Source organism: Aegilops tauschii, chromosome 6 (genome assembly GCF_002575655.3).
Source record: "Aegilops tauschii subsp. strangulata cultivar AL8/78 chromosome 6, Aet v6.0, whole genome shotgun sequence".
NCBI classification, from domain to species: Eukaryota; Viridiplantae; Streptophyta; class Magnoliopsida; order Poales; family Poaceae; genus Aegilops; species Aegilops tauschii.
In genome coordinates, this window is record NC_053040.3 from 55,669,292 (window position 1) to 55,741,380 (window position 72,089).

A 72,089-nucleotide genomic window follows, 5' to 3' on the forward strand; every position below is an offset into this window, starting at 1 on the left:
AATTCGGAAGAGGAGGCGAGGGGGTTGCTCACCCCCGTTGCAGGGCACGGGAGGTCGGAGAGGCTCGATGCATGCCGTCAATGGAGAGGCGGGGCGGGGTCGAGGAGGCAGTCCGGCGGGGTCTAGCGATGGCGCCGTCACGGATGATGGCGTCGAGCAGCACGGGGCGGCGAGGCGCGGTTGTCGGGGCGCAGCGGGGTCGATCCCGGTCTAGCTCGGGTCGAGGTGGGGCGGGCGCCATGCGGGGGCAGACGGGGAGGCGGGCACCAGCGAGGGGGTGGCCGGAGGCGCCGGGCGTCGGCGGTGTGGCGATGGGGTCGGGGCCCTCTGCCCCGATCCAGGCGGGGAAAGGGGAGAGAGGCATGTGGGGAGTGAGTGGGGAGCGAGTGGGGGAGTGGAGATCGGGAGGGGTTAGGGTTCGGGGAGTGGGGTGGCCAAATAGGCCAGGGGGCAGCAGGGGTGGGTCGGTTGGGCCGCGTGGGTGGCCAGCTGGGCCTGTTGGATCAGTTGTTTGGGGGTCTCTTTTGCATTTTATTTTCTGTTTAAATTTTGCTAGTGTTTTCTATTAAACTGTAAATCTAAACAAGCTTTGTTAGATATGAGATTTACCTCATAAAACAAGCACATTAATTCTAGGAGTCACAAAAAGTTTGAGGCCAAAAGAAGTTGTCTAACCAATTTTAGAAATTGAAAAGACCAATTTTAAAAGTTGTTGGACCACTCAATAATTTCCAGGGGCACTTTGGGAATTCAAAAGAGGTTGGTTCCAACATGGCAAATATCCAGGGATTATTTTCCACCCTGTGAACATTTTAGTTTGCATGTTTGAGAAATTTGAATTTTGGACTTTAGTTTGAACTTGAATTTGGTTTGCGATTTGGATCAACCGAGGATTAGCAACAATAAGAGTGGTGATGTGGCACCATTACCTTGGGATTACTGTAGCTTAATTATCCGGACGTCACATAACCAATCCTACCTGATGACGAATTCCATGGCATAGGCATCAACGACATAGTTGAAGAATATGGATAATGTGTGGACCGAAGATATTGAAACCTTCGGCTTGGTCCTTCATAGTTTTCACTCTTTTCCTTCTTCATCTTGCCGCACTTCGTGTAATGGATGCTTTCACATAATTCTTATTTTGAGTACTTCCTTTAGGAACCCATGCCACGTTCCTTTCTTCAAGTTCTTGTGCACTAAGTTTTTGTAATTTCTTATTTCGCCAATATGATAAGCCGAGTGAGCACCCCAACTGTGATTTTGTTTGAAGCAATGGCAATTCTTCTTTTACCTTGCGAACACTCAACTTCTTCTCTTCAGATTTGACAATTGATTGACTTGCCTCATTGCCTTTAGTAGCCAATGTCAACACTTTAATTGTCTCTTTGTTATTTGAGATCAAATATGAAGTAGCACACTTACGACCATCTCTTTTCACGTGGTAAACTTGCTTGACCACCTCTTTCTTCTTCCATGAGCTCTGGACCGATTCCTTATGATTAAAACGGCCTTTGACGCGTGATTTTTCAAATGTTGATCTTCTTGGAGCTGCATAGTATTGGTGAGATGGTCTAAAATAAGATGGAGAATGTGCCCTTGTATCATACCTGTCCCATGATGGATATGGCTTTACATGAGCATAAGGAGGTATCCATGACATTGGCATTGGCGGCCCAAAGTAAGGATATGAATATGCTGCATTGAGATTTTCACTTTGCCAATACCGATCCTCGGATTTGCGCCTAGGGGGTGATCTTGATGCTTATGAACTACTTGAGCTATAAGCACTTTTCTCTTCACTCTTCTTTTGATATTTATCTAATAATTCAGCGAAGGTTATTTTCGATCTCTTACCCTTGCGCTTATTTCGATCTTTATTTTCCTTTTGTTTGCTTTCATTGATCATAGGATTTGCTTGCTGCCCCCCTGTCCTTGGCGTCTTCATTGTAACTTCAATAGAACTCATGCCTTCAAGAATATTTTTATTGTGCTCTTTAACTTCTTTACTTGAAAGCTTGATTTCATCACCTGCAACTTTTACCCTCTCTTTAAATGGATCGGCTTGAAGCGGCCGATGCAAAAAGTTTTTGCCATCAGGACCAATCGGAATATACTGGTCATCTCTTGGTGTTTTATCAAATTTCAATCGTCCTTTATGAATGGCTGATTTAACTATTTGATGAAACATGTTGCAATCCTTGAAATTATGCTTGGACGAATCATGCAACTTACAATGCATTCGTCCCTGGATGGATGGCTTGACATGGTGATCAAGAATTCTAATGTAATTATTTTTCAGCAACAAATCAAATATTTGATCACACATGCTTGAGTTGAAGGTATAATTCTTGTTTTCCAGCCGATCTTGGTGTACGAACGGCTTTGGAGGTAAGCAAACGGATGTGGTACAGATTTGGAATCTCCCCATTCGGCTATGCATTGTGTTTTCCACTCTATCTCCGATATCTTTGGATAAGATATTATATTAGCATCGAATTTCTCAAAAGAATTTAACATTGGCTTTAAATTTCTAAAACGAAAATAATTAGAACACACGTGTCTCAGTTGAGACCAAGTGCAAGCAGGGGCGGACCCGGGATAAACTTGAGAGGGGGCAAGAATGTATGGCCATATACCAACAAAATAAGCATCCATATAAACTAAAATGTTGGTATAATCGCATCATTCTCCACATGGTAGCGAATTTCGTTAAAAAGTAAAAGAAAACTAACTATTTGAGACAAAAAGACTTACATCAATTTGAAAATATCTTTGTTCCAAAGTTGCAAAAGAGAACACTTAAACATTGTTCTAACAATCTAGCAAAGAACCAGCAAGAAAAAGACCATTATAAAATCAAGGGAGAATGGAAATATTGAAGGATGTCGGTATCAGAGAAGACAAGAAGTTTTAGCAAATTAACTTATGTTTCTTTCCAAGGCCATCTTTAACCGCTATCATACAAAGACAATGGAATTTCTTCTTATATTTTCATGCTGATTGGGATTGTAATATGCAATCCTTTTCCTTTTAAACAAAACTAAGCTTGTTCAAATCAATGAAGTGCCAAAAATTGTTTCTTTTTGGAAAACAACCTCTCCACTATGACCTTAAGTGCCGGACTGAATTGCAGTTTTCCTGTCCGGATTAGCCTATTTTACTCGTCTAGTAAAAAGTTGCATACTTTAACAAAATTTATATATGTTTCAAAAAAAATTCAAACTAGCCTAACCACCCCAATCGGTAATAAGATAGTCAGACTAGCATTATTTTTAAGGTAGCAATCGCACAAAAAGATAGAAGAAATATGACTTATACGGCTTACCTCGATGTTAATTAAAATTACCGAACTTCACAATCGGGATTTAGAGATAGAGATGTGCTGCCGGCAAGGCCAGGAGGGACGGACAATCGCAAGCAGCCGGCAAGCCGACGACTACGCGACTACGTGAGCGGCGAGGTGGGGCAGCCGCCAGGGCTTCCCCCTCCGTGGTTGTGTGTACGCCGAGGCTGGAGCTAACAGCCAATGAAAAATATGTAATCAAGTTAGGGATGCAATGAGTGAAATAGGCCAAGAAATTTGCGATCGAGTTTGGAAGGCAATGTGTCAAACGTGCGCAGGCTGTGGGCTGCAGCAATTCTTATTCTTTGGTGGGCTGATTCTTCAGAATTTAGACTCCATGGGCTCCTAAAAATACATGATAAAATGGGCTGAGTGGGGGCAGGATGTTGGGCTCAGTGGGGGCACACAAGGTATACGCACGATCGAGTACGAGTGGACGAGAAAATCGAGTGGGGGCAGCTGCCCCCACAACCTCTCACGTGCGTCCGCCCCTGAGTGCAAGCAAAGTATGAAACAAGCAAAGCTACCCACTTAGAGATAAGTTTTAAGTGAAGCAATGGGAGAGCCTTTGGCTGCAATAATAAGTCACTATCAGTCTTTATGAATGGCACAATAGGTTGATCGATATACTTTGTAACAATTTTGTTGCTAACAAGTAAATTACCCTTCATCATTGGTCTTTGAAAATTACTTATAAGATTTTTCCTAATAGATGCATCAATAAGGTTGTGACCAAATCTGAAAATAGGTAAATCACTTGGTAGACATACCTCTTCATACACGTTGGGAGAGCATGATGGTTGTATCACTTGAATAATACTATGTTCCACTTTTGAATAACTCACCAATGCCTTGGCATCCTCTTTTTCTTTGATAGATTCGGCACACATACTATTTGATTCGGCTTTTTCAATAACCGAATTTTCTTTGTTACCTAAATCAATACTTTTCTCTTTTTGAATTTGCAAGGCTTCTCGCTCTTGTCTTATTTTAGCCCACATCTCAGTTTGGCGAGCTTTAAACCTTTTCATCTCAATTTGCGTCCACTCCTCATGAAATTGCCCCCCAATGCTTTGAGACTCTTTCGGCAATGAGGTGCCGAAACTTTGAAATTGTTTAGGGGGTACAATGGTTGCTACAGAACTAGGCAAATGCATTATTTGCACAACTCTTGCTTTTACAGCAGCAAAGTCATGAGGCTTCCCGCCATCTATTAGTTCCTGGCGAATAGTGTTGCACAAATCCCAAGAGAATGTAAGCTTTTTCTCAATTACCCAATCTGGATATGGTTGCCCCCCCCCCATGTTTTTAGACTCTTTAGGCAATGAGATGTTGCCGAAATTCTGTAATTGTGTTGGGGGGCCATGATATGCCATGGTAGTAGATTTGTGCACCTGTAGAAGTTTCACTTATTCGGCCATGACCATGAAGGTGCAAAGCCGAATTATGGACATCAACAGTTGCATATGGTGCCAGAAAATTAGTAGCATAAGGTGTAGCATATGATGTTTGAGGGTAATTGGCAAAATAACTAGTAGTAGCATGGCCAATTCCCCTATCCACCGACATGTTTGAATTAAGATGTTGCAAGTTAGTTGCCGATGAATAAAAAGGTGAAACACTTTGTTGCATGTTATTGAAAGTTCCTACATGAGGTGTTTCAACTTGATTAACCGAACTTATCATGTTGTTCGGTATATGGATTTGTGGGGTAGCCGATGCATGAGGGTTGGAATACATACGTGTCATGTTGCTAAAATTTTAACTAGAAGCATGGAGATTATTCTGAACTGGCTGTTGCACATAATTAGATGCATGATTGATAAAACTAGGGATAGCTGATGCAATATGCTCATTAAACAATCTAGCAACAACATATGCATTATTTGCATCTACATAAGTGAATTGGGTATTCATGTTACCTTTGTAGATTGCAAACCCTAGATGACAATCTCTTCGTAGTAAGAACGGGCCGGAGACCGTTCAAAGCTTTGTCCCCAGCGGAGTCGCCAAAAAGTGTGTTCGCACACAAACACGTCACCGTGTACCCTCGACGCCGGGGGTGATGCACCGCAGCTCACGTCGAAGGAGATCCACCGGAAGCGCGGTACACAAGCAATCCGGCGGGTGCTTTTGAAGACCCGAAACCCCACGCACCCGGGAGGGACCCCTTCAGGGCGCGGGGCGGCTATTGGCTGCCCTAGGTCGATCTGATCGCCCCTAGAGCCTCGAGGTTCGCCGCCCTGCAACAAGAAGAACGGACGAAGAACGAGGAAGAAAAAGAACTTGGGTTAAGAAGAAAAGATAAAAGAGAAAAAAATTTACATGATTTGTTCGATTGTGTGTTGTTCAATCGGCCATCACCCCTTAGGTATATTAGAGACGGCTGGGCTTCCTGTGCAAGGAAAAGGCTTGGATTCACATCCAAAACCCTAGTCTAATTCGGATTGGTTTTGTCCGAACTTTCCAAAACTGTTCGGTTTAAACATGTTGCACCTTGCGGGTAATTTTGAGGTGGTAAACAACCTCGGATGGAAACGAACCCAAAAGCAATCTTGATCCTTTCGACGAGACGAACAATTTTCATGTTGAATGTTTTTTGATCAAAGGTCATCTTGAGGGTCAAATCGCTCACGTAAAACATGATATTATTCACGCTACCCATCAGACAGGGTGTCTGGTGGGGCGCGCCACTTTTGGCTCTTGATAGGGCTGTATTCAGATGGCTCTAACTTTTGCATACGAACTCGGATTGGGACGATTTTTATATCCGTTTCGACGAGACGAAGTCAATTCGTGTAGAAAATTTTCTCATATGAGGCCATCTTGGGGGTGTAATCAACCGAATAGTGTTCTGGACACAAAATCTCAGTACTTCGAACACAAATTCCGCCTTAAAGATGAGACCGGATAGCTATGGTGCAAATATCATTGTTTCTCCTCTTGACGATACAGAACTTCCTCACTTTCAGCACTTTTCCATTTGAGGCATTCTTAATTATGTTTTCAACCATGCCAAAATCTAGTGTCAACAGCACCTCCGAGAGATTGAGCCGGCACATCATCTTGAGATTGACAAAGTCGCCACAGACGCCTTCGTAGTTGATGGGAACGTCTCCTCCCATTGAACGCACATCGCCGGAAGGGCTGAAATAAATTCAGGAAAATGCGAGCATCAATGTCAAGTGTAGGACTTGAACTCTGATGGGCTGGGCATACCACTACCCTTCTAATCATCCAACCACGAGTTAAGTCACATATTATTCCAAGTTACTATATATATGTTGGTTTTTGTTTTGTGTGGGTTGAGATTAACAAAAATCTACAGAAAACCAAAGGACGTGGAGAGAAAAAAAACAATGTAGAGAGACGGGGGAAGAAGATGGAGAGAATTCCGCGGGCTCTTGCAGATGACGACGCCCACAACCGCTCCATCCAAGGCATATTATTCGTGGAGAGAATTCCTTATTTGGCCCTTTCTTAAATTTTGGTTCCCTTTTTGGCCCTAGTAAAAAAATTCTTCCTGTTCTGGCACTCAAACTTCAGTTTGTTCCCTATATGTCATTTCCGTCAGTTTTGGCAATTAACACCGTTAAATCCGACATGAAAAGTCCTTTTTACCCTTGGTGTAGTTTGTGACCAAAATTGTGAACTGGAAGTCAAAAGCAATGGTGATGTGATCTGTTTGTCTTGAATACATTACCAAATGAAACCAAATCTTCTATTTAGCACATCTTTAATTTTAATTGGATAATTGGACTGAACCTCCCTTGTATTTTGATGATATATCCCCTGTACAGTTCATATATGCACAAATTATAATATACTTGGAGCAGATTCACATGTATGCAAACTAAAAGTTCATAGAAACTTGGTCCAGGTTCACATATACGGAAACAGTCCACATATTTTGTCCTCTACACACATTCAGGTTCACATAGAGTTCACACATAATAGTGCAGGTTCACATCATGTCAAATACAACACATGAAGGTCACATATAGCACGTACAAAAGCCCAGGTTCACATATATATTACATAAACAGCTCAAAAGTTTCCCAAATGAACCATGATATGGAAAGGGATCCAATGAGAATCACAAGCTAAGCCTCCTTTTGCTTCGTGAGCTCATTGCAGGGCTGGCAGGATTCATTTTTTTGCTACGTGTGCCCATTGCAGGGCTATTATGTGGCACCATAGGAAGGTGTGGCAACTTATCAGCAACCTCTTTGCCTTTTCTTTTGGCATGTAATTTCAAAGCAACAAATGCTTTCTTGTTGGCCACACAAATGGGTTGAGTTCTTGATCAACACATACACATTCATGGCAGCACATCATACATCACATATAGTAGCCCAGGTTAACAATAGAACAATGCCTAACATAACATAAAATTCGGAAACAACCATAGGTTACCTTTTTGCTACTCTGGATCCAGATTTACTCCCTTTCCCTTTTTCCTTAATTGTTTTCTCCAACATTTGGCTATAGTGAGAAGAATGCAATTAGAATACAAAACCAAGCTTTCATCTAATCTACTACAAAATTCAGAACTAGTTCTTACCTTTTTGATGCTCCAGTAATTGAGTTATCATGTTTTCTCTTTTTCGTAGTTGTAGGTTGCAAGCTTTGGCTATTGTGAGAAGTTACTTAGAATTCAAACACAAATTTCATATAATTATGAGCATGAGCGTAAAGTGGCTAACCTTGGCGGAAAGCACATAGAGGCTGCTGGAGCATCATCCTCGCAAGGCACAATTGATGCTTTGGTGGTCTTTGCGCTCTTCTTTGGTGGTCCTCTACATGAGCAACAAAAAAGCAGTTAACATGTGTGGCTGCTAACAAAAAAATGCAAGTGAAGCAAGTTACACAATTAAATTTATTACCTCACAGCTAAAATAGCAGCAATGTCATCTGGGTTACCCTTCTTGCATTTATGCCAATGATGCCCATAGTACTTACAAATAGGGCATAAGTGTTGGCCACTTTTTCTTTTCTTCTCACTGCAGCCTTTATACCTCTCAGTTTTATGCCTACCCGTCGTGGATTTTAGTAGTGGTGGAAACATGAAGAATCCATGGTCAGATTTAGGCCATTGGTTCTTGTCAACCATGGCAGGAATTAGTTGGTCATAGGCTGCCCTAAATTTGTCAATGGAGTAATACAAGTCCACATAATTTTGTATGTGTGCATTGATAAGAGATGTGATAAATGCTAGACCATGCTTGCAAGGAAGGCCAGAAACTTGCCATTGTCTACAAGAACATGTCCTGTCAAGCAAGTTGACCACAAACCTAAAGCCGCTGCCTCCCAATGTTGTCACTTCAGCGACTTCTTCTGAGCTTTCTACCACCTCCAAGTTTAATTCTCTAGTCTTTGCATTCAACTTCTAAATTATGTGGGGAAGAATCAACCCAACCAACTTCCTTGCTACTTTCCTCCTTCGGTTCCTTCAAGGCTAGCAGCTTACCCATATAGACTCTTTTAGAGTTGATGTCGATTCCATGATGCTCTTTAAGCTTCTTTCGCAATGCCTTTGTTCCTAGAGTTGCATCCTCAATTAGCCAGTCCTTCACGTGCTCACATATCCACCGCTTGTTTGCATTCTTCAACTTCTTTTTTCTTTTTGTACTAGAGCAATCATGACCACAAGGGTTCTTTCTCACCTACAAAAGATGAACATAGAAAATTAGTACTAGAGTAAAGACCATGACCATAAATTAAGCACACATGAGTAATGTTAGAAAATTACCATTACTGTGCACTCATCTTCCATTGTAGAAGGATATATCCTCCATGGACACTTATCTTCATCCCTTCTTGAACAATAAGCTCTGAACCTATGTGGTGCACTATTTTCGGTGTCAAAAGTCAAATTCATGTTTGATTGCATGCTGAGAAAGCGCCAATTTAAACTCTGCCATATTGGGATATTTTCTTCCTTCGTTCATTGGAGGATCTAATTTATTATATTCAATGTGTGGTGCATGATCTGCCTTGTGATATTCCTCATCTTCCTCTACTTCAACCTCTGACATGCTCTCATCCTCGCTCTCATCCTCACTCTCAACCTCGCTCTCAGCCTCGCTCTCATGATCAGGAACATAGTCTTTGTCCTTTTCTTTATTGGAACAAGGAACCATGATAAAAGGTACAGGTTCATCCTCTAAATAAATATTTTCCTCATCAACACCAACATGCTCATTCTCAGGTACTGGGTTGCGAAGATAATCATCACCATCTTGTTCTGTGTTGTTAGGTTGGCCATGCGCATCACTATGCCACTCCGTTATAGGCTCATATGGTTCCGATGGATCACAATATGCAACAAACATGTGCACAACCTTTGTCTTAGAGTGTTTCTCAAACATCGACACCAATTCTTGGTCAGATGTTACTTCAGGGTAGATTTTAAGAACATCATCATAGTACTGAACATGTGCAACTTCCAAATAACGAGGCGAGTACTGCTCTACGATTGATTCAACCAAGTCCTTATAATTTGTTAAGTCGGAATCAATAACCTTATCAAAACAGAAGCATTTGATATCCTTTCTAGCCTTTTTTGGGTTGCCAAGCAAATTGATTTTCAGCACATAAGTTGAATTTCGATCCATCCTGTAAAAACCAAATAAACTTAATCATGAGTTGCATTTGGGATCCACCTCTAAGTTCAGATTTTGCAGCAAATTATCATCTCTAAATGAAACTCCTAAGTAATCTGTTGGATTTCGACAAATCTAGAAGAGAGGTGCAGCAAATATGTTGCATTCGGGATCCATCTCTAAGTAATCTTCAATGCCATCTCTAAGTACTCTGTCAAATTTAAAGAAGAGCTGACTCACCCATCTAGACAAGCCGATGTAGCCGCATCCCTCGGTGATACTTGGCCTTGCTCCGGTGCTGCGCCTTTACCACGCAAGGCTGAGACCGCCGCACAGCCGGCCTCCCCACCATGGCTGCCCTCCGCCTCCCCACCATGGCCGCTTTGCCCGTCGTCAGCAGGTTGGCCGCCCCCCGCCTCCCCACCATGGCCGCCCCGCCCGTCCTCCAGGGGTTGGCCGCCCCCCGCCTCCACACCATGGCCGCCTCGCCCGTCCTCCAGGGGTTGGCCGCCCCCCGCCTCCACACCATGGCCGCCTCGCCCGTCCTCCAGGAGTTGGCCGCCCCCCGCCTCCCCACCATGGCCGCCTCGCCCGTCCTCCAGGGGTTGGCCGCCCCCTGCCTCCCCACCATGGCCACCTCGCCCATCGCCCTCGTCCACCTCGCCCTCCTCCATGCGCCGCCGCTGGGTGCCTCGCTCGCGCCGCCGCCGCTAGGTGTTGCGCTAGGTTTAGGTCTCGGGGAGGAGAAGGGGAATCGGGGGGAGACGGGAGAATCGGGGGCAGAAGGGGGGGGGGGGGGGGGGGGGGGTTCGTTTTTCTTTTTTTTAGCGTGCTATAAAGAAGGGGTAAAAACGACTTTTCCTGTCATAGTTGACGGTGTTAACGGCAAAGAACGATGGAAGTGTCATGGAAGGAAGAAAATAAAGTTTGGGTGTCAAAGAAGGAAAAAATAAATTTTTAGGGCCAAAAAGGGGATCAAAATTTAAGAAAGGGCCAAATAAAGAATTCTCTCGAGCTCGGGCATCACTGTGCTATGTCCGACTACCGCAGGCGCATCTTTAATCGCGACTGCCACGAACCGCAGGCGATGCCGGCGCTGTCCGCGACTCATGTAGACGCGCGAGCGGCGCCATGTCCGCGTGGACGCCCAAGGCTGAGCCCGCCTCAACGCCGTGGAACATATCCACTCTGCAGCAGCATTGGCAAATGATGAACTAACCAAAATATTGGAGTACATCCCTAAAACATGGATAAACTGATTGCCTTTTTACTATAGTCAGGATAGTTACACAATACATTAGAGGCAAAACAGTCTTTTTGCCTTGCGCTTAAGACCATTAATGTCTGAAATGGACAGGAGTGTCATATAAGGAACAAAAATTACTTTAAGTGTTAAATAGAGAAGAAAATTTTGTTTTCGGCCAAATAGGGAACAAAAGTTTAAGAAAGGGCCAAATAAGGAATTCTCTAAAAAAGATGAGGCGAAAACATGAACTCCTCTTTAATAAGATAATTCATGTTGGTCAAAAAAAATAAAGATAATTCATTTTTCACTGTTTTCCCTATCGACCAGGTCGTTATGCCCATTCTAGGCCTCGAAGCTTGCTGTTGGGTTCGCGCTATCTCAAAAAGACAAAACCGTGTGAGGAGTTGTAGTGGGCAAATCCTACATCACGCATTAAGCGTCAAATTATCAATCAAACACACAAACTAGGCCGAGGTAGCGATGAAAATGGGTTAGCCCATTTAGACTACATCGCATCCTGTTTTGCTAACTTCTAGAAGGTTCCTGACCAGTTCAGGTCCGATGTTTCATTGCATTTTTTTCGATGGTTCTCTTATTTATTTATTTTTCAAAAGCTTTCCTATTTAAAAGTATTTGGAAATTTTCAAAATTTGTTCAAGTTTTGAGAAAGCTTCAAATTTTCAAATAATGCTTGGGATTTTAAAAAGTGTTCATAAATTCAATAATTTTTTGATTTCAATTTTGTTCCAGAATATCAAAACTGTTGCATTTTTCAAATTCAAAAATTCATTAAAGTTTCCATTTCCGAAAATTGTTTAGAATTTCAGAAAATGCGCTGTTTAAAACAAATCACAAATCAGAAAAATGTTTACAGTTTCAAATTTTGCTGACAAATTCAAAAAACTTTCTTTCAAAAAATGTTTGGAATTCCAAATCATATTTAGATTTTTCGAAAATTGTCCATGCTTTCAAAAACTTTTGAAATTCTGAAAAACTATTAATGTTTTTGAATTGTTTGAAATTTTAGAAAAACTAGTTCCTACAGCACCGAGTAGCGGAATTTCATATTTGCCGTGTTACATGGCAAATAGTCGACCAATCACACAGCCGATCAATCGATAGAACGGGATGGTCCATTTGAGTGTGCGAGCCACTTGTTTTGTGAACCTCCTAGAAGGTTTCCTTTTTTCTTTCTTTTTGTGTCTTTTCGGGATGTGCCGCTTTTCTTCTACAGTTTCAGGACTCAAAAGTTGCGAGTTCGATTCCAGGCAGCTCCTCGCTCGTTTTTGTCATTTTGATGTCGTGCTCTCCTTTGTTTCCTATTAGTGGGCTTGCCTAGTCGCGGGTCCTCCGTGCGTCTGCGCGCTGTTGGACGCAAAGAGATTCCAATAGGAGCTCCCCTAAGTCGCCACAGCGCCGGACACTACAGTGTTCACTTCGGATTGTTACAGTGCACTGGCGGCTATAGTGCACGTTAAATGGGCCGGCTCAACCGTGGCCACCCTGTGCGTTTGACGCTTAAAGCATCCGTTAGGAGCTACTGCTGTAGTGGATGGACCCTTGGTGTAGTGCTAAAATTTGTTTCACCGACATGGACACGCGCAAGATTACTAATTAAGGGATACCCCTTGTAAAGATCATTCCCATCTTCCCAGGCACTGACAAGTGGCACACTGCATGCGCAATTTTGTCGCAACCTGAGAGTTTCGTTTTTTTGTAGATACTTTTTTTCAAAACATTTTACCTCTTGAACCGTGCATCTAAAATTCCGAACCATTTTCATCGTTAGATTTCTCGCGTCAAGATTTTTACCTCTTGACAAATTCTTTTTTCAAGAAAAAACCCAGAAAAACCAAAGCATGATTCTTTTTCCACCTTTTTCCCTTCTGAGAGACACAGTTGTGCTCCTCACGAACACAAATCTACGCCTCCATGAGAAGCCAAGCTATGCCTCTCGTGGAACTTCCTTTTCCGAGAGGTGCACTTATGCGTCTCGTGAAAGTAAATATGCGCCTCTACGAGAAGCAAATCTGTGCCTTCCATGAAAGCAAAAAAAAAAAAAAACTCATCTTTTTCCCTTTTTCTAAGAGACATAGCTGCGAATCTCGCCAAAGCAAATCTGTGCCGCCACGTGAAGCAAATATGTGCCTCTCTTGAAAGAAAATAAAAAGCATGTTTTTTCCTTTTCCGAGAGATGCAAGTGTGCCTATCGCAAAAGCAAACTAGTGCCTCACGTGGAAGCAAAAAACAACGCATTTTTCCGTGCTTTTTTTAATTTTTTTATATTTCCAAAATCTAAAGAAAATCAAAAGGCCGAAAAATCCCCGAAAAAAATCATAAAATCCCGAAAATGCGTACAGAGAAATAAACAAATAAAATCCAAAGTGAGCGCCCCACATGCGACACGTGAAAGTGACCCTTGCGGGGCCCTCGATAGTGGTACCCCTCAATTAGTTTTTTTAGGATCACCCCTTAATTAGTTGCTCGTGGACATGTAGCAGGGCGGCGTCAAATAGATGTCGGATACATAGGCACCCTAGAACTAGGTCGGCCTAATAGCGAGCTTGGCATGGGTTGGGGCTATTGTAGTTGTCCTTTCTTTCTAGCAATTTTTTTTTCTTTCATTTGTTACATGAAACAAATATTTTAGAAGTTTGAAACATATTTTGACAATCTAAGAACACTTTTGAAATAGATGTACATTTTTTGAAAATTTGATATTTTTTTGGAAATTATGATTTTTATAAAACCTGATGATTTTGCAGAACTTCTGTGAATATTCCAAAAACACTCACATTTTTCTAATTTTTTAAAACTTTTCTGAAAACTGAACAATTTTGTAAAGTTTTTTAATTAAAACATGATTTCTAAAATTCCTAACAATATTAAAACTTTTAAAATGTTCAAACATTTATACCAAAATTCACACGGTTTTCAAAAGCACACCCCTCTGTGCAGCACCGTCTTCCTTGGCAAGTAGTGTTGGCAACAGTTGCTAACTTTGGCTAGGTGGTGCTCTTCGGGTACCGGGGCTTGAGCTGCAGGGTGAAAACTTAGGTCTGACCTTTGATGGTTTCACCTGACATTGTCGGCGCTTGTTCGCCTTGTCCTTGTTGATGGCATTGTTTTTGATTGCTTAGACGTGCACTTGGAGTAAAAACCAGACCTTTGACTTTTGGATCCAGTGATGACAACATTGATGCGTCATTTCCTTCTTGGAGGCCCTCCTTTAGAAGAACCTTTCTCATAATTTGTGTGGGGTAAATGATGGTTGATGGTGTTGCTGGGGAAATATCAGGTGCTCCCATCCTTGGGGTGCTCCCTATACTCCAAGTCTAAAACATTAATTCTAAATGTCTCAAAAATTCTGAGAAAAATTGTGAACGTTCAAAAGGAATGTGACTACACCCCTTAAAGATTTGAGGTTCAAACTCGAAATGTACATTGAGAAAAAAAAAAGACAAATTCAGATATGAATAGTGTCAAATGTTGCTTTTGTCTTTTTATGACACTATTCATGCTAGATTACACTTTTTTGTTTCTCAATGTGCATTTCGAGTTTGGACGTGAAATTTTTAGGAGTTGTAGTCACATTCCTTATAAACATGCATATTTTTCAGAATTTTTTGAATCATTTAAAATTGATTTATTTGAAGTTGGAGCATGGGGAGCACCCCAAAGATGGGAGTACTAGATATTTCCCCTTCTGTTGCTGCTTATGTGTTGCAAAATGACCAGATATGTTACTTTTATTTGTTTGTCTTTTATGTTTTTTTGCAAAATGACCAGATCTATTATAAAATTTCATGGGAAGTACAAAACATTTCAAACATAATAAAATTACATCGAGATTCTGAGGACATTGAACGACCACTATTGCCGCTTGAATGAGCCGCCGACACGCCTTGTCGTGGCTCCTCTATGGAGCCGGCTTGACCTTGTCAATGACAACCAAGAAATCTTCGTGCAAGTGCCCCTAAGGACCATTTCCCTGGAGCCACAGTTGTCGATGTTGAAGCCTTGCATAGATCTGAAGCACATGACACCAAATTTCACCACATGGCGAGAAATTCTAACCTCACCACCCAAGGAGATACCAGGAATCTACGCCGAAGCTCCATCGACTACGTTCAAATGGACAAACTCGAGGAGGATCAGTGCCTGGAAGAAAAACTCGAAAAATAAGCACCACCATCCATCCGGACGCCACACCTGCAAGGGTTAAAAAAACCTAACCTAAACTACTAACCGAAGCGAACTAAATGGAATTCCCCTCACTACCATGGGCCGTCGAAGCGGCAGGCAGAGGGGAGGTGAATCCACGGGCTCACCCTTGACGTCTAAAGGGGAGAATTTTCCCTAACCGCCTAGGGTTAGGGAAAAAATTATGTTATGAAGTACTACACCAGACGGTCTAGACGGTATACGGCGTCTCCGTGAGGGCATCAACTTCTCGTGGGTGCTCGTCAATGTGCTATTCGGCATCCTCACCTTGAACTCCGTCATGGTGGTGTTCCACTCCAAGGGCGATGAGGCAATCATCACCATCTTCACCGCCTCCTACGTGGACCTTGTGCCGTTCTTTTGCCGCCTCTACCTCTACAAGAGTTTGGCCCAAGGTTCGCCAAGGCGGAACCGACTCAAGGCGTCGGTGTGGACGCTCACCACCTTGCTCACCTTCTCCTTCACCTACATGGTCATGGGCATGGCTGGCCTCACGCTCCCTGTCGCGTTGCTGCTCTGGGCCATCGCCGTCGCGGCCAGGATTGGGGCCTTCTCCGACTTCTTCGAGCAAGGGCAAGTACTACTCGATTCCCGGTTTTCTTCTACTGTCGCCTACAATATCTATTTCAATTAAAATTAACTGAAATCGCAAATTAATATCATGTGAGTTAGACGATTTGTCTTTCTGATGAAAAAAGATAAACGGATTCCAAGTACACATTATATTCATTCTCCCATGACATGTTGGCATGACAATTAGAGCATCTACAGCGGCAGACGCCAAATCTGGCCCCTCAAACGTCCGCAGACGCGACTAGGCGCGTCTGATGACTCCAATTTTTGTGATGATTTTGATAGATATTTTGTGCCTACATGATGATAGTTCACGCACTTCTTTTTGTGGGCATTCCACGTGTAACGCCTTTTGGAGAAAACAATATTCTATGGAAGTAACCCCATAAATTGCTAGTGGAATCACATTATTTAATGTGATAATCAACTACCATAAAAGAATGGAACAAAGGGATTAAAGGAGGAGTTCCTGCCGCGTCTCCAGACCCAAAGACGATGTTCCATACGAGCGCGCCCGCTCGTATGGGTGGTCGTATGAGGTGCGAGCGCCGCCGCCTTGTCCACTACTTTCACCCCCTGAAATTGGATTGGGGAGTAGAAGAACATAGACAACAGAAACTCATTCAGAAGGCAAAACCTAACTGATACGCCTCCAACGTATCTATAGTTTTTGATTGTTCCATGCTGTTATATTATCAATCTTGGATGTTTTATAATCATTTTATAGTCATTTTATATCATTTTTGGTATTAACCTATTGACATAGTGCCAAGGGCCAGTTGCTCTTTTCTGCATGTTTTTTACATCGCAGGAAATCAATACTAAACGGAGTCCAAACGCAACGAAACTTTACAGAGATTTTTTTGGACCAGAAGCCACATAATGGGCCCTGGCTGCACCTAGGGGGTGCTCCGAGGAGAGCACAACCCACCAGGGCGCGCTAGGAGGCCCAGGCGCGCCCTGGTGGGTTGTGCCCACCTCGGGTGCCCCCCGGACCGCCTCTTTGCTTTATAAATACCCCAATATTCACAAAACCTTAAGGGAGTCGACGAAATATTGATCCAGCCGCCGCAGAGTCCAGAACCACCAGATCCAATCTAGACACTATCTCGGATGGGGTTCACACCCTCGTGAATAGTTCTTTGTAGACCTTCGGGTCCGTAGTTAGTAGCTAGATGGCTTCCTCTCTCTCGCTGAATTCTCAATACAATGGTCTCTTGGAGATCCATATGATGTAACTCTTTTGCGGTGTGTTTGTTGGGATCGATGAACTTTGAGTTTATGATCAGATCTGTCTTTTTATATCCATGAAAGTATTTGAGTTACTTTGATCTCTTTTATGCATGATTACTTATAGCCTCGTATTTCTTCTCCGATATTTGGGTTTTGTTTGGCCAACTTAATCTATTTATCTTGCAATGGGAAGAGGTGCTTTGTAGTGGGTTCTATCTCTACATATGTATCGTTGCTACTAAGGATAAAACGATGGGGTCTATCTCTACATAGATAGATCTTGTCTACATCATGTCATCGTTCTTATTGCATTACTCCGTTTCTCCATGAACTCAATACACTAGATGCATGCTGGATATCGGTCGATGTGTGGAGTAATAGTAGTAGATGCAGGCAAGAGTCGGTCTACTAATATTGGACGTGATGCATATGTAATGATCATTGCCTGGATATCATCATGATTATTGGAAGTTCTATCAATGGCCCAACAGTAATTTGTTCACCCACCGTTTGCTATTTTTTCTCAAGAGAAACCACTAGTGAAACCTACGACCCCCGGGTCTCTTTCTCATATTATTTGCCTTTGCGATCTATTTTCCTTTGCTTTTATTTTCAGATCTATTAAACCAAAAATACAAAAATATCTTGCTGCAATTTATTCTTATTTGTTTTATTTGGGTTTCGATCTATCAATCTACTATAATTTATCTGACGTCCGTTTGCCTATCTTGAGGCACCGTACCCGGAAGGGATTGACAACCCCTTTAACACGTCGGGTTGCGAGGATTTGTTATCTATGTGTAGGTGCTGTTTACGTTGTGTTGCTTGGTTCTCCTACTGGTTCGATAACCTTGGTTTCACATCTAAGGGAAATACCTACCGCTGCTGTGCTGCATCATCCCTTCCTCTTTGGGGAAATACCGACGTAGCTTCAAGCCGCATCAAAAGGAATTTCTGGCGCCGTTGCCGAGGAGGATCTTCAACATATACCAGGTTCCTAATCATAAATCTCGTCTCCTTGCAATTTACATTATTTGCCATTTTCCTCTCGTTTTCCTCTCCCCCACTTCACAAAAATTTGCCGTTTTATTCGCCTCTCTTTTTCGTTTGCCGTTTTCTCGTCAGATCTATCCTTTGCTTGCAATCATGAGTGATTTCGGTATGGCACCAACAGATGATGGCCTAACTCCTAAGATTGGACGTACGGACAATCTGGATGCTAAAACGTTTATCTTGGGGCAAGGGAACATTATGGGAAAGAACGTATTCAAGAATTTTTCAATTGTGTTGGGAATCTAAGTCTTGTTGATGATCCTATACTTAAAACTACTAGATCTTATGCGGATGCTATTTCAGCACTAGTTCTGAAACTTTAAAGTAAATTTATCCGTACCCATCCTACTTTGCAAAGATTGTTTTTTGAGCTTCCCGTTATAAAGAATCCTAGGGCTAAAAGGTTGGCCACACTCATTCTTATGAATGAGTTTGACTACATAATACAGGAAGCTACGGAAATCTTTGATTTTTATGGTATGAATCGTGAAAAAACCCGTGATAGATGAAATCCTTTACAATAGTGATTATGCGCTAAGACATTTGCTTGGGGATAATAAAATCTTTGATGAGAATCTTAAAAAGGAAGTCTCCAGTTTAGATATAAGCCAACAAGTTTTCAATAATGTTAATCAACTTCACTCTTGGATTGTTGCGGGAAATCAAAGGGGTTATGATGGAAACCAACTTAGAAATCCTAAGGTTTCTATCAATAATATGTTTTATGTTGTGTTTACAAAGCCCCATGATGAAAACACCTCTAAGAAAATTAAGAAGAAGGATGAAAAAACTTAGATCCTTGCTTTATGCCTAGCTAAGGGCGTAAAACTATAGTGCTTGTTGGGAGGCAACCCAATGAATAAAATTCATTTTTGCTTTTTGCTTTGTGTTATTGAGTGTTTGCACAATTATGCTACTGTTATGATTGTGTTTTTGTGTTTTAATTAGTGTTTGTGCCAAATAAAGCCTTTAGGATCTTATTTGGTGATAGTTGTTTGATCTTGCTGAAAAACAGAAAATTTTGCGCTCACGAAAAAAATTCTCATTTTTTACCAGAGCATGCTAAAATGCCAATTCTTTTTGTAGAAGATTAATATAAAAATTGCTCAGGTCGTCCTAATTTTTCAGAATTTTTGGAGTTCCAGAAGTTTTCTAAATAGTCAGATTCCTACAGACTGTTCTGTTTTGACAGATTCTGTTTTTTTATAGAAAGACTGTAAGGGAACCCCCTACAGTATAATTGATGCAACAAACCCAAATTGCAAGTACCATGACTTGAATCTGGGTGGGTGGGAAGGCATCAGCCCCTTCCCACCACTAGGCTATGCCTTAGTCTACAGATTCTGTTTTCTTTGCGTTGTGTGCTTGTTTTCATGGTTCTATGGTTTTCCTTGATGAGTTTTTGCCATAGAAAAGTTGGAATACAGTAGATATAACGCAAAAAAATGTGAATTGGTTTGGTACAACACTTATAGTAGTGATTTGCATTCTTTTACTAACGGATCTCACGAAGGTTTTGTTGAGTTTTGTGTGCTTGAAGTTTTCAAGTTTTGGGTTATCTTACGATGGATGAAGGAATAAGGAGTAAGAATAGCCTAAGCTTGGGGATGCCCCGGCATCCCAAGCAATTATCCAAAAATGAGCAAACAACTAAGCTTGGGGATGCCCCCGAGTGGCATCCCATCTTTCTTCTAACAACCATCGGTATTTTACTCGAAGCTATATTTTTATTTGTCACATACTATGTGTTTTGCTTGGAGCGTCTTGTATGATATGAGTCTTTGCTTGTTTTAATTTATGTTTTAAGTCTTTATTCCTTTCTTGACACACCTATTTAAGAGAGCCAAAATTATGTCATGACTTGTTGGAATTGCTCTCTATGCTTCACTTAAATTTTTATGAGCTATGGACTTGCTCTAGTGCTTCACTTATATCTTTTTGAGCACGGTGTGCTTTAGTATTTTTGAAGAAATGCGCTCTTGCTTCACTTAGATTTATTTGAGAGTTAGTAAAATTTTCAAGAAATTATCTCTTGCTTCACTTAAATTAAATTTAGAGAAAGAAAGAAAAATTATGCTCATGATCTTCACTTATATTTGTTTGAGCTTATCAAAAGCAACACATAAAAATTAGTCCCAAAGTTATAGATATCCAAGAAGGATATAATAAAAACTTTCATGAAGATCATTGGAAAAAATAAACTTGATTCTTAGTAATAGTTTTGAGATATGATGATGTGATATGTGAGTTATGTTGATGAGTAATTATGCTTAGTAAGAATATTGGTGTTAAGGTTTATGATTCCCTATGCAAGCAGGAAAGTCAATAATTATGCAATGAAATTGTATCCTACTTGTGGTGCATTATTCGGTGTTAATTATGCTTAATGCTAGCTTATGAGATTATCCGTTTCTTGGTTGGTCGCTTCTCAATCCTTTGCTAGCCTTCATTTTGCACTAAGTATGATCTCTACTTGTGCATCCAAAAACCTTTAAACCAGTTTTGCCACATGAGTCCACTATATCTACCTATATGCGGTATTCTTTTGCCGTTCTAAGCAAATTTGTATGTGCCATCTCTAATTTTCAAAATAAACTTCTCTTTTGTGTGTTCGTTTCGCTCGCGGAGCGGTGAGGGGTGGCTAATATTTTCCATGCTAGATGTGTTATACTCACGATGAGTGTTTATTCACTTGCCATTGCACGAGAGTAAGGCAAAGGTATTAGGGATGCTCAGTCCCGAAATGAAAAATGAATTTACTTTATGTTGTCAAATAATAAATTTCTTGGAAAGTGTTGGTATGGAAGGCACTCGTGGATACGATTAGCCATGGAAAGTGAAAGTATGGTTGAAAAAGGAATAAACTTTATTTTCTGTTTGGGGACCGCCTATGATATATGTAGCATGGAAAGTGTTGGGAACTCTAAGTCGTTTTCGTTGGTGGGAAGGATACACCTCCCAAAATGTTTTTATCCCTAAGTTTTTCGCTTTGAGCTCTGACACCTCTACAAATCCCTACTTCCCTCTGTGAAGGGCCTTTCTTTTACTTTATGCAATTTTTATTTTTGAATTTGAGTCTCCATCTTCTCTTACGAAAGCACCAACTAGGAGGCAATATGATCATACTTGAGTATTGGGTGTAGCTAATATGCGAGTGTGTTTCATGAGCGGATCAATGTTTGAGCATAATGGGCTAGGGATAACTTATTTTAGCGTTGATATTTTGAAAGACATGGTTGCTTGTTGATCTGTTTGAGTATTTAAATTATCATGTCAAAACTAGACTATTGCTTTGAACAATATAAAAGTCCAAATGTCCATGCTACAAAGAAAGAAATATGATATGACATGATAGGAAGCATTCCACATCAAAATTTTTGTTTTTATCACTTACCTACTCGAGGACGAGTAGGAGTTAAGCTTGGGGGTGCTGATACGTCTCCAACGTATTTATAATTTTTTATTGTTTCATGCTGTTATATTATCAATCTTGGATGTTTTATAATCATTTTATAGTCATTTTATATCATTTTTTGGTACTAACCTATTGACATAGTGCCAAGTGCCAGTTGTTGTTTTCTGCATGTTTTTTACATCGCAGGAAATCAATACTAAAAGGAGTCCAAACGCAACGAAACTTTACAGAGATTTTTTGGGACCAGAAGACACATAATGGGCCCTGGCTGCGCCTGGGGGGTGCTCCGAGGAGAGCACAACCCACCAGGGCGCGCCAGGAGGCCCAGGCGCGCCCTGGTTGGTTGTGCCCACCTCGGGTGCCCCCAGACCGCCTCTTTGCTCTATAAATACACCAATATTCCCAAAACCCTAAGGGAGTCGACGAAATATTGATCCAGCCGCCGTAGAGTCCAGAACCACCAGATCCAATCTAGACACCATCTCGGATGGGGTTCACCACCTCCATTGGTGCCTCTTCGATGATGCGTGAGTAGTTCTTTGTAGACCTTCGGGTCCGTGGTTAATAGCTAGATGGCTTCCTCTCTCTCGCGGAATTCTCAATACAATGGTCTCTTGCAGATCCATATGATGTAACTCTTTTGCGGTGTGTTTGTTGGGATCGATGAACTTTGAGTTTATGATCAGATCTATCTTTTTATATCCATGAAAGTATTTGAGTTTCTTTGATCTCTTTTATGCATGATTACTTATAGCCTTGTATTTCTTCTCTGATATTTGGGTTTTGTTTGGCCAACTTGATCTATTTATCTTGCAATGAGAAGATGTGCTTTGTAGTGGGTTCGGCCTTACGGTGCTTGATCCCAGTGACAGGAAGGGAACCGACACGTATGTATCGTTGCTACTAAGGATAAAACGATGGGATCTATCTCTACAAACATAGATCTTGTCTACATCATGTCATCGTTCTTATTGCATTACTCCATTTTTCCATGAACTTAATACACTAGATGCATGCTGGATAGCTGTTGATGTGTGGAGTAATAGTAGTAGATGTAGGCAGGAGTCAGTCTACTAATCTTTGACGTGATGCCTATGTAATGATCATTGCCTGGATATCGTCATGATTATTTGAAGGTCTATCAATTGCCCAACAGTAATTTGTTCACCCACCATTTGCTATTTTTCTCGAGAGAAGCCACTAGTGAAACCACGGCCCCCGGGTCTCTTTCTCATATTATTTGCCTTTGCGATCTATTTTCCTTTGCTTTTATTTTCAGATCTATTAAACCAAAAATACAAAAATATCTTGCTGCAATTTATTCTTATTTATTTTATTTGGCGTTCGATCTATTAATCTACTACAATTTATCTGACGTCCGTTTGCCTATCTTGAGGCACCGTACACGGAAGGGATTGACAACCTCTTTAACACGTCGGGTTGCGAGGATTTGTTATCTGTGTGCAGGTGCTGTTTACGTTGTGTTGCTTGGTTCTCCTACTGGTTCGATAACCTTGGTTTCACATCTGAGGGAAATACCTACCGCTGCTGTGCTGCATCATCCCTTCCTCTTTGGAGAAATACCGACGTAGCTTCAAGCCGCATCACTAACCTCCGCAGACCATGCGGAGAAGGCATCGGCAAGGGAGATCACCATCTTCACCACCAAGTGCAAGGGGACGTCAACACTATCACCATTGTCATCATTATCATCACCACTATCATCATCATCCACATCCATCTCATTGTAACATCGGGAACCCTAGTGGATTGTCTTGTGCATTACGTGTGTGATTCATTCATGTTTACCATTACCGCCCTTATGATGTTTGGATTCTCCATGTGTGAGTAGACCCCTAGTTCTCGGGGATATGGATGAACCATGGTATGTATAGGATCTAAAATGTTATATTGGATATGAGATCCTCTATTGAATGCTTGGTTTAATAAACTTCATGAATGTTGTGAAGGGGCCCTACTCAGCATTACCGCCGAAAGGCCACAGAGTGTATCACTATGGTTGTAAACGTTAGGATTTGAAGGTAATTCGAGTTTACAGTAAAAGCCTTTGATCCTAGCCTTTGTAGTTGATAGGGGATTTACGGAGAACCCTTGGAGAGGCTGCGTCCATGGTGTAACCCTTAATTACCTTAGTATAACCTGTAGGGAGAGACTATGGTGTTGGAGTCCGTGGCACGAAGTCTACCTAGAGTAGAATGTGTACTGCACCCGGCTCCGCCCAGCATAATCATCAAGAGTGGCTCAAGTATCTAGGACATACTATGCAGATGCATATCTTGCGCTAGAAACATACCAATGGGAATTCCGGACTCCCTGAGAACTCTTTACTCCTCTGTCATTTCCACTTGCTACTTGTGCTGTTTTTTCTGTTTACTTTATATTATTTATTACTTTCAGTTCGCTCTACACAAAAATTAACAATTTATTTCCGCCCTCGCTTTATCTTTATCTGTAGTCTACAATTACTTGCAAGCATAAATCCATAATTCATTACAAGAGACAATGCTTAATTCATGCGCTCCATATGGGATCGATACTCTTACTTTGAAAAGGCAACAACTAAACCCTGTGCACTTGCAAGCCACCAGCGTCCGCGGGAAGTGACCGGTCATACCTCATACTTTCCTCTATGCACCTGAATATCTCATATTTCGTCCCTTAAAGCCATACAAAACATGCAAAAGAAAAGCTACGTACTACGCATATCATACTAGTCTAAACTACACTTCGTCGCTAGAGATGTCCATGATCTTTGTGCCTGGCGTTTGGTAGATGGGCATGTAGGAGAGCTCCGGCTCCTCCTCCTCGTCCATATAGGCAAGCATCTCGTCGACGCCCGCTTCCTGCTCCGCCTCTGCCTCCAACTAGAGGGACTCAAGGATTGCTTGCTGCTCCCCTCCTCCATGTCCTTCTCGTCCACCTCCTCTTGCTCCGCCTCCTCCTCCTCCTCCTCCTCCTCCAACTCCTCCTATGGATCCATCGCGTCCGGAGGTAGCCCCGCGGCGATCCGGGCTTCACGCCTTGCTCGGATCTGCTCAAGAAGCTACAGCCGGCGGTCCAGCTTAGATAAGGGTAGCTCCTGACTCGTCTGTGTGGTGGCAGCCGGCGAGCGGCCGACAAGTGAAATGTGGAGGTGGATGGCAAGTGAAAAGTGGTGGCGGTGGACAAGAGGGAAGGAAACATGGACGTGTAGGGTTTCGGTGCCCGTGTCTGGCTTAAATAGTCAGGCTTGGGCCCTTGCGCGGCCCGCCAGAGCACCGACAAATGGCTTCATCAGTCCGGCGGAGGAGACGAGCTTCAAACCATCAACTTTTGGAGTGTTTTCCAGTGGGACCCGCACATCAGTCTGACGTGGCGGATGCGCCACATATCCTCCCCTGGGCTAGATATGAGGGGTGCCGGTCAGTCCGTGCGTTTGAGGCCGGTTTGAGGCGCTCTTTTGGGTCGTTTTTTTTTACCGGTCAATGATCGGGCCATCCGCCCAGACATTTGAGGGATGTTTGAGGCGCCCGACTGTAGACTATAGATGCTCTTAATGCACGTAAACATGGTGACAAGAATGACAAGAACTGATATTTTTGCTGCTATCACAGATTCTGTTCAGTTCTGGATAAATTGGACAATGTAGGGTGGTCCTCGTCATCAGTGTACAGAAAGAATGATGTGCTTCTGGTTCCGGGAACCAATGTTTGAGGCATGCACGGTGTCTGCGTTCTGCACGGTCGGCTTGAAATGCTACTTTATTTTACCCTCCGTGCACACTTGTTTTCCTAGATAACAGTAATCGCAATACTTTCTCCGTCCTTAATTACATATCGCTCAGATGAATGATCTAGCACTAAACTACATCTTGATATAACCGCTAAAACAATAAGTAATTTCGGAGGGAGGAAATAGGAGTACGCACATGTGTGCGCGTCTATTGGCATAAGGAATTTGTGTCATGTTGGCTTGATTCAGTCTTTTGCTTGTAATTCTCGTACGTACGTCACCGCTGGCCGCACGGCCGCACCCATATCCCACGACTAGACGCAAATTAACACAGACCGCCAGGTGTCCTCTTCGTCCTTGATTCTCCTCCTTTTGCACTCGGAAGAAATGATTGTTGTTGGATCACAAGTCAGCGAATGCGCAAAGTACAGGAGAAACAAAGAAATATAGTCAAATGATCTCTCTCTCTCTTGTTGTATCAAGAAAGACTACTTTCTACTGCTACCACCATTGACTTTGCCACGAAGTGATATGTTTTGTCACGTCACTTTTGTCCCGGTCGACACCCATGTGCTAATTGCCATGCATACAAAAAATCATCTTCTCGATCATGGCTTCATCGTCTCACATGAGTCCCAAGGTGAGCACGCGCCATGGCGTCTGAGTCCGTGCGGGTCATGCTCACGACAGGTAGTCCCGCCACATAGTCAGCACAAAAGTAAATGTCCATCCCATTCCCGGCTGGGACAGAACAAAGAAAGAGATTTTGCGCGGTAGTACGTACGTACATGACCATGACATGATGCGTGGGGACATAATTCCTCCGGCCCCGCGCGCGCCTTTGTTTAGCCAGATCTGGTTCCTACCAACAGGGACCACGGCGGTAGGCTTGAACATGCTACCGCCATGGACACCGGTGGTAGCCCATTTATCCACCTCAGCCTCGCCAAACGGCTGCCGTCTCTTGCCGTCGACCCTACTGTCAGGGCACCCGGCGGTAGGCAATGCAACCCTATCATCAAAGTCCCTGGCGATAGGTGTTGAACCGTTATAAGCCCACGGGGGCCGGCTCGTGGGGCCCACCCACGAACCCAGCCCACATCTTCTCCCCTGCCGCCGCCCGCAAGAACAGAGAGGAGAATCCCTCTCTCACCCCCTCCACTCCTTCATCCGATCTTCTTTGTTTGTCCACCGTTTTTGCGGATCGAGATGGCTCTGAAACGAGAAAAGTAAGCTCTCTCAATCCCTTCAATTCGTTTTAGTTAACAAGCTTTCGATTCGACACATTATTTGGCACAAGATGAACCCTATTTCATCTAGTAGATTTTGATTTTTGTTCTTTTCAGGTTTGTTTAGTTAGGAGCAATATGATGTTTGACGTAGTTGAATATGATAGAGCCTATTTTATATAGTTGATGAACCCTAGTTCATGTTAATATTTTTTTGAATTATTTATTGATGTTTGATGTGGTTAAATATGTTTGAATATGATTGATGCGGTGATGTGGTGATGTGGTTGAATATGATTGATGCGGTGATGTGGTTGAATATGATTTGTTAACTAGTTTGAAGATGAACCTTGTTTTAAGGTGAACCTAGTTAATGTTTATAATTTTTTTTTGCAATTGAATATGATATGATTGAAGTTAGTTGAATGGCTGAATATGATTGGTTAATGTGATATGATGGATTGAAATGATTGATTAACTAGTTTGAAGATGAACCCTAGTTCATGTTCATAGAATTTTCTTTACAATTGTTGAATATGATATGATTGATGTTAGTTGAATGGTTTAATATGATATGATGATTATATGTTGATAACAAAATCTTGTTGTTTCAGGAGGCCCCCCATTGGTCCGGCGATCGACACTAATTAAACTATGCTTGACCCGACATTTGATAACGGTCATCGCGCCCGTTACATCGAGAACGGAGTGGTAAATAACACTGATCAACGTCTTGGATCAAAATTTTGCCTTCCCAAAAGTTTTTACTAACTATTTTGGTGTGCACATTGACAGATGCTTCCGCCATTATGTATGAGGGGCCACACCAAGGTCAAAGATATGAAGTACGACAACCGCTACGAGCCGTATTACAGGAGAGCCGGGCTCTTGGGTTTTGTGCTCCAGTTCAAGCGTACGCCGCCGACGCTTGTCCACACGGCTCTCACAGCGTTGGTGGACCGTTGGCGCCCGAGACACACTCTTTCCATCTCCCATGTGGTGAGATGACGGTGTCGCTCGAGGACTTTACTATGATCACGGCCCCACTGATCAAGGGCCATGCCCTCATTGGGCGCAGGGATAGGAAGAACTTGTCGGACAAGGTTACCTCCCTCATCGGCGAATGCCCTGCCATCAAGAGTAACCGAACGTCCGGTGTACCACTACCCTGGCTCCTAACCCACCGGGCTGAATGCCCGCAAGATGCGGATCCGAGGACCATGGAGCAGTATGCGAGGGCCTACCTATGGTTTCTTCTCACAGAGGTGGTCTTTCCAGACTGCTCGGGGGACAACGCCCTATGGATGTACCTGGATTCCTGGCCGACTGGGATGCAGGGTACAACTGGGGGTCCGTCGGCCTCGCGTACCTCTACCGTTCGGTAAGACATCATATATCTCACGTATGTGTGTGATGCTTTAAATTCTGTCATCTAATCATCAATTGTTGTTTGTAGCTGGATTACACAACGAAGAGGACCGAGAAAACGTCTGGGATGTGTGGGTGTGTATTGGCCCTCTTGATTTGGAGTTGGGAGCGGCTGCCAGTTGGTCGTCCTGAGAAATTGCAACAGACAGAGTGGACGGAGTATGGCGAAGATGGAGACACTGCTCGATGCCCTACCGTCGCCTACTCTTGGGACGCGGTTAAAGTCTTCTTGGGCAAGGGCAATGCGTTGTACAAGGCCTTCACCGACTAGCTGGACAACCTGACATCTTTTCAGGTATACCAACGAGCGAGCTAGTTTTTAATGTAGTCACTTTGATGGTTGCTAAACAGTCTTTATATAGGTTAACTAGTGGCCGTACCATGATAGAGCTTGGGGTTTCGAGCTGAACGAGATGTGTGAGCGGGACCTCCTTCTCTTCACGTGCATTGTCTCGCTGATATGCGTGTACGCCGTCGAATGACACCTACCACAGCACGTGGCCACACAATTTGGCGTATTGCAGCACACACCGTCAGCAAGGCCTCACGACACCGGCAGTTACGACCTTCACAAGTATGGGCTGCCATCTCTTTTACCGTGCTTTCGTTAAGTTCGACGTTCTTATGGTCTTTTGTGTTTTCTTGTTTGTTATGCCCCTATGCAGGAAGAGTAGGCAGTATTCTCTATCGATAGTGGACTAGGCCGAAGAGCACAAGTATTTTATGACAACGTGGGATGAGAGGATGTTCTGCAAAGACTAGGAGAGGTCAGGCATTTGCTGGAATGCGTATGAGAGGCACATGAATCAGTTTAATGATGGCACCAAGTTTCATCTGCGTCTGAGGCCACGGTGGACAGAAGCGGACATGGCATCACTGGAGGAGGTGACGAAGTCTAAGGATGAAGCATACAAGAGAAACCTCAGAGATATGCAAGGTGATTTCAGGGAGTATGCACCCCTGATGAACAGAGTGGTAAGTTTTGTTGAAATGCATTCTAGTTGGCAGTTGGATGATGCTGACATGGTCATTGTCGCTAACTTATTAATGATCCTTGCATTTGCAGGCCGCGAAGCTAAACCAAAACATTTTCGATGGCTCGAATGCGCTATGTTCTGACCCCAGAACCGTGGAGAGTGACAACAAGCTGAGGGAAGCGATGAAGGTAACTTTAAGCCTCATAGCATTCTATTCGAGCAATCACAAATTTGATCCATGCCATGTTCTTACTTATTTGCAACCCTAAACCCGATCCAAGCCATTCTCTTCTATATTTGTTTTTGCAGAAAATCATGAACCATTGTCGCAGGCTAGCGAGCATGCTTGGGTGCGCTGCCTCGGTTGACGTGCATGTTCCTGCTCTTGGTGGGTTGAGACATGCCCTAGCTTCATCAAGCCATGCCGGAGGAGGTTCCTTGAGCCATGCCGCCTCGTCGTCTCGCCTTGTTGACGAGACCGAGGAAGAAGATGGTTAGAGAGAAGAGGACGAGGAGGAAGAGGAAGAATAGGGAGAAGAGGAAGGAGGTGACGACGAAGAAGGTGATGAGGAGGAGTACGCCGATGATGATAGACCTCAACCGACTGAGCCAACCCAGGAGAAGAGAGGGAAAGTTCCGAAGATCAACTGGAAGAGTCCATCCCCGTTTCAGAAACCGGTTCCTCATCGTCGCCCGAAGAAGCCGGACGAAGGCCGCTCAAAGAGAAACGAGGATCATCCCGCCAAGAGGGGGAGGGGGAGGAACTAGAGTGATGTGACATGTTGAACTTGCTTAGTTATACTAGTTGTGCCATGTTGAACTACTCGGTTTTGTGTTATTGCAACCTATTTTACTATGTTGAACCTATTTGATATTTGAACTTATTAGAGGCGTTGATTTGCTATATATAGTGTATGAGGTTATCATATTTCATATGAAAAAGCTATTAGTCCCGGTTCGCAACAGCCTTTAGTCCCGGCTGTGCAACCGGGACTAAATATGCGCGACTAAAGACCCCCCCCCCTCTTTAGTCGCGCCTCTTACGGACCGCGACTAAAGGCTTTAGTCCCGGTTCTTGTGGCTAACCGGGACTAAAGGCCCGTCCACGTGGGCGCCCGTGGTCCGTCGGGGCAGAGGACCTTTAGTCCCGGTTCTCGTGGCCAACCGGGACTAAAGGGCTCCTCCGCAGGTTTAGGGTTTTAGCCCCCCTAAACCTGGTTTCTTTTTAGTTTGGAGTGTTTTATTTCTTTTATATTATATTTTGTGTTTTATTTTAATTTTGATAAAGTTTCAGTACACATATTTTACGCTACTATATACATGCATATGAAATTTCAAACAAGAAGAATTCAAGAGGAATATATAATATATATTCAATCTCGGGTGACCATATACAACTTCGAACAAGTTTCCATACACAATTAGGATGGATGACCATATACAACTTCGTACAAGTTTCAATCTCGGGTATGCATATAAATTTCTTCGTCCTCGGTATAGTGTTCTCCTTTAGGATTGATGACTTCCCTCATGAAAAATCCTGCTAATTCTTCTTGAATTGTTCGGAAGCGAGCTTCTGGACTAAGCCTCCTCCGCAAGTTATCCGTCGCGTTCCGCACGCTATCCGATGCCTTCCGCTCAGTGGTGTGTCTCCGGATGTTCTCACAAACATAGTATCCACATAGATTGGTCCCCGGTGGCTGCTTATCCACATTAACTAACCTTCTGAAATCTAGCTCATGTTTGAATTCACCGACAGTTTCTTCTGAGAACCGTCTCCAAACCCTACAGGGCAAAGAAAATTAAATGAATAAGGAAATTATTAGTTACTTGATATTAGGAAATGAACGAAAGAGACCGATCGATATAGAGCTCAAATGATTGAAAATAATTACTTTTGCAGCATTTTTCTCATGTCGGCCCAACGCTTTGGATCCGAATCCATAGAGTCCATGATTAGAACTCTGGAGGTGTGAAGTTCAATATTTAGCAGAATCCAGTGGAACCTGCGGACACGTTACATGCACAGTCATGCATAACTCATCGATTAGACATACCATGCATGGAGTAAACAAAAGAGAATGGGCACAAGAGAGAAACACTCACCCAAAATGGTAAGGAAATAGAATATGACTTTTGAGTTGATGCTTTCTAAGAAACTTGTACAGGTCTTTCTCCACGTCTTCGGGGTGATGTTGTAACACATGTCCATTAACGATATGTGGGTCAATGAACCCAACATCATGGATGTTTCTTATTTTGCATTCCCAAATCTTCAATCTGCATAATAGCGTACGCAACAATATAGTTAGGACAATATATATATATATAGTGCAGGCAATGAAGAACGAGATGAGGTAGAAATAAATCACTAACAGAACGTAGCAACTCAGCATAGATTTGTCGAGGTCGCGCAGATTGAACAGCTGGAACAATTCACTCATATGAATTTCTACAGAGTACCGTTTGGTGTGATGCTCATCTGTAACATCCGCATAAACATATTCTTTGTCGGCCCATGTTATGAATTGCTTGTACCAACGTAGCAGATTTCGCATTTGTGGTGGTAGACTCTTTTCCCGCGCAGGCTCGACGAGAGGCCCATTCCGCACATATTGTAATGCTATCTCACATACTGGCGCATCCTCAAGGCCTAAGAAGGCACGAAGAGTCAAACCCATCTCGGACGCTTGTTTCATGGCACCCGCTACAGTCAATCCAAGTGCTGCCGCAGCTGCTATGATCTCGGGGTCCTCTTCCGGACCGGCTTTCACTATGAGCGGGGGGATCGATTGTTTCTTCTGCATCCCGAGCTGGTCAACTTGTTTCCCACTTTTTTTACTTTCTTCTTTCTCCTCCTTCAATATTTTTGCTTGCCTACGAAGTTCATGTCCATAGTCGTCAGGCATATTCAGCTCGGCTTGGGACGGTGTCGTCAAAAAATCCTTAGCCCACTTCTTTTGCTTCTCAGTGAATACTTGCTTGGGCTCAGGCTCTTTTTTCGCCTTCATATCCGCCTTCCATTTCTCATAATCAGGAGACGCGGCCAATTTCGTTTCAGCTTCACTAAGTTCCCCAGGCCTTGGGAGGAGAGGCTTCAGTGATGGCTCCGGTACCCTTGTGGTCTTAGGTACATAAGGGTCCGGGTTAATAGTCCAGGAGCGGGTTTCCTTGTTGTCCGCCTGCTTTTGCTTCTTCGCCGGAGGTGGATTGGGGGGCGTCGTACCCGCCGGAGGAGGATTGGGGGGCGTCGTACCCGCCGGAGGTTGTGGATCGGGGGACGGCGTCGAATGGCGTGAAGGAGGTGTAGGTGAACCACCACGACCACCACCACCGCCACCACCGCCACCACCACCACCACCACCATCGGAGGGGGGTGGACTTGCTAGCCTTGGCGCCTCGCCTGGAAACACTATGTACTTCTTTTTCCATAGAATGAACTGGCGCTTGACATCTCCAAGTCTTCTCTCCCCTTCGGGTGTAGGTTTGTCAATCTCCAGGTCCTCAAACCCTTGGACTATGTCTTCCACCGTGACACGAGCATAGCCATATGCAATGGGGTTGTTGTGGTGGAGTGCTCCAGGTGTACAGGGTAAAGCACTGCCGCTAGCTACCTTCGTGGAAACGTTCCCCACGGGATAATGCAGATCACATTCTTTCATCTCCTTTACATCATCCACGGGGTAGTGAGGCTCCGGTGCACGAATCTCGATCATCGGTGCACTAGCACCAGGCGGGGCGTCCGTGGAAGCCACGCTGCTTCTCCGCTGCTGGCTTCCGCGATCCGCTTCATGATCTTCATGCGGCCCTGCAGCCGATTTTTCTTTCACTAGTTCATGCACGGTCTGCTTCAACTCATGGAGTTCCGATGCAAACTTCGTCATAAGATCTGCATCCCGGTCCGTCTTTCTCTTACGGCTTCTGTAACAGTACGGGTCATTGTCCTGGGAAAACCCTACTTTCCACGGAACTTTGCCTTTGCCTCGTACACGTCCTCCGTGTTCATCATTCCCGAGGGCTGTTGTCAGTGCGTCTTTATCTCTGTTGAACTTGATCAAGCCCTCTTGAGCTTGGGTCATTGCGTTAATAAGGGCTTGGGTGGGAGCAAACTGTCTCTGCCGGTGAACACACACCCCTGTCTCCGGGTCTAGCGATCCCCCATGCCCGTACCACCAGCTTTTGGCCCTTGGGTCCCATCCCTCTGTACCTAGAGGGATTCCTCGCACCCTCAGGTCCTCCTCCATCTTCTGCCACCTAGGCTCCGAAAGGCGGTATCCTCCTGGCCCCATAATATGATGGAACTTTTTCTTACTCGCATTATCCTTATTTTTTTTTGATATTTCCTTGAAATGCTCCGATTGCTTTTGCCTCACAAATTCTGGCCAATCATCTTTCAGTTTCTCATGTTGTCCATTGAAATCCGGTGTCTTGCCCTTGTTGACATAGTCACGGGTTAAATTTTTCTTGAAGTTCCGGAATGCTTCGCCCATCTTCTAAAGAGCGAACTCTTTAACTAGCCTCCTCCTCTGACGTCCACCCGGAACCTCGTTACCGAATTCATCGACTTTGTTGTATTCCGGAGGTAGAATGAAATGTTCCATAAGCTTTCTCCAGCAATCCTTTTTCGTTCTCTTGTCGACAAAACTGAAACCAAGACGTGCCTTCTTTGGCTCCTTCCATTCCTGGACGGTGATCGGGACGTTGTCTCTAACAACGACTCCGCATTGGTTGATAAACTTTGAGGTGTGCTGTAGGGGCTTGCCGGTTTCACTGACAAACTCAATGGCATATGTTTCTCCTGTTTTCATCGCCTTGGATTTGCCACGCTTTGTCGTACTCGATCCGGAGGGCTAAAAAAAGAAAGAGAGTCGCGCGCGTTAATACATATGTATTCACATTTCAGTAAGTTTGTATCACGAGAGGCTCAATGTATATATATACCTCGCCGGAGGTGGTTGCTACTTGCAATTCGAGATCGTCGGTTGTTGACGGTTGACCTCCGTCGACAATGTCCGTTCCTTCACCTTCTTGATCATCGACAATCTCTGTTCCACCGTCAAGGTTCAGATAAGGAGAGACTACATCCTCTTGTTGCTCATATTCTGAGCCCGGCACATAAGGAATCTTGTTGTTGATGATGCCCATTAAATAACGTTCAGCCTCCGGATCCCTAAGCGGCTCGGTTCTATCGTCCGCCATATGTCACTCCTGCATGTAGTAAAAATTCTTTAAGTATAAAGGAATTAAAAAATAAGATTAAGGGGACATAGAGGAGGAGGAATTAAAAAATAATATTCTTTAAGTAAAAATTCTGTTTTTCTTCTTCTTCCTTTCTTCTTCCTCTTTCTTCTTTCTTTCTTCTTCTTCCTTTCTTCTTCCTCTTTCTTCTTCTTCCTTTCTTCTTCTTCCTTTTTCCTTTCTTCTTCTTTCTTTCTTCTTCTTCCTTTCTTCTTCTTCCTTTCTTCTTTCTTTCTTCTTCTTCCTTTTTCTTTTTTCTTTCTTTCTTCTTCTTCCTTTCTTCTTCCTTTCTTCTTCCTTTCTTCTTCTTTTTTTCTTCTTCCTTTTTCTTTCTTCTTTCTTTTGGTTTTCATTTGGTTTTCATTTTTTTCTTCTTCCTTTTTCTTCTTCCTTTTTCTTCTTCTTCCTTTTTCTTCTTTCTTTCTTCTTTCTTTTTTTCTTCTTCCTTTTTTTTTCTTCTTTCTTTTTTTCTTCTTCCTTTGTTTTTCTTCTTCCTTCGTTTTTCTTCTTCCTTTTTTTCTTCCTCCTTTGTTTTTCTTCTTTCTTTTTTTTCTTCTTTCTTTTTTTCTTCTTTCTTTTTTTCTTCTTCCTTTTTTTGTTTTCTTTTGTTTTTTTCTTCTGTTTGTTTTTTTTCTTCTTTCTTTTTTTCTTCTTCCTGTGTTTTTCTTCTGTTGTTTTCTTCCTTTTTCTTTTTTTCTTCCTTTTTCTTGTTTTTCTTCTGTTTTTCTTTTGTTTTCTTCTTCCTTCTTTCTTCTTCTTCCTTTTTCCTTTTTCTTTCTTCTTCTTCTTCCTTTTTCTTCTTCCTAGCTTCTTCTTCTTCTGCCGGCGCGCGGAGGACACGGCAGGCAGGGCCAGCGGGCGGCGGGCGGCAGGGCGTCGGGCGGCGGGCGGCGGGCAAGGGCGCAGGGCACGGGCGGCGGGCAAGGGCAGGGCACGGGCGGAGGCGGCGCTCACTGGGGACGGGGGCGGCGGCGCGCAGGGCTTCGGCGTCGGCGTCGGCGTCGGGGCAGGGCTTCGGCATCGGCGTCGGCGTCGGGGCAGGGCTTCGGCGTCGATCGGCGTCGGGGCAGCGCTTCGGCGTCGAGAGAGAGGAGAATGGGAAGTGGCGAAACTGCTAAGTGCAGTATTTATAGACGCACCTTTAGTCGCGGTTGGGGAGGCGGACCGCGATTAAAGGTACCCTTTAGTCGCGGCTGGCCACACCAACCGCGACTAAAGGGTACCTTTAGTCGCGGTCCGCCTCCCCAACCGGGACTAAAGGATTTTGGCGCCGCTTTAGTTCCCGCGCAGAAAGACCCTTTAGTCGCGGTTGGGGACAACAACCGCGACTAAAGGGTACCCTTTAGTCGCGGTCCGCCTCCCCAACCGGGACTAAAGGGTCTGTGCTGGAACTGGCGCGGTGCGGTGGGATGTTTAGTCCCACCTCGCTAGCCGAGAGGCTTCGACAGTGGTTTATAAGCGCGGCTGCGCTCACCACTTCGAGCTCCTCTCAAATGCAGGCTTACGGGCCTATTCTGTCACTATGTGCCTGTGGGCCTACTGGGCCTTCTGCGGACCTGAATCCTGGCCCATTAATGGGTTTCTAGTCGTATTCAGGCCGTGGTGGCCCAGTAGGTGGCATATTTTTTATTTTTTGCCTGTTTTTTGTTTTCTTTTTTGCTTTATTTATTTTGTTTTGTTTTTCTTCTTTTTTTCTTCCTTTTTCCTTTTTTCTTCTGTTTTTTCTTTTGTTTTTTTCTTCTGTTTGTTTTTTTCTTCTGTTTTTTTCTTATGTTTTTCTTCTGTTTGTTTTTTTCTTCTGTTTTTCCTTTTTTCTTCTGTTTTTTTCTTCCTTTTTCCTTCTTTCTTCTTCTTCCTTTTTTCCTTTTAAAATCAGAAAAATAAAACTAATTCATTTTAAAATCTTAAAAAATACAATTATATATCAAAAAAATCAGAAAAATAAAACTAATTCATTTTAAAATCCCTTGAAGGTTTGACAAAAGGTTTGATACATCATTCAGTTCATCGACCAAATACAAAGTTTGGTACAATAAATTATTACACATCAATTCTTCCCTTGTGTCCCTGCTTGCTTACGAGTGTGCCGTATCCATGGAGCATCCTCATCATTTAACTTAATGCTTGGGTCAGTGTTCACTTTGAAGGGCGGAATTTCACCAAACATATTATAATCTTCTGACATGTCTGTCTTGTCCTCCACTCCCACGATGTTTCTTTTCCCTGAAAGAACAATGTGGCGCTTTGGATCATCGCATGATGTACTGATCGTTTTCTTATCTTTCCGTTTCCTCGGTTTGCTACTCATGTCCTTCAAATAAAAAACCTGAGCGACATCTTTGGCAAGGACGAATGGTTCGTCAAGGTAACCAAGATTGTTGAAATCCACCATTGTCATTCCGTATTGCTCGTCCACCTTTACCCCACCTCCTGTTAGCTTGAACCATTTGCACCGGAACAAAGGGACCTTAAAGGAGGGTCCATAGTCAAGTTCCCATATCTCCTCTATGTAACCATAATATGTGACCTTTTGCCCATTCTCGGTTGCTGCATCAAAGCGGACACCACTGTTTTGGTTGGTGCTCTTTTTATCTTGGGCGATGGTGTAAAATGTATTCCCATTTATCTCGTACCCTTGGAAAGTCGTTATAGTCGAAGATGGTTTCTTGGCCAACATGTACAGCTGATCTCCAACATCATTGTCATTCATTAAATGTTTTCGCAACCAACTGCCGAAAGTCTCCATGTGGGCCTTTCTAATCCAGGATTCAGGCTTCCCCGGGTTGTCCGAGCGTAAAATATTCTTGTGTTGCTCGAACTACGGAGCCACCAAGCTGGAATTTTGCAGAACTGTGTGGTGTGCTTCAGTCATAGAATGACCGTCCATACATATCGTGGATTCCCTTCCGATCTTGCCTTTTCCACTTAGTCTCCCCTCGTGCCGCGATTGAGGAATACCAATCGGCTTAAGGTCAGGAACATAGTCAATACAGAACTCAATTACCTCCTCATTTCCATAGCCCTTGACGATGCTTCCTTCTGGCCTAGCACGGTTACGAACATATTTCTTTAATACCCCCATGAACCTCTCAAAGGGGAACATATTGTGTAGAAATACAGGACCGAGAATGGAAATCTCTTCGACTAGGTGGACCAGGAGGTGCGTCATAATATCGAAGAAGGATGGTGGGAACACCAACTCGAAACTGACAAGGCATTGGACCACATCGTTCTGTAACCGTGGTAGATCTTCTGGATTGATTACCTTCTGAGAGATTGCATTGAGGAATGCACATAGCTTCACAATGGCTACTCGAACATTTTCCGGTAGGAGCCCCCTCAAAGCAATCGGAAGCAATTGCGTCATAATCACGTGGCAGTCGTGAGACTTCAGGTTTTGGAACTTTTTCTCCGCCATGTTTATTATTCCCTTTATATTCGACGAGAAGCCAGACGGGACCTTCATACTGCTCAGGCATTCAAAAAAAATGACCTTCTCTTCTTTGGTAAGAGCGTAGCTGGCACGACCTTGAAATCATTCCGGATGCCGGTCATCTGGGTCTTTCAAAAGTTGCTGGTCCTGCAGTGCTTCCTTTGTATCATTTGTCTTCCCATACACGCCCAAGAAGCTTAGCAGGTTCACGCAAATATTCTTCGTAACATGCATCACGTCGATTGCAGAGCGGACATCTAGGACTTTCCAATATTCTAGCTCCCAAAATATAGATTTCTTCTTCCACATGGGTGCGTGCCCGTCAACTCCCCGCGGAACTGATTGTCCGCCAGGACCCTTTCCAAAGATGACTTTCAAATCCTTGACCATATCAAATATCTCAGCACCAGTACGTTCCGCAGGCTTCGGCCGGTGATCTGCCTTCCCGTTGAAATGCTTGCCTTTCTTTCTTACGTTATGATTTCGGGGAAGAAATCGACGATGACCCAGGTACACGTTCTTCTTACAATTAACCAAACGTACACTTTCAGTCTCATGTAAGCAGTGCGTGCATGCATTGTATCCCTTATTTGTCTGTCCCGAAAGGTTACTGAGAGCAGGCCAATCGTTGATGGTTACAAAAAGCAACGCTCGTAGGTCAAATTCCTCTCCTTTGTGCTCATCCCAGACACGTACACCAGGTCTGGCCCACAACTGTAAAAGTTCTTCAACTAATGGCCTTAGGTACACATCGATGTCGTTGCCGGGTTGCTTAGGGCCTTGGATGAGAATTGGCATCATAATGAACTTCCGCTTCATGCACAACCAAGGAGGAAGGTTGTAGATGCATAGAGTCACGGGCCAGGTGCTATGGCTGGAGCTCTGCTCGCCAAAAGGATTCATGCCATCAGTACTTAGACCAAATCTTATGTTCCTTGCGTCAGCTGCAAAAGCTTTGAACACTCTGTCGATCTTTCTCCATTGCGTTCCATCAGCGGTGTGTCTCAACTCCCCGTCGGACTTACGGTCCTCTTTGTGCCATCGCAACGACTTGGCATGCTTTTTGTTCATGAACAGACGTTTCAACCGTGGTATTATAGGAGCATACCACATCACCTTGGCGGGAACCCTCTTCCTGGGTTTCTCGCCCTCAACATCGTCACCAGGGTCATCGCCTCTGATCTTATAACGCAATGCAGTGCATACAGGGCATTCATTCAAATTCTCGTATTCACCGCGGTAGAGGATGCAGTCGTTAATGCATGCATGTATCTTCAGAACCTCTAAACCTAGAGGGCAGACAGCCTTCTTTGCTTCGTACGTACTGGCGGGCAACTCGTTATTCTTCGGGAACATATTCTTCAACATTTTCAGCAAATTTTCAAATGATGAGTCATCTACACCTTCCTGTGCCTTTCATTTTAGCAAATCTAGTGTGCAGCCCAGCTTTTTCAGACTATTATCGCATCCTGGATACAATGACTTTTTGTGATCCTCTAACATGCGATCCAAATTCTCCCTATCCTTGTCAGTTTCGCAGCGTCTCCGTGCATCAGCAATGGTCCGACCAAGATCATCAGCGGGCTCATCATGTGCCTCTTCTTCACCTTCACCTAACCCTTCCCCACCTTCATCATCATCCTCCATGAAAGTATCACCGAAATGATCATGATAGTTGTCATCGATATCATCCCCTTCTTCATCTTCTTCCATTCTAACCCCTCTTTCTCCATGCTTGGTCCAACAATTATAGCTTCGCATGAAACCGTGCCGAAGCAGGTGCATGTGAACGTCTCTTGAGGAGGAGTAACCCTTCTGATTCTTACAGACAGCACATGGACAGATAATAAAACCTTGCTGCTTGTTCGCATTTGCCACTACGAGGAAGTCTTTCAAACCCATAGTGAACTCGCCGGAGAGTCGGGGACCGTACATCCATTGCCGATTCATCTGCATTATTATGATATAAAGTATATAATTAACTATCATGCATTTGTTAAACTAACTAGCTAGAAATAATACAAATTAAACAATGAACTACACACATGCATATTTTATCAATGACACATGAAAGGTTCAAGTTGCTAACCGCGATCGCGGAGGAAAAATAAATGAGAAAGCTCAAGTGTGGCTCGGACACTTCATATCATGTTTGTTTCAGGCTCTCGGGCATTTCATCGAACACCTTGTGTGCATAGGAGGAACCAAAAGCAAACCCACCACCCCCTTCTGAAAATTGTGAAGTGAGCTGAGTGAAGTGAAGTGAGCAGAGTCCTATATATAGGGATGGGCCTTTAGTCCTGGTTGGCCAGGCCAACCGGGACTAAAGCCCCTCCCGTCCGCCAGCTGGATGGGCCTTTAGTCCCGGTTGGCCTGGCCAACCGCGACTAAAGGCCTTCGGGGACCTTTAGTCCCGGTTGGCCAGGCCAACCGCGACTAAAGCCCCTCCCGTCCGCCAGCTGTCGACCGAGCGCGCTGGGCCCAGATAGTTGGTCGCGGGTCTCCTCCCGAACCGCGACTAAAGACCCCTTTGGTCGCGGTTCGATTGTTTTGGGGACTAATGGGGGCGTATGGAAGCCTCTTTTTCTACTAGTGGTACGTCACCGCTGGCCGCACGGCCGCACCCATATCCCACGACTAGACGCAAATTAACACAGACCGCCAGGTGTCCTCTTCGTCCTTGATTCTCCTCCTTTTGCACTCGGAAGAAATGATTATTGTTGGATCACAAGTCAGCGAATGCGCAAAGTACAGGAGAAACAAAGAAATATAGTCAAATGATCTCTCTCTCTCTTGTTGTATCAAGAAAGACTACTTTCTACTGCTACCACCATTGACTTTGCCACGAAGTGATATGTTTTGTCACGTCACTTTTGTCCCGGTCGACACCCATGTGCTAATTGCCATGCATACAAAAAATCATCTTCTCGATCATGGCTTCATCGTCTCACATGAGTCCCAAGGTGAGCACGCGCCATGGCGTCTGAGTCCGTGCGGGTCATGCTCACGACAGGTAGTCCCGCCCCATAGTCAGCACAAAAGTAAATGTCCATCCCATTCCCGGCCGGGACAGAACAAAGAAAGAGATTTTGCGCGGTAGTACGTACGTACATGACCATGACATGATGCGTGGGGACATAATTCCTCCGGCCCCGCGCGCGCCTTTGTTTAGCCAGATCTGGTTCCTACCAACAGGGACCATGGCGGTAGGCTTGAACATGCTACCGCCATGGACACCGGTGGTAGCCCACTTATCCACCTCAGCCTCGCCAAACGGCTGCCGTCTCTTGCCGTCGACCCTACTGTCAGGGCACCCGGCGGTAGGCAATGCAACCCTATCATCAAAATCCCTGGCGATAGGTGTTGAACCGTTATAAGCCCACAGGGGCCGGCTCGTGGGGCCCACCCACGAACCCAGCCCACATCTTCTCCCCTGCCGCCGCCCGCAAGAACAGAGAGGAGAATCCCTCTCTCACCCCCTCCACTCCTTCATCCGATCTTCTTTGTTTGTCCACCGTTTTTGCGGATCGAGATGGCTCTGAAATGAGAAAAGTAAGCTCTCTCAATCCCTTCAATTCGTTTTAGTTAACAAGCTTTCGATTCGACACATTATTTGGCACAAGATGAACCCTATTTCATCTAGTAGATTTTGATTTTTGTTCTTTTCAGGTTTGTTTAGTTAGGAGCAATATGATGTTTGACGTAGTTGAATATGATAGAGCCTATTTTATATAGTTGATGAACCCTAGTTCATGTTAATATTTTTTTGAATTATTTATCGATGTTTGATGTGGTTAAATATGTTTGAATATGATTGATGCGGTGATGTGGTGATGTGGTTGAATATGATTGATGCGGTGATGTGGTTGAATATGATTTGTTAACTAGTTTGAAGATGAACCTTGTTTTAAGGTGAACCTAGTTAATGTTTATAGTATTTTTTTTGCAATTGAATATGATATGATTGAAGTTAGTTGAATGGCTGAATATGATTGGTTAATGTGATATGATGGATTGAAATGATTGATTAACTAGTTTGAAGATGAACCCTAGTTCATGTTCATAGAATTTTCTTTACAATTGTTGAATATGATATGATTGATGTTAGTTGAATGGTTTAATATGATATGATGATTATATGTTGATAACAAAATCTTGTTGTTTCAGGAGGCCCCCCATTGGTCCGGCGATCGACACTAATTAAACTATGCTTGACCCGACATTTGATAACGGTCATCGCGCCCGTTACATCGAGAACGGAGTGGTAAATAACACTGATCAACGTCTTGCATCAAAATTTTGCCTTCCCAAAAGTTTTTACTAACTATTTTGGTGTGCACATTGACAGATGCTTCCGCCATTATGTATGAGGGGCCACACCAAGGTCAAAGATATGAAGTACGACAACCGCTACGAGCCGTATTACAGGAGAGCCGGGCTCTTGGGTTTTGTGCTCCAGTTCAAGCGTACGCCGCCGACGCTTGTCCACACGGCTCTCACAGCGTTGGTGGACCGTTGGCGCCCGAGACACACTCTTTCCATCTCCCATGTGGTGAGATGACGGTGTCGCTCGAGGACTTTACTATGATCACGGCCCCACTGATCAAGGGCCATGCCCTCATTGGGCGCAGGGATAGGAAGAACTTGTCGGACAAGGTTACCTCCCTCATCGGCGAATGCCCTGCCATCAAGAGTAACCGAACGTCCGGTGTACCACTACCCTGGCTCCTAACCCACCGGGCTGAATGCCCGCAAGATGCGGATCCGAGGACCATGGAGCAGTATGCGAGGGCCTACCTATGGTTTCTTCTCACAGAGGTGGTCTTTCCAGACTGCTCGGGGGACAACGCCCTATGGATGTACCTGGATTCCTGGCCGACTGGGATGCAGGGTACAACTGGGGGTCCGTCGGCCTCGCGTACCTCTACCGTTCGGTAAGACATCATATATCTCACGTATGTGTGTGATGCTTTAAATTCTGTCATCTAATCATCAATTGTTGTTTGTAGCTGGATTACACAACGAAGAGGACCGAGAAAACGTCTGGGATGTGTGGGTGTGTATTGGCCCTCTTGATTTGGAGTTGGGAGCGGCTGCCAGTTGGTCGTCCTGAGAAATTGCAACAGACAGAGTGGACGGAGTATGGCGAAGATGGAGACACTGCTCGATGCCCTACCGTCGCCTACTCTTGGGACGCGGTTAAAGTCTTCTCGGGCAAGGGCAATGCGTTGTACAAGGCCTTCACCGACTAGCTGGACAACCTGACATCTTTTCAGGTATACCAACGAGCGAGCTAGTTTTTAATGTAGTCACTTTGATGGTTGCTAAACAGTCTTTATATAGGTTAACTAGTGGCCGTACCATGATAGAGCTTGGGGGTTCGAGCTGAACGAGATGTGTGAGCGGGACCTCCTTCTCTTCACGTGCATTGTCTCGCTGATATGCGTGTACGCCGTCGAATGACACCTACCACAGCACGTGGCCACACAATTTGGCGTATTGCAGCACACACCGTCAGCAAGGCCTCACGACACCGGCAGTTACGACCTTCACAAGTATGGGCTGCCATCTCTTTTACCGTGCTTTCGTTAAGTTCGACGTTCTTATGGTCTTTTGTGTTTTCTTGTTTGTTATGCCCCTATGCAGGAAGAGTAGGCAGTATTCTCTATCGATAGTGGACTAGGCCGAAGAGCACAAGTATTTTATGACAACGTGGGATGAGAGGATGTTCTGCAAAGACTAGGAGAGGTCAGGCATTTGCTGGAATGCGTATGAGAGGCACATGAATCAGTTTAATGATGGCACCAAGTTTCATCTGCGTCTGAGGCCACGGTGGACAGAAGCGGACATGGCATCACTGGAGGAGGTGACGAAGTCTAAGGATGAAGCATACAAGAGAAACCTCAGAGATATGCAAGGTGATTTCAGGGAGTATGCACCCCTGATGAACAGAGTGGTAAGTTTTGTTGAAATGCATTCTAGTTGGCAGTTGGATGATGCTGACATGGTCATTGTCGCTAACTTATTAATGATCCTTGCATTTGCAGGCCGCGAAGCTAAACCAAAACATTTTCGATGGCTCGAATGCGCTATGTTCTGACCCCAGAACCGTGGAGAGTGACAACAAGCTGAGGGAAGCGATGAAGGTAACTTTAAGCCTCATAGCATTCTATTCGAGCAATCACAAATTTGATCCATGCCATGTTCTTACTTATTTGCAACCCTAAACCCGATCCAAGCCATTCTCTTCTATATTTGTTTTTGCAGAAAATCATGAACCATTGTCGCAGGCTAGCGAGCATGCTTGGGTGCGCTGCCTCGGTTGACGTGCATGTTCCTGCTCTTGGTGGGTTGAGACATGCCCTAGCTTCATCAAGCCATGCCGGAGGAGGTTCCTTGAGCCATGCCGCCTCGTCGTCTCGCCTTGTTGACGAGACCGAGGAAGAAGATGGTTAGAGAGAAGAGGACGAGGAGGAAGAGGAAGAATAGGGAGAAGAGGAAGGAGGTGACGACGAAGAAGGTGATGAGGAGGAGTACGCCGATGATGATAGACCTCAACCGACTGAGCCAACCCAGGAGAAGAGAGGGAAAGTTCCGAAGATCAACTGGAAGAGTCCATCCCCGTTTCAGAAACCGGTTCCTCATCGTCGCCCGAAGAAGCCGGACGAAGGCCGCTCAAAGAGAAACGAGGATCATCCCGCCAAGAGGGGGAGGGGGAGGAACTAGAGTGATGTGACATGTTGAACTTGCTTAGTTATACTAGTTGTGCCATGTTGAACTACTCGGTTTTGTGTTATTGCAACCTATTTTACTATGTTGAACCTATTTGATATTTGAACTTATTAGATGCGTTGATTTGCTATATATAGTGTATGAGGTTATCATATTTCATATGAAAAAGCTATTTTGCTGCTTTGTGTTTATTTTTCATATGCAAACACTATTTTCATAGTTGTAATTGAAATAGTCAAGTTCTTGGTGAAAAAAGGGGGTGAGGACCGTACCGCCGTGGTGCCTCGCGGTAGGATTTCACAACTTACAGCCAGGCACCCTGGCGGTAGGATATGAAATCATACCGCACAGCGCACCCCTTTTTCAGTCACAGAATGCAGGCTTCGCCAGGCACACCCTACCGCCGCCGGGTGTGGCGGTAGGGTATGTAAACCTACCGCACAATCTGCCAATTTTCTGTCACAGAACTCGTTCGCCCGCGCTGGTGCGCCAGACCTTACGCGGCCCCCTCGGCGGTAGCTTTAGCCAGGGTACCGCCATAAGCCTGGGCGGTAGGGTCGTTAGACTCCACAAAAGGCAGGTTGAAGGTGGCTGCCGCCCTACCGCCGGTGGCCACGGCGGTAGCCTGTTCAACCCTACCGCCAGGGCCCATGGCGGTAGGCAAAGGGTCAGATCTCGAAATGTTTTCAGACGGGGGTCAGATCCTGCTAAAGTAGCCCAAAAGGGTCAAAACATGAAATTTGGCCGGGGGGGGGGGCACGAAACTTCCTTCCTTCCTCGGGCCCTGAGGCATTCATAACAGGAAGCTTCCTCGACAGAAACATAAAACAGTGGCGGAGGAGCGCAACATCATGCAGGTAACTCCTACGCGGCACTGCGGCAAAGATAACATGACAGGCCTGGCAATGGCATACCACACTACGCCCGGTCGCTCCGCGCCCGTCCATCCCGCTTCGTGGCGAAAACAATGTCCACCACATGAAGTGGTATTATTTTCACAAAGGAGGAAAAGAAAGAGAAGAGATACATGCTCATATTGAATATGCAAAAATATAGGATGAATTGGAACCGGGAGAGGGTGAACCACAAGTTGCAACTTGTGAGTAAGAAGATAGAGTTGAAGAAGAAAAATTTATTGCATTGTTGAATTATGGACAATTTGGGCTATATGATCCAGGTACTTGAATTGCATGATTTAAAAGTTTAGATACGATGAGTGTGGAATTAGAACAACACCTACTACAACCAAAATCAAGGAAACTTGCCTTGCCCGATAACCAGCCAAGAAGGCGAGCAGAAGGGGCACGGAGCAACGAGGCCCCGTCACTACCGAATTACCATTGCAAGTATACCATCCAAGCCAAGGCAAACCGCTGCCATGCTTTTCAAGGAATCCAGATTTTGAAGGTCCCCATGACTTTTTTCCAATGCGTGCACGCACATCACATGACTTCAGATCACATCACATCACAGAAGCGCACACACACTCTCTCTCCACATCACAAAGGCACACACTCTCTGTCTTATACTATTATATACCACCTGCCGCATGCATCTTCCTGTCGTCACGCCACAAACCCTCGCACGCTTGCCGTGAAGCTGCACCACCTCACCACCTAGTATGACGTCGTCCGCGGGGCCGGCCCTAGCATTATGGAGGCCCTAGTGCAATTAAGGCACAATGAACATTTACATTTGTAACATATATAGTTTCAACAATATATATATATATATATGTATATATATATATGTATATATATGTATATATATGTATATATATATATATATATATATATATATATATATATATATATATATAGGGACGCTAATCTATGCCCGAGCGCAGAATAACTTATCGTACGCTCCGGCTGTCTAAACCGCGTTCAAACCACTAAAATTAATCACGTTACCATGTCCCAGCCCACCATTTCCACCTCATGGTAATACTTGGTCTTAAATTACTACAAGTCACTATCTTTTTACTATCCTAGCCCATTAGTTTCTTCCACAGTAAAACTAATTGGTTAATTACTACATATGGCAGTATTATTACCATAGTTCAGGACGAGCTATTCTTGCTCGTAATTTGCTTGTTGTGCTTTTACGACATGTAGTAAAGTAGTTACTAGCCATTAAGAAAATAAGATTAGCTCCTTGGTCTTGTGTGGCATTGTTCTGACCTGCGTGTAGAATAAGACCAAGTATTCATCACCCAAGGTGCAGAATACATTATTCTTTACCCCAGGTAATCTTACGATCATTTCATCAATAAATTATGCTTCAAATACAAATAGTTACAGTCATATTGATTTACTGCGTAAAATTTGGCATAAAAAAAGTCAGAAGACCAGAAAAATTACATTTTATGTACATTTTACACTATATTTTTACGTTTGAAATTTGCGTAACATAAAATATTTTTTACGGCGATTATATATTTTCTTACATTCTCCTTTTAAGTCTGAAATAAGATAAAATTTACAGAACGTAAAATTGCGGTGCATTCATGTTAAAATAGAGGGGGTGAAGAATAACTATTCCTCACCCGAGGTGACGAATAGCGCGTACTATTCATCACCCAGGGTGCAGAATATCATATATATATATATATATATATATATATATATATATATATATATATATATATATATATATATATATATATATTGAAACTTAAAAGGCATTACCATAAAATGATAAGTTTAGTTGGCAAATAAAGTCAGAATACACCATCTATGTATGATTATATGATGCAAACGATGTACTCAACTATAAGTATCTATCGAACAAATACATCATGGTGGGGAAGTGCATCGAGGAGGGGGGGCATATGCCCCCTGCTCATGTTCTTTTTTTGTTTGCAAATCTATTTTTTTGTATTTATTTAAGTTGTAGATATATTGGGCCCATATTTAATATGGGCCCTAGGCTGCCGCACCTTTTAGCATGGCCCTAGGGCCGGCCCTGGTCGCCCGGTCCGCCCGTGCCCATCCGCGCCCGTGGCCGGAGCTTCCCCTGGGCCTTCGTTTTCGGGATGTTTGGATTCCTCGCCTTCAAATCCGTCATGGCTGTCTTCCACGAGACCTCCTATTTGCCGCGCGTGGGCGTCAAATGCTCGAGCCTTTGCTGAAGAGGCAGAGCGCATGGGATGGCCCATTAGGACGACACCAGCTACAGACAATTAAAAAGTAAACTAAAAACCCATGCGCCAAAGAATGCTTGAACCCAAGACCTCCCTTTCCATAACTAGTGTTGCTGACCGATCGAACTAGTGAGCTATAATGATAGATCCGAGGCGCGAAAGTTTAAGTATCATATTCTTTGGAATCTTTTTTTTAAATACACACTGAAAATTTTGTAATATCTGTTGAACAGTTTGTAATATCCCTTGGAGTGGAAGACGGCAACAACAAAGATGGTCTCAGGCGTGCAGATATTCTGGCTACGGCACTGTCCACAGCAAGCCCACCGCACCGCGCAAGGGGGATGGTAGCGGCTCCTCCGCGAGCGCCAGACAGCGATTGGACAATGCTGCCACGATGGACCCGTGCCCTTCCACCGCTGGAGGGACGACGACGGCGGTGCGGCCGGGGCAGGGCGGCCACATGTACGAGGTCGTTGTCCGCTACAAGCTTTAGTTCTGTTTTCTAGTTTTAAGTAAATGACCAAAATATTGGTCATTCTATGTAAATTATGTTTGGACATGAATGAAATCTGTCGTGTTTGCTAAAATTTGTCTGGTTAACTGAAATCCGTTTTGAGTTGTATATGGATAGCTTTGGATGACGGCTCCTGCATCTGTATCTGTAGACTGGTCCCCAATGCGTAGACAGATGTGATGACCCACAAGTATAGGGGATCAATCGTAGTCCTTTCGATAAGTAAGAGTGTCGAACCCAACGAAGAGCAGAAGGAAATGACAAGTTGTTCTCAACAAGGTATTTTCTGCATGCACTAAAATAGTCTGTAACAGATAGTTTGATAGCAAGATAATTTGTAATGAGCAAGTAACGGTAACGGTAATAATGTGCAGTTATGTAGCCCAATCCTTTTGTGGCAAATGACAGTCCAAAATGGTCTCTTATGATAAGAAAAACGTTCTTGAGAGTACATGGGAATTTCATCATATCACTTTCATCATGTTGATTTGATTCGTGTTCGCTATTTTGAGAATTTGATATATGGGTGGACCGGTGCTTAGGTGCTGTTCTTACTTGAACAAACCTCCTACTTATGATTAACCCCGTCGCAAGCATCCGCAACTACGAGAAAAATATTAAGAAAAATGTAACCATAGCATTAAAATTTTGGATCCAAATCAGTACCTTACGAAGTAGCGCATAAACTAGGGTTTAAGCTTTTGTCACTCTAGCAACCCATCATCTAATAACTACTCCACAATGCATTCCCTTAGGCCCAAATATGGTGAAGTGCCATGTAGTCGACGTTCACATTACACCACTAAGGGAATCACAACATACATATCATCAAAATATCGAAGACATATCAAGTTCACATAATTACTTCCAGCATGACTTCTCACGTGACCTCAAGAACAAAAGTAACTACTCACAAATAATAATCGTGATCAAGATGAGAGGGGTATTAAATAGCATAATGGATCTGAAAATATAATCTTCCACCAAATAAACCATATAGAAATCAACTACAAGATGTAGTCAACACTACTAGTCACCCACAAATACCAATCTAAGGTTCCGGTACAAAGATTGAACACAAGAGATGAACTAGGCTTTGAGAGGAGATGGTGCTGTTGAAGATGTTGATGGAGATGGCCCTCCCAAAGATGGGAGAGTTGTTGGTGATGACGATGACGATGATTTCCCCCTCCGGGAGGGAAGTTCCCCCGGCGGAATCGCTGCGCCGGCCGGCAAAAGTGCTCCTGCCAAAGTTCCGTCTCGAGACGGCGGCACTTCGTCTCGAAAGTCCTCTCCTTATTTTTTTCTACATGTCGGGGATATACCCCACGGCGTAAACCGGCCGGAAGTATAACCCGGCCGGACCTGGCGGTTTACTTGAGACCCGGCTGAGACTTGACGATTCACTGGCGACCCATTTGGACCTGTCGGTTTACGATTCATTGGTAATCGGGGAGGCGGGTCAGAGGAGCGACAAGACCCGGTGGCCCAACGGGCGGTTCATGAAGGCCGGTTCATACTATGGTGGGCCGGTTTAAGAGGAAAGGTGTGAGGAATATTTGTTTTACAAGGAGTTAAGACCTGGACTTGTATCCGGTTTGTATTAGAGATAGACTTGTCCTAATCCTAATAGGACTCCACGTGTAACCCGCCCCTTCAAGATATATAAGGAGGGGCAGGGCTCCCCAAAGAGGAGGGGCAACAATCAATAATCTCTAGGGCTAGACACAATTAGAGGAGAGCCGGTTTACGGTGACTACCTCATGAGCGTAATGAGATCTAGCCTCAAACAGCATGTAGGGTTATTACCGGATGATGTTTCCCGGGGCCCGAAGCTGTCTAAATCCTCATCTTGTGTTGCGTCTCTCGATTCCGCTCAACCCCTCTCAAGCTACTACATAGATGCGCTGGCCTCGTGACTAAGTCCTGACACTAAGGACATCTGCCATGACAAAACCACGACAGTTGACGCCCACCGTGGGGCTCGCGCACGGTGGTGTTGAATTCTTGAAGGGATCTCTCTCAGGGATCGAGAAGTTTGCAGTTTTTCCGGATGAAGAAAGCCAGTTCAGAAAGATTTATATCAGCTTCAAGTTCATCAGTCCAGGTTTAAGATCTGGGATTTAAGGTTCAAAAGAACTTAGGGTTACCATTTTTTCGTTGCCGTGAGTCGCCGACGCAAGTCGCCGAGATCATTGTTTTTCCGCTACAGCCAGTTTCGTCACCACATCAAATCCGATTTGTAAGTCGCCAGAATCAGCATGGTTTGGGTCTTTGTTCTGATCACCGGGTCCGATGGCAATACCAACTGCAAAATCGCTGCAACACAGGAAGACAAGTCGGAATCGAGCTATCTAATCAGCCCAGATACCAGATATTTTGTATAAAGTAATGGTGATTTACTCCATGGCAGATCAGTAGGTTCCAAGTCCCGAGGTAGTCAACAATAGCTGCTCATGTTTACTCTGTGACTTGTGGACTCAAGTTGGCAAATTTGACAAATTGGACCTATGGACGAAATCAAATCACAAAATGAACTGTCCGTAAACTATTTCATGCGGCTGACCTTTTTGTGTGACGCCCGACACGAAGGCGCCACACTACACTATGCAACGCCTCATAGATAGGCGCTACACGGCCAGCGTCGCACCCGTGTGATCCGAAAATTACTAAGTCAGTGTGCAGCGCCTGAGAGCTAGGCGCCAACTATAGAGTGTAGCGCCAAGCTCCTAGGCGTTGCACTAGTGCAGCGCCTAAGAGTTAGGCGCCACGGGTCAGCCGCGTGAAATAGTTTCACGGACAGTTCATTCTGTGATTTGATTTCGTCTATAGGTCAAATTTGTCAAATTTGCCACTCAAGTCAGATCCAAGGAGTCATCACGTACTATTTGAACATGTGACTAGGTGAAAGTGAAATCAAGTCCTGAGGCAAGTACTAGTCTGAGTCGGGTCACGACTCAAAGAAGGAAAAGGAAGCCAGATACTGCCGAGTCGCCCTGCCGCACCAATCTCCTCCCCGCGGCCGGTTCTCACGCCGGCTGGCCAACTCGCTGGTCCCGGCCTGCTCTGAGCTCGGATGCATGCGTTGTCCTCTTCCAGCACCTGGCCTCTAAACCGCTGCCATGACCCACCCGCGCCTCGCCGGTTTTGCCTCCGCGGTCAAGTCACCCCGCTCCAGCTCACCACTCGTCTGCCACTATAAGCCGCCGTCTCTGAAAACCTCCCCGCGCACTGGGCCGCCGCACCTAGGGCCATCGGGCCTCGAGTCGCCGGCCGGATTTGCCTCACCATGCTTCAAGTCGCCAGCCGTTTCTGCCGCCCCAACGTCCCTGCTCGGTTTCACTTCTGAGCTGCTGCGCCCTGCATGTTCTTCTGTTAGCCTGTCCTCAAGACAAACAAGGGGAAGTGGGGAGCAGGTTGGAAGATTGAAAAAGTACTTGCATGTACACAATTTCCGGGGACATCATATATGTATTCCTATGGAACCGTGCCAAGAAAAGGCCTCAAAATACCAACACGGCAATGCCTAAAGTCTACAGTGGGAGTATACATTGGCCAGCAGCTACAGGAGAAATAACAGAGTTTCACAAATTGGATGCTTCCCACGTGGGGGCTAGGAGACTGGAGTGTTAGTACAGGGGTTTCAACACCCATCAGCTGTGGTCGTCATCACAAGATATCAGCGATTCAAGTACTGTTAGATCCTCCTATCGCCTGTAAGTCACCTCCGGCGTGGTTGTCAGCGATTCGAGACGTTCCCACCCCTCTCGCATTGAACCGCCTCTGCCATGGTGTGCTTTGAGCTGCCACGTTGCCGGTGCTTCCCCACCCTGGTCTCGTGCAGCTTCTGCCGCGTAGAAGGGATCATCTCCCATCCGGACAAATCAGGACTAAGTCCACTACAAAAAGTGACGTCACGCCGTTGACATAAAGCTCGCACCGGTTTAAACGTCATGGCCAACTCAAGCGCCTGCACCGGCTACCACGATGTGGCTGACTCGTCCGTCTGCGCCCGCGCACTGGGCTCCAGCGCCGCGCCCGCTCTCATAAGTCGCTCGACGGACGCGCGCAAGCCGCCGCCCCGCGGTCCACTCTACATCAACATAATTCGGCTGACTTACCCGTCCACGCGGTTTACCGCGCCTGCAATTGACCCACCCGTCCACACTAGCTTACAACGCCGCGGCCGGTTCACCCGTGATTAATTTCAACTTCACCGCGGTGATCATCAACTCTGCGGTGGATAACTACTGGCCTGACGTATCAGGTGAAATCCATCCAATATGTTTTTATATTACATATTGCTTTCTTTAAAAGAACAAATACTTTGGCTTGCAATACTTTTTGATGCAGGACAATTGTTCATTACGAATGAGGTGTTATATTGTGGGTATGGAGCGAGCGATGGCAATGTTCTGCACCGGGGTTTCGTCCGTGTCATACTGCCCGGTGAATGAACGTGCGCAAAGTCACCATCCTCTGTGGCCCGGTTTACATTAACTGTCAGGACCCCGATTCCAAGTCACATCGATCTAGCCGGTAACACCTCATATCACTTTGCGGCCTCACGCACGGTATTCCCACGGGTGTCGCCTTACCATGGCCCGGGACCGTTTGCGTCTTTTAGCTCACGTATATGATAGTGTCGCTAGCATCCATATGACAGAGAACCCGGGCCGACATGAGTAGTCGTGAACCCAAAGTGGCACTAACTTACGGGAACAGGCATACATGAATCAACCTCGAGCATGTCGGTCAGCAGTGTGTGAATCCGGGCTGTAGCACTGGGCTAACAGGACTCCGGGAACCCGGGCTGTAGCAGGCTAGGAAGGACTCCGGATGTCACCGCGTGACATTTCCCCGAAGGGACAGACACAGGAACGAAGTGAATCACATGCCGGCCAGTCAAGTGTTCCGGAGCAGTAGTGCTGGGCTAGCAGGACTCCGGTGAACCGGGCTGTAGCGGACTACTATGGCTCATGGAAGCACAAGACTACATTTCCCCATAAGAAAGGCTACCAAGGATAAACAACTAGGTTGTCGGATCCCACACATACCAAGCATTTCAATCATACACACAATATGCTCGATATGCGCAAATACAACATGGAATCACAACAAGACTCTACGACTCAGAGTATTTATTCATTAGGCTCCGAAGAGCGAGATATTACAAACATGGGTCTCATGACCCAACATTCAAAGCATACAAGCCAAAGCACATGCGGAAGCTTAACATGTCTGAGTACAGACATCTACAAATGAAAAAGGCTGAGAAGCCTGACTATCTACCAGATCCTGCCGAGGGCACAAGATCGTAGCTGAGGTATCAAGCTAAACGTCGAAGTCCACACGGAACTACTAGCGAGACTGACGTATCTCTGCAAAACATAAAATAAGCAAACGTGAGTACAAATGTACCCAGCAAGACTTACATCAGAACTATCTACATATGCATCGGTATCAACAAAGGGGGTGGTGGAGTTTAACTGCAGCAAGCCAGCTTTGACCCGGTGGCTATCCTGAACTACGACTGCAAGTAACTCTTTTGAGGTGGCGCACACGAGTCCACATATTCACCATATCAATAGACCACTATAGATCCGCTCCCGTCTCCCTACGAGAACGCCATCCATAGCACTCACGCTTATCTTGCGCATTTTAGAGTATCCACTTTCACTTGTCTATGAACTGTACACGCGACCCAGAAGTCCTTTACCGCGGACACGGCTATTCGAATAGATGATGTTAACCCTGCAGGGGTGTACTTCGTCACACACGCTCTCGCCACTTACCACCATGTACACGTCGTGTACCTCGGCAACCTTCAAGCGGAAGCCTGGCGAGGGAGTCGGCCACGACCTGACTAACCACACAAGTCTCTAGTCCAGGTTTATCGCCTATTCGGGTTCCATCCGCAAGGAGATCCGGCCGGGGTGTCGCTCACGGCCCCAAACGATGTGAACAGGGTTCCCAAGCCCACCTCAACAGATGGATCTACGCTTGGTACACCGTGCCACGGTGCCTAGTCTGTCCCAAGCCCACCTGTACCGGGTACCACTTGGTAGACTACTAACACAACCTACAAACACCAGAAACTAGTTGCAACTCCTGGACAGAGATCGAGGCGGTTAATAAGCCGAGAGGGGTCGAGTTACCGGAACCCAATGTGTGGTAGTAACTGTTCATGGATCACAAACACAGAACTCAGTTCCTGAGGACGGTTTCAATGAGACAACCCACCATGTACTCCTACATGGCCTCTCACCGCTACCTTTACCAAATCGTGTTCACACCCTTAGCTCTCACACAGTAGGACATGTTCACCACTTTCCAATTCATTCCCGGTGAATCAGACCTGACACAACTCTAAGCAATAGCAGGCATGACAAACAAGCATGAATGAGTAGGCACATCAGGGCTCAAACAACTCCTATTCATGCTAGTGGGTTTCATCTATTTACTGTGGCAATGACAGGTCATGCAGAGGATAAAGGGGTTCAGCTACCGCAGCAAGTAACAGATGAATCGTTGTTGTCCTAATGCAGTAAAAGAGAGCAGGAGCGAGAGAGTGGGATTGTATCGGAATGAGCAAGGGGGTTTTGCTTGCCTGGCACTTCTGAAGATAGCATTGAGTCTTCATTAGTGTCAACGATCACAACGCCGGAACATCGTCTACCGAGAGGGGACAAATACCGGCAACAGAGAGGAAACACAATCAATGCAATGCAACAATATGATGCATGAATGTGACATGGCAATATGCTGTGAATTGAGCTAATGCAGCAAGCAACATGTTAAATGGAGTTGGTTTGAACCCTAGGTTCAATTCAAACTCCATATGTGAGGGTTTAAATGCCATTTATATGATTTGGCCTAAACAGCAGCCATAAGTTGTTCTAACATGCATGAAAATGGTACATATGGATAGATTGGATTTTTTTGATCATTTTTCATATATAAATATTTTCAATCTGAGTTATAGAATATTTTCTATGATTTATAGAAGTTTATAGGATTTTCTGGAATTTCCTGAATAAGAATAAATCCAGAAAATAATTAACTGCATCAGCACCGCGTCACTGTGACGTTAGCAGGTCAACAGGCCGGGTCCAGGTCAAACCTGACCAGTGGGGTCCACTGGTCAGTGAGACAGACACTAATCCCGCGTTGACTCCGGCTTTGACCCGCTGCGGGGCCCGCTGTCTGTGACTCTAGGGGGGTTAGTTAGGCGCTAATGACGGTGCCACGTCACCAACCACCGGAGTTGGACGCCGGCGACCAAACCCCACGGCGGAGGATCGCCGGAGTTGCTCGGGACGGCGCTACAGGGGTCAGTTCGACGCGCTGGAGGCACCAGAGGGATGCCCATCCTCGCGCGCATCCAGGGGATCACGAGGGAGGCTGCGGGGTGGCCGGAGACGATGGCCACGACAACCATGGCGGTGGCCGGAGCTCGGCTAGATGCGGGCGCGGGGCTGCAGCTCGATCCCAAGCGAACGGAGAGCACAAGCAGAAGCTACGGGGCCCTAGGAGCTCGACCAGGTGCTCGGACGCGTCGTTGGCCCTCCGTAATGACGACGGCGACAAGCGCGGCGGCGGCGAGCTTCGGCTGCGGTGGCCAGGGGGCTAGAGGAGGGATTCGACGGCGGGGAGAGAGGGGTTGGGAGCAGGAGCTCACAGGGAGGCGGCGCAGTAGGTCAGTCGGCTCGGGGACGTCCTTGACGGCGCGAATCGACGACGAAGAGCTCGGGTGCCCGAGGTTGAAGACGAGGTTGGTGAGGCCGTTGCAGGGCTGCCGGCGATGCGTGGCTCAGCGGAGAGGACGGGGACGTCACGGTGGAGCTCGGGGGCGCGTCGGAGAGGCTCGGAGATAGCTATGGCCGTGGTGGAGCTCGTCGGCGGCGATGGCTACGTTCGGTTTCGGGAGAGAGAGCGACAGAGGCGGGGAAGGGCGAGGGAGTGGGAGAGAGGGACCGGGGTGGCGCGTGGCGTCGCCAGGCGCGTCGAGGAGGAAGCGGCAAGCAGGAGGTGGCCAGCGCGTGCACGCGCGCGTCGGGCACACGCCCTCCTGCCTACTGGCAGGAGGTTGAAGACGGTGGCAGCTACGGTGGGCTGGGCCGCACAGTGCTGGACCAACACAGGAGCTGGGCCGGCTCTGGTGGGCTGGCTCTGGTGGGCTGCACAGGTAAGCACTTCTCTCTCTCTCTCTCATTTGTTTCTGTTTTTCTATTTTGCTATTATGTTTTGATTTAGTAAAAATACTAAATCACTTCCAAAACTCCTGAAAATATTTGTGGGCACCTTTTGAATTATTTCCAACAGCCCTCAAATCATTTCAGAATAATCTGAGCATTTAGAATAATTATAGCATTTAAATGCCCAAATTCAAATACTTTATGATTTAATCCAATGATCCAAAATATTCTACAAAAATGTTCACTATTTTTGGTTTGGACTCAAAGCCTTGCCAAAATTATCAAACATTGTTGAAGGCATTTTGGGTTCATTGAAAACATTTGAATTTGACCCTAGTTGAGTTCATTTGGTGCTAGGGTTTGTTCATCCCCATTTCAAATTTCAATAAATTTAGACATGATGCAAGCATATCTAGCTAGCCTAAGTGCATGCTAGACTAGGGATGTGACATTAACTCGCCCGTCCGCGCCGGCTTACAGCGCCGCGGCCGACTCATCTGTTGTCCGGGCGAATCAGGGCAATTATTTATGACAAAAAGTGATATTATACCGCGGCGATGGAGGCACGCCAACATCTTTTGGCACATGTAGTTGTCGTTACTCAACGGACTCCCGCACCGGCTTACAACGCCATGGCCGTCTCTCGCGACCGCGCCGGCTTACAATGCAGTGGACAACTTGCCTGTCCGCACCGGTTTACAACGCTGCGGCCGGTTCATCTGTCTGTGTCGCCTCTGATGTTGCGGTCGTCCTTGTCGTCCGTTTCTCTCGGCCTGGTCTACATCAGCATACCGGGTTGCACCTGTCTGCATGAGCTGTTTATTGGGTATGAGCAAGTCACAGCTTGGGTAGCCCGGTTTTCTTTCAAATTGGAGGCAAATTATCATCAACCGCCGTTTGCACTGGATGGCTCAATGGGCAGGCGCACAAGTCGCCGCCACTACAGTTTGGTTAACTTCAAATAGCCAGTTCGAAGGAACCATTGGCCGAGTTGCTGACATGGTTCATACGGGATCATTGATAACCCGCCGCAGTCACCTCAACCTTCTGTGGATTCACATCGTGCTATCAACACCAATGATATACAAGTTATGCCGGTTTATATCACGGTCAAAATATGGAGAATTTCAACAACTCCTCGAGTCACCTTTGAGACTTGGGGCCTACGATGACATGATTCAGCAAATCTTGCCAGTTTCAGCAAATTTAAGAACCCCAGGACGATGGAGGGACAGATAACCCGGTCCCGGTGGCTATTATTATATTGATGAAAATTTAAAGGCCGTCAGAAAATTTCCGGTTTAGAAAGTATATTACAGTTACAAAATCCTGGCTCAATGAAGAAGTTCCGGATCAGCAGAAAGGACTCCAGTTTACAATCCGGTTCAAGAGAAGTTAGTCTCATTGAAGATCTCAAACATCCGGTTTACAATCCGGTTCAAGGGAAAGATGTCTCCCACAAAGCTTTGAAGCTCTCAATATCCGGTTCAAAATCCTGGTTCAAGAAGAATTTATCTCTTGCAAAAAGTTAAAGGTTGCGGAAGAGGACTGGCTGCCATGATGCGCTGTTCAAACATGAGTATCCTGCCTTATTGGCTTATCACATTATTGATCACTTGGGGGCTTGGTCGTACCCGAACCATAGCTACACCTCTTGGTCGGCGCAATGCCAAAGCATCACTTGGGGGCTTGGTCGTACCCGAACCATAGCTACACCTCTTGATCGGCGCAATGCCACAGCATCACGTGGGGGCCTGGTCGTACCCGAACCATAGCTACACCTCTTGATCGGCGCAATTCCAAAGCATCACTTGGGGCTTGGTCGTACCCGAACCATAGCTACACCTCTTGATTGGCGCAACGCCACATCATCACTTGGGGGCTTGGTCGTACCCGAACCATAGCTACACCTCTTGATCGGCGCAATGCCACAGCATCACTTGGGGGCTTGGTCGTATCCGAACCATAGCTACACCTCTTGATCAGCGTAATGCCGCAACATCACTTGGGGACTTGGTCGAACCCGAACCATAGTCACGCCTCTTGATCGGCTCAAAGCCACGTCAAACCGGGGCCAAAGAGAGTGTTGTAAAACAATAGCTCAAACATAGGCACCCACTGAGCACAGCTCACAATATTGCTTGGGATTTCTTTGCTGTCGAATTTAGGGCCTGGCAACCCGTAAAAAGCCTCGACTACAACGGTTTTTACTTGCCTTTTGCTGAGTTTTCGTTGTTTTCATAAGATTTGTGACGTTTTCAAACCGGCGTTTATCAACCCGGTTAAGTTGTCAACTACAAGTTGTCAGTAGATGATCAGCCATAATCCGGAGATTATCAACCCCGTCTGGTTTTGACTACAAGTTGCCAGTATTATATATGGTTAATCCGGTGTTTATCACAACCCGACACGGTTTTATCATAAACCGGCACAATATGGAAGGAGTTATCAGTACTCAAGATTGGGGTTATCACCCTTACTACAAAAAGTTGGTAAACCAACGATGTGATTCAATGTCAGAGGTATGATATATTTCATATTTGATTATTCTTAATTGCAGCCTTGGTTATAAACCCGGGTTATATGTTGGGCATTATGACCCGTCCGGCGGTAAACCGCCAGGACACTTTAAACTTGTTGTATGCAGAAACAGGTTGAATAAAGCATGATTATAAATCACCGGCGTTTATTAACCCGGCCTGGCTTTCGACTATATGTCGCCAGTATGATGAGAAATTATCCGGTGTTTATTAAACCTGCCTGGCTTTGGACTATAAGTCGCCAGTATATATTTGGATTGCGCCATTGGAACCATGCGCTTATAAATCATTGGGTTATATTATTCAAATAGCCAAACTTGGCTAAATTTTCATTATGATATTGAATGAATAAGGTTTTCATACCGGATTATATTATCTAGAATAGCCAACATGGCTGGATTTTATTATGGTTATTAATAACCGGTATTATTGAGGTTTTCAAAGTCGCTTTAGCACAATGGCTATTATTTTATCAAAGGATATGATTTATTCTACAATGGAAGGAATAGTCCCGAGTCGCTGCAGGCTTACAACCCGGCACTTGGGGGCTACATTATTCAAATTGAGATTACATGCAAGTTTCATGTCGCTGCAAACATGCACCATGACACTTGGGGGCTAATGCAAAGTCATTTTTACTATTCTTATTGAAGATCCGACTCATCATATCATAATGAGCCGGCACTTGGGGGCTACCAATTGCTCGTGTCAACAATTCAAGGTACACAAGTTTTCGTCCATTATATTGAAGGATCCACTGCTCAGCTGGTAAAGCACAAAGCTCTTAACCTTGTGGACGTGGGTTCAAGCCCCATGGTGGGGGTTACATTATATGATGTTCTTTTCAAAGAAGTATATATAAAGTACCAGCTCAATATTATCTTAGTGAGCCAGCCCTTGGGGGCTACAGGTTATTGTTCAAATCTACATGATCATATTTATAAAGTCCTTGCTCATTATTGCATAATAACCCAGCACTTGGGGGCTACATATATGGAGTATTCAGTTTTTAATAGTGGCTGAGATGAACAATATGGATTTCTTCAAAGTGGCAGTAATTATATGGAAACAAGTCTTAAGCCAGCACTTTGTTCTACTCAAGACCTGGGGGCTACAGGTAATATGGATATAAGGGAGAAAAATCTTCAAATTCTCAGTTCTGAGCAAACCAGATTGACCCGGTGTCTGCAATAATTATGACCCGGCGTCGGTAACAATTATGACTCGGTGCCATCCATATTTACAAACCGGTAATTTTGGTAATATTAAACCGGCATGTTTTACATCTTCAAACCGACTGAATATCACATGAGTATTTCAAGACTCATATTTCTTAAACTGGCGCTTTGGAAGCCGACTCAAGTGGATTATTCTTCACAATATTTCTCTGTGAGAAACCAAAGTCAGCAAATTGAGTATGAAGCTGGCTTGTTGACCCGGATTTTCTAGAAGGAGGAAATGACAAGGACTTAAGGATCATCAGATGCCGGTTCACAAGAATTCTTAACCCGGAGCATAATCTGTCAAATTTATTCTTGTGTTTGTTTTACAGGATCAGTTTAACATGGATAAATCCAAATTAAACTGGGGGCTAATGTCGGGGATATACCCCGCAGCGTAAACCGGCCGGAAGTATAACCCGGCCGGACCTGGCGGTTTACTTGAGACCCGGCTGAGACTTGACGATTCACTGGCGACCCATTTGGACCTGTCTGTTTACGATTCATTGGTAATCCGGAAGGCGGGTTAGAGGAGCCGGTGGCCCAACGGGCGGTTCATGAAGGCCGATTCATACTATGGTGGGCCGGTTTAAGAGGAAAGGCGTGAGGAATATTTGTCTTACAAGGAATTAAGACTTGGACTTGTATCCGGTTTGTATTAGAGATAGACTAGTCCTAATCCTAATAGGACTCCACGTGTAACCCGCCCCTTCAAGATATATAAGGAGGGGCAGGGCTCCCCAAAGAGGAGGGGCAACAATCAATAATCTCTAGGGCTAGACACAATTAGAGGAGAGCCGGTTTACGGCGACTACCTCATGAGCGTAATGAGATCTAGCCTCAAACAGCATGTAGGGTTATTACCGGATGATGTTTCCCGGGGCCCGAAGCTGTCTAAATCCTCGTCTTTTGTTGCGTCTCTCGATTCCGCTCAACCCCTCTCAAGCTACTACATAGATGCGCTGGCCTCGCGACTAAGTCCTGACAGTAAGGACATCTGCCGTGACAAAACCACGACACTAGGTCAAAATGACTTATATACCAGAAGAGGGGCACCGGACATGGGCCGAGGAGGGCACAACCCACCAGGGCGCGCCTGGGCTCCCTGGGGCGCCCAGGTGGGTTGTGCCCACCTGGTGGGCCCCTTGTGGTAGTTATTTGCTCCAATATTCTTCATATATTCCAAAACAATTCTTCGTAAATTTTCATCTCATTTGGAGATGTGCAGAATAGGCACCTCTGACGTAGCTTTTTCAGGTCCAGAATTCCAGTTGCCGGTATTCTCCCTCTTTGTGTAAACCTTGCATAATATAAGAGAAAAGGCATTAAAAATATTCCAAAAAGCATTATTACGCATAAAACATTATAAATAACAGTAGGAAAACATGAGGCAAAATGGACGTATCAACTCCCCCAAGCTTAGACCTCGCTTGTCCTCAAGCAAAAACCAAACTCTAAAAACATGTGCACATGCTTAGAGAGAGAAGAGTCGATAAAAACAAAATACGGACATAGAAGAATCATGCAAAGAACTTTAACATAAAACTTTGTCAAATAACTTTTATCATGTAACTTGTCATGAACAAGTAACAATTCATCACAACATTGAAGTATGAAGCATAAACCTTATTGAAAACCAACAAACTATGTTCTCAGTCAACTTTGCAACTACAATTCATCAGATTTTCAGTAATGGTCACGTATCTGAGCCTTTAGGCAAGTCCACATACCCAACCATCATTTAATCTTCTATGATTGCTAACACTCACAACGTACCATGAACAAAAAGTTTCAACCGGACACACTGATAGATAGGGGCTTATATTTTCGCCTCCCAACGTATTCACCTCAAGGGTGATGTCAACAATAATAACTCATGCCTACTCATATCCAACTGGATATATGTCCCTAGATCTTTCCTCACCACATGATGCTTACAAAAAGAGAAAATAAAAAGGAATATGGAAGAAAACTTTGACTCTTCATAAAAGTAAATGCATATAAGTAAAAGATAGACCCATCACAGAGGGAAGCAGATGTTGTCATGTGCTTATTTGTTTGTATGCCAAATCCCTTAATGCAAAAGAACGTCACGTTATATTGCCCCTTGTGATAGCAAACTTTATTATGCAGTCTGTCACTTTTATTACTTTGCCATCACAAGTTCGTACAACGCTCAATTTTCCCTTACACTAAATGACCCAACATATTTAGTAGCACTTTTTATTGCCTTATTGCACCAATGACAACTTACTTGAAGGATCCTACTCAATCCATAGGTATGTATGGTGGACTCTCAAAATAAGATTTGGGTTAATGCTTTTTTGATTCACAAGTAGTATCTCTACTTAGTGCGGAATTTTTGGCTAGAAAATATATTGAGCAAGCACCACATGTTAAAGGATCTATGACAATATAACTTCTATGTGAATATGAAAAAACATAAATCATTACGTTGTCTTCCTTGTCCAACATCAACTATTTTGACACAAAATATTTAATGGGGGCTCACAACCATAAAAGATGTCCAAGATAGTGTATTTGCATGTGAATCTTCTCTTCCCTTATTAATTATTTCATGAATTACATCATTGACTAATGTTATGTTTGTGAATCTCCAACAAATTTTACCACTTATACTTTTCCTTGTGTGATGTCATTACTTACCATAAGATTAGCATATGATCTTTTTCTTTTCTTTTCCTTTCTTTTTATTGAGACATAAAAGTAGAGAAACAAAACTCAAACTACTCTTTATTATATATCTCGCACACGATTACATCGATCGATAGATCACTAACCAAACACTCGAAAAGAAAGGATTGATCTAAAACTTTTATTCAACTAAATCATAGGAAACTAAAGATCGAACTAAAATAGATAAAGGCAAAGATAGTGGTGGTGATACGATACCGGCACACCTCCCCCAAGCTTGGCACAAGCCAAGGGGGGGTGTCCATACCATGAACTCAAGTCTCCTTTGGTGATGAAGAAGGCGGTGGTGGTGATGAAGTAGCGATCTTATCCTTTTTCTCCAACTTGCGTCGGAGAGTAAAATTATCTATCCTCAACTCATCGTTCTCCATCTCAAGCTTTATTATCCTCTTGCATAATGCCTCCTTGCTTTCTTGCTCGAACCGAGGAGGGACTGGCTCATCTTCATGTTCCTCATCAGTGAACCATATATAGGGATATGGATCCTTGAAGATATTTTTATCCAAAGGTTGATAAGAAACTGGGCAATCTTCTTGCGAATCTTGAGATGACATATTTCCAGATCTACCAGAAAACAGCAAGAAAGAAGAACAGAAGATTTCTCTGCGATACGGTGGCCAATATATTCGGGGGGTATATAAAGATTTTTTATCTTGGAAAACAAGCAAACGGGAGGAAAACGGGGCCAGGAAGGTTCCCCAAGCGGGCATAACCCACCTGGGCGCGCCAGGGGGCCCTGGCGCGCCTTGGTGTCTTGTGCCCCCCTCGGGTGCCTTCCTGATTGTTTCTTATTTTCCTAATTTCTAAAATATTCCAAAACTAACAGAAGATATTTTTGCGCATTTTTCGGAGTCCGTTTACTTACCGTATCACGGACCTCCTCTTCTGTAATTATTCTGGAGTGTTCCGGAAGGTCTCTTTTATGTGTTCCTCAGGTGTCATAGTTTGAATAATATTGCTTTCGATAATAATAGGCGTACCTGAAATATAATGTTTAATTCTATGCCCACTGACTACCTTTGGATTAGTACCTGCGGCATTATTTATTTTGATAGCTCCAGAGCGGTAAACCTCTTCGATGATATATGGTCCTTTTCATTTAGAGAGAAGTTTTCCTGCAAAGAATCTGAAACGAGAGTTGTACAATAGAATATATTCTCCAACTTTGAATTCTCGCTTTTGGATTCTCTTGTCATGCCATCTTTTAACTGTTTATTTAAATAACTTGGCATTTTCATAAGCTTGGATTCTCCATTCATCTAATGAGCTAATATCAATTAACCTCTTTTCACCGGCAAGTTTAAAATCATAGTTGAGTTCTTTAATTGCCCAATATGTTTTATGTTCTAACTCAAGAGGCAAATGACAAGCTTTTCCATAAACCATTTTATAGGGAGACATACCCACATGATTTTTATATGCTGTTCGGTAGGCCCAAAGTGCATCATCCAATTTCTTAGACCAATTCTTTCGGGACTGATACGTCTCCCACGTATCTACTTTTCCTAACGCTTTTCCTCTTGCTTTGGACTCTAATTTGCATGATTTGAATTAAACTAACCCCGGACTGACGCTGTTTTCAGAAGAACTACCATGTTGTTGTTTTTTGTGCATAAATAAAAGTTCTCGGAATGGAACGAAACTTTGCGAGGATTTTTTATGCAATATATGAGAATTTCTAGAGCCAAGAACCACCGGAGGGGGGCACCTGGGTGGGCACAACCCACCAGGGCGTGCCCCCTCCAGGCGCGCCCAGGTGGGTTGTCCCCACCTGGTGGCCCCGCAAACGCTGAAACCTACACTATAAAATCACATATTTCCAGAAAAAATCGGGGAGAAAGAATTATCACATTCCACGAGACGGAGCCGCCTTCACCTCCTTTTCTTCATCGGGAGGCCAGATCTGGAGTCCGTTTGGGGCTCCGGAGAGGGGGATCTTCGATCTTCGTCATCACCAACCCTTCTCCATCGCCAATTCCGTGATGCTCCCCACCGGGAGTGAGTAATTCCTTCGTAGGCTTGCTGGTCGGTGAGGAGTTGGATGTGATTCATCATGTAATCTAGTTAGTTTTGTTAGGGCTTGATCCCTAGTATCCACTATGTTCTGAGATTGATATTGCTATGACTTTGACATGCTTAACGCTTGTCATTTTGGGCTCGGGTGCCATGATTTCAGATCTGAACCGTTTCTGTTATCACCATATATCCATGTTCTAGAGCCGATCTTGCAAGTTATAGTCACCTACTACGTGTTATGATCCGGCAATCCCGGAGTGACAATAGTCGGTACCACTCCCGGTGATGACCGTAGTCTGAGGAGTTCATGTATTCACCGTGTGTTAATGGTTTGTTCCAGTTCTTGATACGTCTCCAACATATCTATAATATTTGATTGTTCCATGATATTATATTATCCATCTTGGATGTTTTATATGCATTTATATGCTATTTTATATGATTTTTGGGACTAACCTATTAACCTAGAGCCGAGTGCCAGTTTCTGTTTTTTTCCTTGTTTTTTAGTTTTACAGAAAAGGAATACCAAACAGAGTCCAATTGACGTGCCAATTTTTGATGATTTTTTATGGACCAAAAGAAGCCCCCGGAGTAAAAGAGTTGGGCCAGAAGAGTCCCGAGCTATCCACGAGGGTGGAGGGCGAGCCCTACCCCCCTGGGCGCGCCCCCTGCCTCGTGGATGACTCAGAGACCCCCATGACGTGAGAACGACGCCAAAAATTCCTATAAATACAAAAACCCCGAAAAAAACGTAGATCGGGAGTTCTGCTGCCGCAAGCCTTAGTAGCCACCAAAAACCAATCGGTACCCTGTTCCGGCAGCCTGCCGGAGGGGGGATCCATCACCGGTGGCCATCTTCATCATCCCAGCGCTCTCCACGACGAGGAGGGAGTAGTTCACCCTCGGGGCTGAGGGTATGTACCAGTAGCTATGTGTTTGATCTCTCTCTCTCTCTCTCTCTCTCTCTCTCTCTCGTGTTCTTGATATGGCACGATATTGATGTATCGCGAGCGTTGCTATTATAGTTGGATCTTATGATGTTTCTCCCCCTCTATCTTCTTCTAATGGATTGAGTTTTCCCTTTGAAGTTATCTTATCGGATTGAGTCTTTAAGGATATGAGAACACTTTATGTATGTTTTGCATGTGCTTATCTGTGGTGACAATGGGATATTCACGTGATCTACTTGATGTATGTTTTGGTGATCAACTTGCGGGTTCAGTGACCGTGTGAACTTATGCATAGGGGTTGGCACACGTTTTCGTCTTGACTCTCCGGCAGAAACTTTGGGGCACTCTTTGATGTACTTTGTGTTGGTTTGAATACATGAATCTGAGATTGTGTGATGCATATCGTATAATCATACCCACGGATACTTGAGGTGACATTGTAGTATCTAGGTGACATCAGGGTTCTGGTTGATTTGTGTCTTTAGGTGTTATTCTAGTACGAACTCTAGGATAGATCGAACGGAAAGAATAGCTTCGTGTTATTTTACTACGGACTCTTGAATAGATCAATCAGAAAGGATAACTTTGAGGTGGTTTCGTACCCTACAGTAATCTCATCGTTTTTTCTCCGCTCTTAGTGACTTTGGAGTGACTCTTTGTTGCATGTTGAGGGACTGTTATATGATCCAATTATGTTATTATTGTTGAGAGAACTTGCACTAGTGAAAATGATGGAAAGGAAAATTGTGCTCAAGTGTTAGAAGAAGAATGCATTTAAATGTTTGGCACTAAATATTTGAATGATGAGCATGATTGCAATGTTGTTAGTATGAATTCTTTGAATATCCATGATGCTAATGATATGCAAAGCCACAAGCTTGGGGATGCTATGTTTGATGAAGATGATATTTTTAGTCCCCCAAGTTTTGATGAGCAAATTTATTATGATGATAGCATGCCTCCTTTTTATGATTATTATGTTGATGAAAGTGGTTTCAGAGAGGTCATGACTTTATTTAGTGATGAATCCACTATTTCGGAAGAGGTTCCAATTGATTATGAGAACAAAGTTGCTATCTATGATGATTATTGTGATGACATGTATGCTATAAAGAACAATGATAACCATGAAACTTGTCATCTTGATTTTAATTTTCAATTGGATTATGCCTCACATGATAGTTATTTTGTTCAGTTTGCTCCCACTACTATTCATGAGAAGAAATTTGCTTATGTGGAGAGTAATAAAAACTCTATGCTTATGCATCATGAAAAGAGTGCTTTATGTGATAGTTATATTCTTGAATTCATTCATGATGCTACTAAAATTTACTATGAAGGAGGAACCTATGCTTGTAGGAATTGCAATAATATCAAGTTTCCTCTCTATGTGTTGAAAATCTTGAAGCTATGCTTGTTTTGCTTTCCTATGCTATGTCGGTGGAAACAACACCTATGGGATCACTAGAATCCCTTCTACGGTTGGCGGGCACGGGGTTGTGCAAAGAGCGGGTCTGGCGGTCAGCACAAGGGTCGTTTACCCAGGTTCGGGCCGCGAGGATGCGTAATACCCAAAAATACTTGTATGCACCAAAAACCCCGGGTTCCACGGGGTAAATCCATTAAAAAAGGACAAATTTTAGCAGAAGGAGCTGCTACAGTTGGGGCAATTCTTGGCTTGGATGAATTATTGGAAGAGGATTCCTATTTGAAGAGTGCCTAACCACATGGATAAGCTCACATTAACCCGTCAATTTTGGATCCAATTCGGGATTTTTCTTGGGAAGTTTCGGTCTGTTTTATTCCCAATTGTTGCCCGTGTGAATGTTCTTGAGTTCTTCAGCTAGCTACGGTGCCTGCGTAGCCCAAAAGATCCGAATCCTTCTCCTGGTCGCCTCGGGCCTCCTTTTATAAACAAAATGGGTTGCCACAGTGGCACACAGGAGGTGGAAAGGTGTACAGTGGATGAGTCTATCCTCTGGCACCGTCGGACAAACGCATTTAATGCGCTGCCGACGTGCCCCTCTTGCTTTATCGGGGATGACAAGGAAGCTCGTCCCGGCTGTCGCCGCCTCTCCTGGCTGCGACGTGCGTCCGAGCTGACGAGGCGTTGTAGTGCCACGTTGGCTGGCTGCTGGGCTGGCGCGGTGGCGGAGTCTTCAGGAAGATCTGCATGCCACCACGCAGGTGCTAGCTGAGTCGGCGTAGAGGTCGCACGCTGCCACGCAGATGCCTGCCCAACTGGTTGAGCTAGCAGCTTCATGGGAGCGGCGGTGTAGTCTTGGCAGACGTGGGCCTGGCCGCGGCCCCGTAAGTGTCTTCGGCAAGGGCCTTGCCAGGCCCCCGGCAAGGGTCTTGCCGCGGCATCGTGGTCGTCCCCGGCAAGGGTCTTGCCGGGGGTCTCGTGGATCTCCTCGGCAAGGATCTCGCCGAGGATCGTCGCGTTCTGGTCCTCATCTGATCTTGTGTGTTTATGATCTTGACGAAGATCTGCATGCCACCACAGAGGTGCCTCCCGAGCCTTGGTTCTAATGTGGTTTGTTGGTGGTGTTGGAACCCGTGGGCTCAAGGGTGGCACGCTCTGCTGGCGTCGGGCAAGTTGCCCCGGCAAGGCTCTTGCCGGGGCTGTGGAGGCTGCCCTGGCAAGGATCTTGCCGGGGGAGTCCACCTCGCCCTCTCGCTCTCTGTGTTTCTTGTCTTGGCATTGCTCTTCCCATCTTGTGCCCTTGGCTTCCCTCCTTCGCCCTACTGTGTGGCCGTGGGCGTGGCTCTGACTGCCCGTGCACAAGTAAAGGGGTAAAAAGGAGTGCTCCTACTTTTGTACACCGACATGCTAGTTGATTCTTGTTCCCATAAGTTGTTTGCTCACAAAACCATATGAATAGGAAGTAGGTTAGGCTTAAATGTGCTAGTTATATTCTTCATGATGCTCTCTTTATATTTCAAATCTTATCTTTTATGTGAGCATCATTGAAATCATCATGCCTAGCTAGAAAGGCATTAAAGAAAAGCGTTTGTTGGGAGACAACCCAATATTTACACCTACTGTTTTTGTATGTCCACATGATTAATCTACTGTAGTAATCATGTTTTATAGCTTTTGTTTCAATAAAGTGCCAAGTACAACCTTTGGGAAGACTTGGGTGAAAGTTAATGTGATCTTGCTATAAAAAACAGAAACTTTGCGCTCACGAGATTAGCTGTCATATTTTTTAGAGAAGAGTGCTTTTAAGTTGATTCTTTTTGAATAAGATTAATAGAAAAATTCCTCATGTCCACCAATTTATTTCAGAATTTTTGGAGTTACAGAAGTATTCGAGAGTTACAGAATACTAAAGACTGTTCTGTTTTTGACAGATTCTGTTTTCTATGTGTTGTTTGCTTATTTTGATGAATCTATGAGTAGTATCGGAGGGTATGAACCATAGAGAAGTTGGAATACAGTAGATAGTACACAAATATAAATAAAGAATGAGTTCACAACAGTACCAAAAGTGGTGATTTTATTTCCTTATACTAACGGATCTTACGAGTTTTCTGTTGAGTTTTGTGTTGTGAAGTTTTCAAGTTCTGGGTAAAGATTCGATGGACTATGGAATAAGGAGTGGCAAGAGCCTAATCTTGGGGATGACCAAGGCACCCCAAGGTAATATTCAAGGACAACCAAGAGCCTAAGCTTGGGGATACCCCGGATGGCATCCCCTCTTTCGTCTTCGTTCATCGGTAACTTTACTTGGAGCTATATTTTTATTCACCACATGATATGTGTTTTTATTGGAGCGTCATTTTGTTTTATTTTGTTTTGCTTGCTGTTTGAATAATATCCCAAGATCTGAAATTCTTAAATGTTAGAGAGTCTTCACATAGTTACATAATTATTCAACTACTAATTGATCTTCACTTATATCTTTCGGAGTAGTTTGTCGTTTGCTCTAGTGCTTCACTTATAACTTTTAGAGAACGACGGTGATTTTATTTTGAAGAAATTAATGAACTCTCATGCTTCACTTATATTATTTTGAGAGTCTTTTAGAACAGCATGGTAATTTGCTTTTGTTATGAATTTAGTCCTAATATGATGGGCATCCAAGACGGATATAATAAAAACTTTCATTAAAGTGCATTGAATACTATGTGAAGTTTGATTCCTTATGATTGTTTTGAGATATGAGGATGGTAATATTAGAGTCATGCTAGTGAGTAGTTGTGAATTTGAGAGATACTTCTGTTAAAGTTTGTGATTCCCATAGCATGCACGTATGGTGAACCGTTATGTGATGAAGTCGGAGCATGCTTTATTTTTTGATTGTCTTCCTTATCAGTGGCGGTCGGGGACGAGCGATGGTCTTTTCCTATCAATCTATCCCCCTAGGAGCATGCGCATAGTACTTTGTTTTGATAACTAATAGATTTTTGCAATAAGTATGTGAGTTCTTTATGACTAATTTTGAGTCCATGGATTATACGCACTCTCACCCTTCCACCATTGCTAGCCTCTCTTGTGCCGCTCAACTTTCGTCGGTACCATAACATCCACCATTACCTTCCTCAAAACAGTCACTATACCTACCTATTATGGCATTTCCATAGCTATTCCGAGATATATTGACATGAAACTTTCCACCGTTCCGTTATTATGACACACTTCATCATTGTCATATTGCTTTGCATGATCATGTAGTTGACATCGTATTTGTGGCAAAGCCACCTTTCATAATTCTTTCATACATGTCACTCTTGATTCATTGCACATCCCGGTACACCGCCGGATGCATTCACATAGAGTCATATTTTGTTCTAAGTATTGAGTTGTAAGGAAATAGAAGTGTGATGATCATCATTATTAGAGCATTGTCCCGTGTGAGGAAAAAAAAGAAAAGGGGAGGCCAAAGAAGCCAAACAAAAAAGGAGATAAAAAGAGAGAAGGGACAAATGCTACTATCCGTTTTCCACACTTGTGCTTCAAAGTAGCACCATGATCTTCATGATAGAGAGTCTCTTTGTTTGTCACTTTCATATACTAGTGGGAATTTTCGTTATAGAACTTGGCTTGTATATTCCAATGATGGGCTTCCTCAAAGTGCCCTAGGTCTTCGTGAGCAAGCAAGTTGGATGCACACCCACTTAGTTTCTTTTGTTGAGCTTTCATAAACTTATAGCTCTAGTGCATCCGTTGCATGGCAATCACTACTCACTCACATTGATTTCTATTGATGGGCATCTCCATAGCCCATTGATACGCCTAGTTGATGTGAGACTACCTTCTCCTTTTTGTCTTCTCCACAACCACCATTCTATTCCACCTATAGTGCTATGTCCATGGCTCACGCTCATGTATTTCATGAAGATTGAAAAGGTTTGAGAACATCAAAAGTATGAAACAATTGCTTGGCTTGTCATCGGGGTTGTGCATGATTTAAATATTTTATGTGCTGAAGATAGAGCATAGGATGACTATATGATTTTGTAGGGATAGCTTTGTTTGGCCATGTTATTTTGAGAAGACATGATTGCTTTGTTAGTATGGTTGAAGTATTATTATGTCAATATTAAACTTTTGTCTTGAATCTTTCGGATCTGAACATTCATGCCGCAATAAAGAAAATTACATTGATAATTATGTTAGGTAGCATTCCACATCAAATATTCTATTTTTATCATTTACCTACTCGAGGACGAGCAGGAATTAAGCTTGGGGATGCTTGATACGTCTCCAACATATCTATAATTTTTTATTGTTCCATGCTATTATATTATCCATCTTGGATGTTTTATATGCATTTATATGCTATTTTATATGAATTCTGGGACTAACCTATTAACCTAGAGTCCAGTGCCAGTTATGTTTTTTCCTTGTTTTTGAGTTTTGCAGAAAAGGAATACCAAACGGAGTCCAATTGACGTGCCAATTTTTGATGATTTTTGATGGACCAAAAGAAGCCCCCGGAGTAAAAGAGTTAGGCCAGAAGAGTCCCGAGCCATCCATGAGGGCGGAGGGCGAGCCCTACCCCCCTGGGCGCGCCCCGTGCCTCGTGGTTGACTTGGAGACCCCCTGACGTGAGACCGACGCCAAAAATTCCTATAAATACAGAAACCCCCGAAAAGAAACCTAGATCGCGAGTTCTGCCGCCGCAAGCCTCTTTAGCCACCAAAAACCAATCGGGACCCTGTTTCGGCACCCTGCCGGAGGGGGATCCATCACCGGTGGCCATCTTCATCATCCCGGCCTTCTCCATGACGAGGAGGGAGTAGTTCACCCTCGGAGCTGAGGGTATCTACCAGTAGCTATGTGTTTAATCTCTCTCTCTCTCTGTCGTGTTCTTG

At 44.5% G+C, this 72,089-nt stretch overlaps 2 protein-coding genes across 4 annotated transcripts; one reads left to right on the top strand and one right to left on the bottom strand.

The window, feature by feature from the left end:
- Positions 1–6,228: 6,228 nt before the first annotated feature.
- LOC109741950 (uncharacterized) lies at positions 6,229–10,739 on the bottom strand. 3 transcript variants are annotated; one of them, XM_073501001.1, is made up of 7 exons: positions 10,195–10,739; positions 9,102–9,967; positions 8,236–9,015; positions 8,056–8,148; positions 7,914–7,982; positions 7,766–7,834; positions 6,229–6,496 (listed from the first exon to the last, which is right to left on the bottom strand). In XM_073501001.1, the coding sequence occupies exons 3-7, from the start codon at positions 8,460–8,462 to the stop codon at positions 6,244–6,246; spliced, it is 711 nt and encodes a 236-aa protein (XP_073357102.1). In that variant the 5' UTR covers positions 8,463–9,015; positions 9,102–9,967; positions 10,195–10,739; the 3' UTR covers positions 6,229–6,243. The 3 variants fall into 3 exon arrangements, 1 of the variants encoding a protein (XP_073357102.1); XR_012187149.1 differs by lacking the exon at positions 6,229–6,496 and adding an exon at positions 7,210–7,650; XR_012187148.1 differs by lacking the exon at positions 6,229–6,496 and having other exon boundaries at positions 7,210–7,834.
- Positions 10,740–28,954: 18,215 nt separating this feature from the next.
- LOC141025812 (uncharacterized) lies at positions 28,955–42,987 on the top strand. The gene is made up of 5 exons (XM_073501735.1): positions 28,955–29,062; positions 29,154–29,252; positions 42,084–42,238; positions 42,552–42,669; positions 42,745–42,987. The coding sequence occupies exons 1-5, from the start codon at positions 28,955–28,957 to the stop codon at positions 42,985–42,987; spliced, it is 723 nt and encodes a 240-aa protein (XP_073357836.1).
- The last annotated feature ends 29,102 nt before the right edge of the window (positions 42,988–72,089 follow it).

Bases quoted from the DNA above. Each gene is read 5' to 3' on its own strand.
- LOC109741950 (XM_073501001.1), bottom strand. From the start codon at position 8,462: ATGGTTGACAAGAACCAATGGCCTAAATCTGACCATGGATTCTTCATG. The intron at 8,149-8,235 runs GTAATAAATTTA...TTGCTCATGTAG, and splicing joins GCTGCTATTTTAGCTGTGAG to AGGACCACCAAAGAAGAGCG. The intron at 7,835-7,913 runs GTAAGAACTAGT...TTCTCACTATAG, and splicing joins ATTACTGGAGCATCAAAAAG to CCAAATGTTGGAGAAAACAA.
- LOC141025812 (XM_073501735.1), top strand. From the start codon at position 28,955: ATGGCATCACTGGAGGAGGTGACGAAGTCTAAGGATGAAGCATACAAG. The intron at 29,063-29,153 runs GTAAGTTTTGTT...TTGCATTTGCAG, and splicing joins CACCCCTGATGAACAGAGTG to GCCGCGAAGCTAAACCAAAA. The intron at 42,670-42,744 runs GTAAGACATCAT...TGTTGTTTGTAG, and splicing joins TCGCGTACCTCTACCGTTCG to CTGGATTACACAACGAAGAG.